The following is a 72089-nucleotide window of genomic DNA, read 5'->3' on the forward strand; positions in this document are numbered from 1 at the left end:
CCGACAGCGGCAATGTCCGCCTCTTCGTTTTATAATCACTTACGCCAGGTGGGAAGAGTCAAATCCGCCAACATGCAGAGGAGTGGCCCTTGGATGAGACCGTGTGCTTCTGTGGGTAAAAAAAAAAATCAAAACCTGGTTGATAGGATGTGTAAAAGTGTTGCTTTTACGCAGGGCTTAATTTCACCCGGAGTTGCCCCGGGGCTGATTCCCCCCCCCCCCCCCCCCCGGGAAAATGTCCCATGAGAAATTAACCCCTCGCCTTTACCGATATTCCAAGCGTTGCACCCAGCCATAATGGAGGTGTGTTTATCGTCTATTAGTATCATATCCTTTTCTTTAGTTTTGTTTATGGTGAAAATAATGTTTGTGAATTGTATTGAGGGTTGCGGGAAGTGAGTCAAGACCGACACGCACACCACGTGTGCCACCATGACTAATACTGTACACGCTTCTAGCCTGCCGCGTGACAAGCGCGCATGTACGCACATCCACACGCAGCACACGCGCACAGCCCTGCGTAAATCATCCACTGCTGGATGAGTATGCCTGCCCCACTCCCTCGGGGCACCGTTCGTCACACTTGGCATGAGCCACGCGTTTCGGGGGGGGGGGGGAGTGTGGGATATTTTGTGACCATACTTCACCACGCTAATCAGTGCGGGGGGCAGGTGAAGGTGGTCACACTTGTTAGTGGTCGCTGATCCAATGCGCCGTCCAGGCTCAAGCCTGCGATCGCTGTCGAGATCGATATGAAAATCGTGCGCATTACAAGATTCGTGCTCACACACTCCGCGGTGCTTGGTTGCTTCGCAGTCGTGTAGCTAAATGTGATTTACCTACAGAGAGGTTATCATTGTAGGCTAATCGGCCTACCTGCCTTTGGAAATACTGTATCTCTTTTCAGCGGCATCTATTCAAGCAGACAAAACCAAGACTGGGGTGTGTCCTCCCTGAAGCCCATCGGCAGGGTTGTAGCTGGTAAAACGCAGTTGGTCTAAATTTATCATCAGCTGACAAAACGTCGTTTTTGATCGCGGTTAAACGGGGGCGCTGTTGTTATAGGCCGTGGAGCGGTGGTGCAGTGGTGAGCACGCTGCGCTATGATCCCGGCGATCAGTCTGACAACTCGAACCGCCACGGAACTCGAGGGGGTGGTGTCGTATTGGTCAGGACCACGACCGGCCGCTTTGTCGCTCGTGTTGCGGATGTTTACACACCGCACCAGGTGCTCATTTACGGCTGAGTCGACCTAGGGGAGGGCCCAGGACCAGTTTAGAGATCTGTCACTATTGATGCCAAGCGTGGCCGGGAATCGAACTCGGGGTGTAAGTCCGAGCTGATTTTGTTTAACCAGGCGAGAGACCACGACAGAGAAGTCTCATTTGCAAGCGTGACCCCGAGTCGTAGCAGAGTGCGTAGTGCAGTGCGCCAACGACTGCGCCACCGTTCCCCAGTCACATAGACACGCAGGGTCGCCCATGGGGGGGGGGGGGTTGCGGTGCTTGGGGCAACCCCCTACCCTGTGGCTTCCCCCGACGATTACAAACTAAACCGAAAGTATTACATCTGACACCGTGACGTCAAAGCGCGGGGGCTCCCCCAAAGCGCGGGGCCCGGGGCAGTCGCCCCAGCTTCGCCGTACACCGGTGACGGCTCCTCCGCCCGCACCACACACCGCGTACATACATGCACACTCAGTGCGCCCGCCTGTGCAGGGACACTTTGGCAGCAGCCAGCAGCACACGAGTCCACGGTGGTGCTATTCTATCACACGACACTTTTTTGCAGTAAATGTTGTATGAACCTTCATTTATATTTAAAAAAAAACAGTTTTGGAGAAAATGGTGCTTTCTTACACGGGCACTAAAGAGGCGACTTGAAAAAAAGAATAACTCAATTTAAACACTGTTCCTTAGCAACTACAGTTGTTAACAGGCCGCTATAGGGTGTTGTTGTATTAGGGTTGCCGCGATACGATATGATTGTACGGTACACGATAATCGCACGTGGTTTCGTGAACACATTATTGGTCGTTCCGAAGCCCGCATGAAGCAAAACGCCGACGATTTTGCCACCGCTGCAGCCGCGCTCGCTCGCTCGCTCCATCGTCTCGTTCCGCGTGCGACTTACGTAGCCAGACGCGTCACAGATTGTAGACAATGGAGGGTCTCGGTGATTGGTGGGTGGCGGGGCGAGAGGGGGCGGGGTGAGGGGGTTATGGTGCACGGCGGGGTTGTGTGGCGTGTAGCGGAGCGGCGCTGGAGAACTCTTTGACAGCAGCAATTTCTCTTCCAACTGGAAACCACAACTCGCCAATTCGTCGTCGCGTTCCATGACAACGTAACGAGGAATCGATGCTCGGCGCGTATCGTCTTATCGTGGCAACCCTGGTTATTGGTGGGATCGGGGGAGGGGTTACTGGGTTGGAGTTCTAAAGCTTCGATGTTCTTGCGGTCTGAATTCGTGTGACGGACCCATGCACACATTTAGCTTGCGTCGGAGTTTTCATTTGGTTAAAAACGTACCAAGAATGCCTCTCCCCCCCACTCATCCCCTACCCCCCCCACCACCTCTTCCCCCCCTCCCCCCATCTCGGAACTTGTGTTATTTTCTCTGTACACGTGAGCGTTTGACGATGATGATGATGTGTAAAATCACGACATTTGTTTCTTTTTTGTAGCATTTAATTACAAAACAATCTTTGAGATTTGTTTTTTGTGTACTCCCAATTTGTAGCGTTTTTAGAGCAAAGTCAATAAACGTGAGTGAACCTCTCCCGTCGACTCGAGCTCACTTGCCAGAGCCGTGGGTATTCATCAGCTACAGCAGAAGGTGGTAGTGGTGGTGTTGGTAGTGGTAGTGTTGGTGGGGGTAGTGGTGGTGTTGGTGGTAGTCGTGTTGGTGGTGGTCGTGTTGGTGGTGGTAGTGTTGGTGGTGGTGATGGAGGTAGTGGTGGTGTTGGTGGTGGTAGTGTTGGTGGTCGTGTTGGTGGGGGTAGTGGTGGTGTTGGTGGTGGTCGTGTTGGTAGTGGTGGTGTTGGTGGTAGTGATGGTGGTGGTGTTGGTGGGGGTAGTGGTGGTGTTGGTGGTGGTCGTGTTGGTAGTGTGCGTTCACCGTTTGCAAAGCGCCCGTTAAGAATGTTCGCGTCGTGTGCAGCTGGTGGCGAAGCAGAATACAATACCCGCTATATCCACTGCTGGATGAAGCTCCCACAGCCCCCCTCCCTGCCTCGTCTCGGCACGAGCGGCCGCGTGCGTCACCACCCGGGACTCGGGGAACGAGGTGGAGGAGAGGGGGTGGGGGGGGATGAGGGCAGGGGAGGCGTGGACTCACGGCAAGGCTCTGGGGGGTAAAGAGGACGAGGTGGAGACGGAGGAATGCCGCTGTGGAGAGGCGCTCTGCTGTACTCGTGAGCTGCGTGGGGCCCAAGACGCACCCCCCAGCCACGTGGTGACGTCCATTAGATAACACAGGTAGGAACAAGTTCCACACTGCCCACCAGGGATTATTTGTCTGTCTGTCGTGCATGGCCCCGCCCCACCAGAGCCCTCCCATTGGCTCGGGGGCGCCGACCAATGGGAGCGGTGGGTTGGGATTGGTGGGGGGGGTTAGTGGTGGGGCACCGCCGCCACTCGGGCCAATGAGGAGACGGGCGATGTTTCATTCACAAAAATGGAACTGGGGGAGGGTGGCTCCATTCATAAAATGGAACCCTTGAAAAGAAAAAAGCGGATCTTTTTGCCTCGTGTTTCTTTCAACATTCCCAGCCTTAAGGTGATTCAGTTGGGGGTGGGAGGGGTGGGGCTGGGTGGAGAGGGGAGGGTGGGGCGGGGCTGGGTGGGACGGGTGGGGTGGGGCTGGTCACCCCGTGGTGCCCTTATAAAACTCAACGTTTAACCTACACACGACACGATACACTACACTTATACAGGTAGGAACAGCTTCCACACTGCCCACCAGGGATTATTTGTCTGTCTGTCGTGCACGAATGCGCTGTCCAACCAAGTTCCTACCTGCCCACTCCGAAGGAACGTGTTTTGGAGATCATGGATGGGGGCGATTGGTCGGGACGGCACGTGCGTGGTTGCGCGAGTAACTTTGGTACCGTTCTTGAGACCAGGCCGATGATGGTGCTGATGGGGAATAGAACAGCGCTAGGCATCCCAACATATCCCAGGCCTCGCGACACCCCGACCACGCTCCGTCTTTCCGCGTTCAGCAATCTACTGCCCCTTGCAAATTAGATCGTTGCACGCCGCAAGCGCCCGATGATTGCCACACACTTCCCACGTGACGCGCTGAGCAATTCAATACAAGCCCCGCGTGACCGAGCACTCGTACAGGATGCACGCGACATTCTCAAGTTCATTGGGGTTTTGTTTAATAAAATTACTTTTAAAAGCAGTAGCTATGATCAAAGTTAAAAACCAAACTGAAACGTGCAGATAAAATGGGCCGCATGACAAACCCCACCTGGGTGGCAAAGGGGAAGAATTCATGGGGGGAGGGGGGGTGGAGCAGGCTGCGGCGTGGAGAGCGTGCAGGAGAAATGTTGAATATCCGCAGGGAACAGCAGCGCCAAGATGCAACACGAAACATGATGTGGATGCCGAACGCCGCGTTGACGCGTGATCTGTGCTTTGCGGCATTTGTAGCCGGGACATTCGTAGAATCGAGTTTGAGAACCAGCTCCCACAGAGCGAGGCGGGCCGGCATTTGAACAGAACCATTGCAAACAACTCCCGTTTAATCCACGCGTACATGCACGCCAAAACGTGCTCGCTTCGTTGCGACAATTTCCGAACCCCCTTCAGACAGCAGTTACCATCGCATCTCCGCCACGGGCGCCCACGTGACAAGCTTAATAGCTGTGCGAGTTCATCCACGTGACCCGCCTGCTCTCAGCGAAGGCCTGCTCTCAGCGAAGGCCTTCTCTCAGCGAAGGCCTGCTCCTTTCTCGAAAATGAGACGTCGTGGGTTTTCGAGTCTTTTAAATTGTCCAGGAAACACCCCCCCCTCCCTCCCCGTCATCGTTTGTAGTCTCAGCATCCCTTGTTGGAGAGACACGCGAGGTTCAAAGTGAATCGCTGGCAGAAAGGTACTGACCCCCCCATGTGCGCTACTTTGCGGCCCAACAACAGGAACGGTTCTGATCGCCCACAGAACAGAACGGCCGAGTGGCAGCAGAAGGAAGTCCGGCCCAGGACGTCTCCATGAGCTCCCCCCTGCTCCTCGTTGTAACCACGCCGCTCACGTCCGTCCAATAAATAACAACCGAGTTCGTGCCTCCTACGGAAAAGTTAAAAACGACAAACGTTTCGTGTTGTGTTGCCGCTACCACCACCACCACCACCACCACTACGTGTTGTTGTTGTTGCTGTTCGGCACGGACGTCCGGAACCATGCGCCGGGAGCTTCTTCGGCTCCTGAAGAAGACTCTCGGCACGTGGAGCAAACCGTCGGACAACAACGCGTAGCGATCGGCGCGACCCGAAACCACAGCGAGGAGAGAGGGGCACAGTTCAACAGGGGCTAACACCTCCGCGGCAGTCCTGCACCCGCGAGGTTCCAGCGTACAGCGCCGCCACATCGGCCCGAGCTGGCGTGGCCCATATTGTTGCCCGCCAGGGCAGACGTGCATAGACAAGACTCTTGCAAACATTTATCGCTTCGTCGATACGAAGCTCCGCGTCCTGCTTGCCGACCCACATACCGTGAGCTTTCTCCTACCACTCCTCTGCCGTTCGATTACCCACGGCGCAGACCGTCCGCGCGGAGGACTAATAACCGTGCTCGCAGGGGGAGGGAAAGTCAAACATCTGGCACGCCGCTCACCGGGTGAATTGGTTCGCGAGAGCCACCCCCCCCCGCCACCACCTCCTCCTCCTCGTCGGCGCCGTCGCCGTTGGAAGACGGGAAGTCTTTCCGGAAGCGCTCTGCGCGCGACATGAGCGGCTTGCGCCTCGCAATAGTTTTAAAGGGCACCCCCAGCGGCAGCCGTCGCTGTGCGGCACGAGGAGAATTAAGTCTGTTAAGTCTGCCAGGAGGATGGGGGGGGGGGGGGTGTGGAGCACTTTGTTATACTCGTGAGCCTGCTGCTCCTCACTCGTCGGCAGGTGAAACCACTCACTCTCAGGAACAACGGAGACACGCGGAGCGTTCCACGTCGCCACCCCCGCTCCACGCGGCTGAACGACAGCTGGAGCCGAGGAGGAGCCGAATCCACACGAGCATTTCCGGATTTATCCGGGTTTTTGTTTTAACTTGGGCCCACCGCTGCCTCCCGTTGCCCAGGATAATCGCGAATTGCCTCCGAGTCTCTCCCCGCCTTTCCCGTGGGTGTTTGCGGGTCGTGTCGCTCGCGACGCGTCGTCGTTGTCTTTGCGAGGCGCCGGCGTCCGCCGTTTCGTTCCGTGTGCCCGCCGGGAGCTCTTTCGGCGACCGAATTGAGTTCCCGTTCAGTGCTCGGTTCCTGAAGAAGCTCCCGGCGGCACGGGGAGCGAACCGTCGGACGTCGGCGCCGACCCGCAAGCTCGCGCGGGGAGGCCCACGCAGCGGCGCCGACTCGCAAGCACCTCGGCTGTGGAGCAGTCACCCGTCCCGCTCGCGTCACCCACCGCTCGCCTTTGTGCGTGCCGGGCAGAGCGGTGGACGGAGACCCCGAACGACGATTGGCGACAAGGCCGACGTGGAGAATGTGAAACCGTGCCCCAAATTAAAAAAAGATAAAAAGCGCAGCGCCGCAATTGCAGGTCTCCAGTGAAGGGTGCTGACACCCCCCCCTCCCCTCCACCTCCTAGACGGTATCTCTTGGTCTTCTCTTCCACACTGGACAGACACAAGAGGTGGCAGTACCCACAATTTACCCCACCACGCGTGAACCTGCTCAACGACTTCACCGTGCCGGACCCAATCCCTACCGCCGGGTGGACCGGGGTGGAACCGGACCGTGATGTCGTGGCCATTCCGCCAAGGCAGCATCCCAAACCCACGTTAAAAAAAAAAAAATGCCAAAACAAAACCACCCACGAGTCTCAAGCGTAAACCCTCCACTCCCCACGTGTCACCGAGTGGCCCCGGTCTCGCGTGCGATCAAGTGAACCTTTCCCCGTACAAACATCCGGGCCCCACCGCGTGTTCACCGGGTAACGCGTATATACAGTACAGCGAGCGCGTCTCCGAGAGCAGCGTCACCGTGACGACGCGGGCACCGTGTCACCGTGACGACGCGGGCACCGTGACGACGCGGGCACCGTGACGACGCGGGCACCGTGACGACGCGGGCACCGTGACGACGCGGGCACCGCGTCACCGTGACGACGCGGGCACCGCGTCACCGTGACGATGCGGGCACCGTGTCACGAGCGACGTGCGATCCGGAAACGCGCGTCGACGCTCGCAATCGGTTTGCCACACACGCACACACACACGCACACACACACACACACACGCACACACACACACACACACGCACTGCGGCCACCAGAGGCCGCTACATTCGTCACAAACAAATAAAACCACAGAGACGAGGCATTCGATTTGGGGAAAAAAGTCTAAAATCCAATCCGGGGACAATGGGACCGCACAGTCGCGCGTGGAGGCGCCATCGCCCGCACGCCTGCGGGGGGTTGAGGGCGGAAGTGTCCTTGACGCCCCCCCCCCCCCCCCCCCATGTGCGCTACTTTCCGGCCCAACACGCGGAACAGTTTTGATCGCCCACCAGAAGAGTCCGCAATGCGGCGCGTCCGTTCCGTCGGCGACGGCGCTCTCGCGATGACGCGGTGGTGGCGGCCGTGTGATGTTGGAGCGCCCGCATGGGCGGGGGTCAAGAGTGGACGAACAGAGGTGACCCCAGAGACGAGGATGAGGAGGTGGACGATGAGGAGGAGATGCCTTCGTAGTAGGGGTCGGTCAGGCTCCTGCCCGTCACCCTGAGGAGGTGACGGCCAAACTAACGGGGGAGAGGAGAACGAAACGCAAGTCAGCGTGGAAGCTCTCGACAATAACGTCATCATCATCAGCAGCACCATCGTCATCCTCGTACCAACATTATCAGCGTTATTATGTATGTTTAACTTCTCTCGCATCGTACGTAGCCAACCGTGCTAATCGGAGGTGCGATGGTCATGCCAAGATTATGACGATCATACCAAGATTATCACGATTGCAATAGCAACATCATTGTCGTGATACCATCTTATTCATAACGATCATCATCAGCATCGTCGTCATGACTGTAATGGTATCATCAGAGCAATGGACGATGCATTCACCGCTCGCGAGGTCGGTCTGTACGTGGCGAGCGCGCTGCGTCACCCACGCGAGTCTCCGCTCGTTCACCTCTCGCGACATCGGCGGGCTCTGCTTTCCGCAGTGGAAAAAGCAGTCCCAGCGCTGCAGCCCCCGCATACCTTGGGCACGTCGGGGCTGAACGCGTGTGGCGAGCTGGGGGAGAGGCCGGGTTCGGGGCTGCGCGGCGCGTGGCAGCGAGCGAACTTCCTGCGCAGGGCCTGCGCGATGAGGGCGGCCGGGTCGGACGGCGGGGTGATGCAGGCGCGCAACGGCCAGTGGACGGGACGCCCGCCCGGGGACCTGACCACCACCACCACCACCACAAACAAACAGCAGCAATTACAAGTTATAATCATCGGCAGCAGCGTCGTCAGCAAGAGGTAGAATCAACGTCATCATTGTCATCATCATCACCACCTGACCACGACCACAAGTAAACAGCAGCAATCACAAGTTATAATCATCGGCGGCAGCGTCGTCAGCAAGAGGTAGAATTAACGTCATCATTGTCATCATTATCATCACCTGACCACGACCACAAGTAAACAGCAGCAATCACAAGTTATAATCATCGGCAGCAGCGTTGTCAGCAAGAGGTAGAATCAACGTCATCATTGTCATCATTATCATCATCATCAGCTGTGATAGCAACGGGAGTGTGGCACTGATGTCACAATCATCACCAACATCACCAACATCACCAACATCACCAACAGCAGCGCCAAGCCGGGGCGCTGGTGGCTACGCTGCTGCACGTGGCTGCCTGTAGGAATCCGGCGATGTGCGGAGGCGTCAGCGAGGGTTGGTGCGTCACGGCACAGATGTTGCTGTGAAACTCCCTTCCCATGTAATGGGGGCGTCAAGGAGGCAAGTGTGGACTAATCGCCATCCGTCTCCATCTGTACAGTGTTGCCCCCTCGTGCAAGGCGTGGGTTTTCTATAACGTATTATAATAATAATAAACACAAATCATTAATTGGCTGAAACCATCTTACAGCGGCAGAACGCTCCTGAACAAGAGTCCCACGGACTCAGCGTGGCCGTCCCGGATGAACCGAAACGAAGAAGAAGACGTCTCTCACCTCTCCACCACGCGCAGCTTCACCGCTCCCAGGTTCCTCAGCACGTCCATCATGTCGGGCACGGCCTTCTTGCTCGCCGCGGCTCCTCCCTGGCTCTCGCTGCCGGTGGCGTCGGCCCCTCCCCCTCCCGCTCCGCGCAGACGCTGCTCGCGGCGCCGGCGGATCAGCTGCAGGGCGCCGGCCCCACCCTCGAGGACGGAGCATGCCGACGGGGGTGGGGGCAGAGGCGGGGGTGGAGGAGGAGCGGTGGGGCCCGGTGCAACCTCTGTTGGGGTGGAGGAGCAGGGAGGGGGTGGCGGGGTTGGAGTGCGCACAGATGACATCGTTCATTGTCATCGACGTCGTTGTTGTTATCATCGTCTCAGACGTCATCGTTATTGTCATCATTGTTTTTAGCATCAACATCGGCGTAATCATCCTCATTGTTATCGTCATAACAGCGAGGAGGGTGAGGCGGGCGAGGAGGGTGGGGAGGGCGGGGAGGGTGGGGAGGGTGGGGAGGGCGGGGAGGGTGGGGAGGGTGAGGCGGTGGTTACGTGTGGCATCTGTCCCCCCAGCTCCGGGCTGGGCCGTGACGATGGCGGCGATTTGTGCTCGCAAACGCGCCAACTCGGCTTCCAGCGTCGCGATCTTCACAAGGGCATCTGCTCCTCCTCCTGCTCCTCCTCCTGCTGCTCCTCCATCACCGTCGCCGGTCCCGTCCCTCCGCTCCCGGAGACTCGTGCTTCCCGGCAGCTCCCGCATGCCGCGCGTGTCGGAGCGCGGCGTGGAAGTGCCGGCGTTGAGGCGGAGTTCCGCCCGGCTGACGATGAAACGGGGGCGGTTAGTGGCAGCGGGGGTGGGAGCGACGGAAGCAGCTTGGCGTGTGGGAGCCGGGCGGAGCGTGACATCGCGGGACGGCGAGAGACGGCGACAGATGGACGAGGCCTTCATTGAGCACACGGGCCCAAAGCCTCATTGGGCCAAGCAGCGGGTTAATAAACAGCACTCCTACTGGTGCGATGTACGAGTTCACACGTGTCTTGAGAGTGAGAAAGGTTGTTATATAAGGGGCGTGGGGGGGGGAAAGGACGATGGGAGGGAATTCCAAACTGGAGCGGTGCGAGGGAAGAAGAAAGAAGTGAGGCGACCTGCCGTGTGGCAAATCAGCAGATGGGTGAGCGGCTGAGCGGGGTGGGTGAGTGTCTGAGCGAGTGGCTGAGCGGGGTGGGCGAGTGGTTGAGCGGGGTGGGTGAGCGAGTGGCTGAGTGGGTGGGTGAGAGAGTGGCTGAGCGGGTGGGCGAGTCGCTGAGCGGGTGGGCGAGTGGCTGAGCGGGCTGGTGAGTGAGTGGGTGAGAGAGTGGCTGAGCGGGTGGGCGAGTGGCTGAGTGGGTGGGTGAGTGGTTGAGTGGGTGGGTGAGTGGGTGAGTGGCTGAGCTGAGTGGGTGAGTGGCTAAGCGAGGTGGTGAGTGCGTGCAATGTTGTGACCTGCGGTGCCATGGTTGCACACAAGTGTGGATGAAACTAAACGATCCTCCCAACACAGGTGGAGGAATCAACCGAATGAAGCTCCTGGAAACATTAATCATGGTAGTTGCGCTACAAGAGTGACAAGGAGGCAACCGACTTGTGCGAATCAGCGAGTGCTGGATCATCAATAAATCGGACCTGCCGATGATTGATGACGATGATGAATTAGCTTGGGCAGCGCCTCTTGGCACAGTCTCGCCTTGTGGCTGTGGGCACAGGGGCCTGGCACCCAGAGGCTGGCGCCGACTCGGTTCAAGGTGTAACAGTGTCATAACACGACACTTCCGCTTGCAGCAGCAAGTGCGTTTCCTCCGCCACACAGCGGGGAATCAAGCCACGGCTGACATCAGTGGCGAATAATATACAAACCACAGCTCCACACATAGAGACAAAAAAAACAAAGTGTATCGGGATAACGTGCAGCGTGAGCACCTGCAGCAGCGGTTGGCCACCCCCTCCACGATGGGGAAGTATATCACTTCGGCGAAGCTGGGCACACTCGGGCTGGCTTCACAGGACGGAGCGCCGGGATGTTCTCCTGCCAGCAACTACAGGGCAGACGCAGGGCGGTGCCAGGGTGGGGAGCGGAGGTGCGGTTGTCAACGCACTGCAATACGGAGCTTTGAGTTCTCCCCCCGGGTTCAATTCCCGACCGCGGCTACCATCAGCGGTGATGATCTAAATCGGTCTCGGACCTCCCTTCTCTAGGTTTACTCTGCGAAGTTCCCGCCTCCATAGTTGCTCGCCAACAGCACTTGCCCCAACAGTCTGCGGAGGCTAACTTGGGGGATCTTTGTGGGCGAGCGTGTTGTGTTTAAGAGATTGTGTGTGTGTGTGTGCATATGCGTCTATCCAGCGGTAGTGTAGCGGTTAGCGTGCTGTGCTACAAAAGTGGTGACCCGAGTTCGATTCTCGCTCACAGCCAAACCTGTGATATGACCCGAGACCTCCCCTAAGTCGACTCAGCCTCAAACGAGTACCTGGTGTGGTGTGTGAACATCACCACTGCGGAGACAAAAGTGGCCGGGCGTGGTGTTGACCACCCACCCCCTCGTGGTGCTCGCAAACAGCACTTGCTCCTACCGTCTGTTAAGGCGACATGGGGGATATTTGCCTTTTTTTATCGTTTTGTGTCTATCCAAAATCGCTGTGATCAATGTGGCCGGTTTTCCATGGGGCAGGCTCGTAATGGCCACACGACGTTCGCAACCGTTTTGTTCACACTGCAGTAACTTCACGAGAGGCGGCGTGCCGCTCACCCTCCCGTTACACACGGAATGCAGAAACGCTTTCAACGTCAGTTTGGGGCAGAGGATGTGGACTACCGGAAGCGAGTTCGGCGCTTGTTGCAGAAGTTTAACGGTTCGAATCCAGCGGCCGCCCTGGTTATTACCGCGGTGTGGTATTAACCGAAAAAAATGCCACGTGCAGTCTGATTCGCAGCGGAGCTAAAGATCGCGAGAGTAGGTCATTGTGTAGTGGTCCAAATTGTAATATTACCTGCAATCATAACCCCCCCCCCCCTCCTGTGACAACATGGCAGTACTTCTTCTGACAAAGTCACAACTCTCCTGGGTAAACTAGCAGAATAATTAAATAATACAAACAGCAACAACAAGTTGGAAACTGCTTCAACCCCGCCGGGCAAAAGAACTCGCCTGCAGGTGTGGGGAGAGCCAGCGTGGGATGGGCAAGTGCGATGCGATCCAGCGCACCACGCTCCGTCTCCTCCCATACGGCCTCCCCTGCAAAACGCTGAACACCTGCCACAGTGACGCACACACACACACTTAGACAAAGATCCCCCGTATAGCCTCAACAGACTGTTGGATCAAGTGCTGTTAGTGAGCACCTATGAAGGCCGGGTGGCCAGCAGCATGCCCTGGCCACCTTTGTCTCCCTCGTGGCAATGCTTTCACACGCCGCACCAGGTACTCATTTGAGGCCGAGTCGAGCTAGGGGAGGCCCAGAACCGGTTCAGATAATCATCACCGGTGTTGGCCATGAGCGGACGTTGAACCCGGGTCGTCAGGTTCGTAGCGCAGTATGCTAACTGCCGCACTACCGCTCCCCACACACACACGCGATTAAGTCTTCTGTAGCACCGCAGTTCAAACGTAGACATCTTCCTCCTGTCTGCTGCATTGATTGCCCACGTTTCACGCGCGCTCATCGCAGTCGGGTGCCAAGTAATGTTCTACCGAGCCTGGTTTTTGCGGCTCTACGTGCGCCTCTACATGCAATGTGTCAGGTCTCACAAGCCATGCAGGTTGAGCCTGGAAAGTGTTTGGATGAGTGACTACCAACTACTATGCACAAAAAGGTTGTTCCTGAAATACCAGGTTGATTCAGGGGTGGCATTAACCCCATTATATACACACAGGCATTCCTCGTTTTACGTGATTTTGTGGTATGCCATTTTGTAATAACGCTGCGCCCTTTGTATTTAGGCTTTTTACTGACGTACACGAGACAATTTTTTAAATAACGTCACCCGCAACGCGACATACGCCACCTCCTAGCCTGGCACCGCGACCCAATGGCATTGCCAGCAGCTAGTGTGGTACAGTAACTTAGTGCGCTATACCGTGCAGCGTCTCGCCGCGTGCACTACGGCGCTCTTCCCTTTGTCTCGTGTCTCTCGTTGTGATCGTACGCTGTCAGGTTTTACGCGTCTCCATCCACTGTATTTCTTTATTTGAATTTTATAGGAAGTATATTCGAGTTTATTTTAAAGTATTATATTGTGTGTACATGTATTGTATTGATAGAGGCGAGGATAATATAGGCGATTATGTCTGCGAGTGTTGAGTAAAATCCCCTAACCCCCTCCTTTACCATTATTTCTTGTGCTTGACATCGCGTGCGTCAAGCAGTGCCTGTATATGTTTTAAAACTTGCTATGTGCAAGATGCAGAATATCCACGCCTGTCATTTCGAGAACACCTTCTGGTGTCCGACGCTTGCCGAGTGAGCGACGTGCGTTGTGGCCTTGCTCTGTGCAGTTCTCACAAAGGAAAGGAACGGAGCATCCTGGATCTTGGAGCCGATTCTTCGGATGAGACTCCGCGAGCTTCCCCCGCTGGTGACGACACCCACGCTGCACTGCTGGCAACGAGAGGGGAAGAGTCGCGTTCCCGTAAAAAAATCAGCTTTCGTACCGCCGCTATCGGGAGCGTCGATTCAAGGTATATGCGAAGCACAAGACTTATAAAGCTAGAGGGTGTCCATCCTTTACTCAAACCCAAGCGAGAGCCCATTAATAATAATCATTTACACTTGTAAAGGGGGATTTTATCAGTAGATCCAAATGCATCCCTGTGTATGGAATGCTGGAAACAAACAGAACCTGCAGGGTAGACGGCCACAACTAGGGGGTGAAGGCCAATTTAAAGCGGCGAGTTTTCTGGATGGACTCAAAGAGCTCTCACGACTTTGGGAGCTGCGCTACCAAAAGCACAAAACGCGTTCTTCCACAGTCTGGCAGCTGCGCTGGCACAAGCTCGACCACCACAGGAACAAGGCCCTGACCTTCGGAGTCCTTAGATGAAGGCAATCCGAAGATGTCAGCGACCTCGTATGGAGAGTCACACACGAACCAGTTCCTGCGAACACTGCGGGGCTAACCCACTCGGAGCCTTGCAGGTCAGCAGCAAGCAGCAGCAGGACCTTATAGTGCACTCAATACTTTACTGGTAGCCAGTGAAGAGACTAGCGAGCGAGCGGGTGTGTGATGATGATGTTGTGTGCTCCCAACACGGTGTGTGTGCATGAAGTACACCTCGCTCGGAATCCATTGCCTCAAACGTCGCCTATTAAATATTTCCTTTTAAAGACCCGCGCCTGTGATTAGCGCGGTTGGCTACGTACGGTGCGAAAGAAGTTCAACACGCATACACACAGCGGTGTTACTGTTGATGAACGCGTTTGGTTATTTGACGTAATAAATTATGAAACACTGGACTGATACGTTAGTGATCTTCATCAATGGATCGCAGAACGCTGTACACAATATGCATAAGAAATAAGCACGAAAACCTATCAAGAAAGGGCCTGAAAATAACACTAAGCGCCTTCTCCAGTAGGAATGTTTGAAATCGCAATTGAAGCGGAATCTCTCATAGCTTGTGAGGCAGCGTTCCAAAGTCCGCAGTATGTGGGTTGTAAAGTGTTCTTGTTAGTTTTGATGCCTTGCCAAAGCTTGGAAATTGGTGCACTTATGCAACTTTAACTTGTAAACTTTAAATATTTTCCGGATTTATTGTTGGTGATTTGCTTACCTTTCCAATACTTTGCGCCGTTTGTTGTTGCAACTTTCTCACTCGCCCCTACTGGACCACATCTGTGCAACAAAGCGCTTCACGGTTCATCGGATTATCCCCGGGATACAAACTAAAAGGGTGAAACCGCTCAATCTCGGCGGTGAAGATCGTTCTCACCTCGTCAGCGTCTTCACCGAAGTAGTCGAGCAGAATCTCGATGGCACGCAGCACCATGTCGTCTCATCGCTCTCCGCCTTCTCCTGTCCCCCTCGACAACACCGACTCAAGAGACAAAGATCCCCACCACGTGAAGAAGCCTTCAACCACAGCTGGCTGGGGGGGGGGGGGCAGGTGCCGTGAGCGAGTTAGCACAACATATGGAAGGCCGGAACTGCGCACGAGGGGGTTGGGGGGTTGGCAGCAACCACGCCCGGCCGCCTTTGTCTCCCCAGTGTCGATGCTTTACTACACACAGCACAAGGTACTCATTTGAGGCCGAGTCGACCTAGGGGAGGCCCAGAACCGATTTGAGAATCGCTATCACGGTGGTGTCGTCGGTGGCCGTGAGCGGGAAACCGAGGCCGGGTTCGCAGGGTGAGGGGTGAAGGTGCAGCCCCTGCAACTGCTTTGCTCACTCCACTGCTGGATTCTATATTTTTGGGCCTATTCTCCCACGTTGGGCAGACTTCTCGGAAGAGACGTCTGTGAACATAGGGAGCTTTATAGCTCATCGCATTCCTGCGAGCGTAAATAAACATGAATACTCTGAGATGTAGAGCGAGAGAGAGAGAGAGAGTGAGTGTCACCCCAACCCGCAGTGAACCGGCGTGGTGAAGTATGGTCACACAGCCTCCACGCGTAGGGCCGACCCCGGCCTTCATCGAGCAGTGGATAGAGCTTGGCTCAGGGATGGCATTGACATCATTATGACGCGTGGGTACATTCGAGACTCAACCCCGATGTAAATGTGATGTAAACGCTTACCTGTGATTAATAACGACGATGGTTATTTACAATAATCGATCCCCATCACCTGCCCCTGCACTCGAAGTCAATGGCTTCGAACACCCCGCCACCGCCGTGTAACGCCGCCTGCCATTGGCCAACTGCTCTTTTCAAATCCTCCAATGGGGGCGCGGTGTCAATTGCTGGCGGGGAACCAATCCAAAGCGCTGTTGTAAAATTTATAATAACTTTCAGCGAATTTTTATCAAGAAACTTCAAATGGTTCCCCATTTCAATAAAACCACATAATATTATACTGTGACTTCTAGAACAGTTTAATATTTAGAAAAAAACAATATAGGAGCGCAAGTTAACGGCGGCCATCTTGAGTAAGGGAAGCCGCCGCCTACAACCCGTCACGTGACCGAGCGTGTCGATCCGGTGACGTCACTACAGCCAAACCCCAATTGGTGTATCTCAATAAAATACTCGTTTTCCTTATCAGTGTGGCTTTCTCAGATGAATATTATACCATCAAGAGTCGTAACCGGAACCGTCGCCTATTAAACATTGACGTCGTTGCTAGTTATCCCGTACAAACATGGCCGCCTCAGGGATTCAATCGATTTCGTTGGCGGGCTTCTGCCCCCCCCCCGCCAACTTCACTCTGACCAGCACAGCGATTGGCCCAGCTCGCTGCCACGTGATCGACTCCGCAACCAATCGGCTCGAGCCTGAGCGCGTCCGCCCCGCCCCCTCCGCAGCCCCCTGCCACAGCGGCGCGCGAGGGGAGACGCGGCCATCGGTAAAGTTCCCCGCTCGCCGCGCTCGTGGCTGAGACGGGCGATGGGGAGGAATGGGGGGGCGACAGTCGCGCGCGTGAGGCCGGGGAGGCCGAGGAAGCCGTCGCGTGACACCTCGAGGAAACGGCGGCGGCGGTCTCCCGCCATTCGCCGTTCCTCTGGCCGAGGATTCCGCGGCCTAGCGCCCCGTGTGTGTGTGTGTGGGGTGGGTGGGTGGGGGTCCGTATTGTGCCGCGCCATTGGCTGCGGGGCGCTCACGTGACGGGTCGGCGTTCGCGGCGATTGGTCGGCTCGGTCGGTGTATCCTGCGTTGGCGGGAGATCAGCCAATGGGGATCGCCGTCTCTGCCGATGTTGTTGGCGGGGTTGTGGGGGGGCGTCTCTGGGCCTTCATCCAGCAGTGGATCGACGGCCGAGACCCCGAACAGACGCAGGGGGGCCTCCACTCGAGGAGATGGAGCGATGAATTCGGCTACTGTGCGTGAGCTAGAGGCTGGCGGGCGGGCGGCGTGATCGCATCAGTGAGAGGGCGGCACGCCCGTGTGCGGAGGAGGTGGGAGGCCTTCATCCAGCAGCGGATTGAGCACGGCCGACGGCGTGGAGCGGAGGTCGCTCTGCGATGTCCGCTTCTGTGGGGGGCGGGGGGGCTGTCAAAGTGAGCCGACTGGGGGTGCACCCACCCACTCGCTCGCTCGCTCTGCGATAAGATAACCGTGGCGCCCTTTTTGTAGCTTCATTAAGTAGCGAGGGACAGCCGAGTCAACGGTGTTGGGGTCAACGGTGTTGGGGTCAACGGTGTTGAGGTCAACGTTGGGGTCAACGGTGTTTGGGTCAACGGTGTTGGGGTCAACAGGTGTTGAGGTCAACGTTGGGGTCAAAGGTGTTGGGGTCAACGGTGTTGGGGTCAGCGGTGTTGAGGTCAACGTTGGGTTCAATGTTGTTGAGGCTTTTGCCACCAATGTCCATAACAGAGGTGAAATTTTCCGTGTTCGATCGCGTAACTGAGTCGTTAAACCCGCCACCACCCGACACAGCCAATTCGTTGGGGGTTGTCAGGTGAACGGAACGTGACAATTCGTCACTAGTTCAGTACACACTCGTTTTGTGGATTCGTTAACGAGTGCAGCACACCGGCGTGTTGGAGAGCCAAGTCCACAACACGATTTGCTCCACCATCACACCGGTGTTGCTGTACTTGTAACAAATTTCCATGTTTTGTTTACGTGACGATCCTTACTAATTGGCTGTGTCGGGTGTTGGCGGGTTTAACGACGCATTTACATATTTACGCGATCTAACCCAAAACAAAAAACAACAGCCTGTGCTATGGATTGTTGGGGACGTTCGAGAAATTTTTGAAAAGAGGCTTCGGAAGTAGCTCTGAGGTGTCACCTTCCGGAGTCCGTCAACACGTGGTGGTTGTGTTGCTAGTTGTGGGCGAGTTTCAAGTTGTGAAGTTGCTGTTGACGGCGTTGGTGTCCAGCCACACTTGGCAGAGAAACAAAACAAAACCACATTTGCCGCTGGCTTGCAAACAAACACCAAACACACAACACACACCAGTGTGTTGTGTGTTTGTATGTCCCCCGTCTCGGCTGTCATCTTGACAGTTTGCGCCGAGAAATGTTACCGATGGTGTCTGGATGTCAACTCCAGTCGTTTCCACCATTATTTGTGCTCACCATTATTCCACCACCGTGGCATCGTCCCCAGTTGGTTCTGTAACAACGCGTTTATTTAATTCTCCCAATCGTTACGCCCATGAATGCATCGAACTATGCGTGTGGCAATTCGTGACTTGGGAGATTTTATGCAAACACAACTTTGTGTTATTTGTTTTCAAACGTTCCGTTTCTATTAATAATTACAGCCCATTCTGTGGCCGTCAGGGACGCTCTTCCGATATTAAGAAGCCACTGGAGCTATGCACTTTGAAATCGTCTAGATTGAAAACTAATCCCTTGACCTGCTTTTTGTGTTTAGTTGTCCTTCACCCGCACCTCAGATTAGCACGGTTGGCTCCGTAAGGTGCCAAAGAAGTTCAACAAATGTACACAGCGCTGTGTCAATTCACTGCTGGATGAAAGTCTCCGCACACCGTGTCGGTCAGAGGGGTTGTTTGACCACGCTTCATGGTGTAGTTTGCGTCTTGAGATTTAACCGCAACTTCATGTCTCTCCCCCTCAGGCCCTGCCAAGGACACCTCGAGGAGGAGGCCTTGTTCAACAGAACCTCGCCACGTCCCAGCCACGACCCTCCACCCCAGCACGGCTCCAGAGTGCCTTGTGAGATCAGTGTCATCACCCGGCCCCTCTGTCACCTCCATCCTCGTCTTCTCTTCACCTCCCACCCGCCCAACTTCCTTGGCCAGTCCTTCTCAAGCAGCGCAACTCCCCAGATGTTCAGCTCGTGAAGCACGTGTCCCCCTCACACCTCCCTCATCTTCTCTTCCCCTCTTTCTGCCAGTCCTCCTCTTCCATCTCCTCCACATATTTTCCTCCTCCAGAATCATCACTCCTCCCCTTCCTCTTTAATCTTCTGTAATCATCACTCCCTTCTCCTGCTGCGATTACTGCCTTCCCCATCTTCCTCCATAACCGCCACCACCACCGCCTCCTCCTCCCTCCTCCACATCGCCGCGAGCGATGGCCGAGCAGGAGCGACCACAGGCGCTGTCGGTGGTGACCCAGTTGCGCGACCTCGCGTCGGAGCCGCAGAACCGCGAGGTGATCGTCAGGGACCACGGCTGCCTGCCGGGGCTCGTCCTCTTCCTCGACCACCACGACGCCGACGTTGTGTTTTCGGCGCTGCAGGTGAAACGCCGGCAACCGACGCTGCCTTCGCGCTCCCTTTCCGGTATCTACCGGACGTCTGTGGAAAAGACTCCTGGACGTCTATGACAAAGAGCTTTGTGGCTCATCGGATTCTTCCAGAATAAATAAGGAGTCTGAAATTAGGATGCCACTGGAGCTATGCACTTGTAAATCTAGATTTAATTACTTTAGAACTGCTTGTTGTCTTGTTTGTTGTCCTTGCCCTGCACCTCCAATTAGCACGGTTGGGTACGTGCGGTGCGAAAGAAGTTCAACATACATGCAAAGGGATGAGGATTTGCACGGATAGGGTGTTTAAATTCCTCGCGGATGCTGCCGTGGTTTAATGGTCGCCGGTTCGGTTCGTATTCCGACATAGCACTTGGCAGTTTACATTCCTTTTTTGTTATTGAACCCAAATCAACAGTCATGACCGAGGGCATGTGAATGTACGGGAGTAAGGGTTGTTGCGTGTCTAGAGATTACGCCCTCTGGGTAAGCTTTCCTCCCAAAAAAAAGGGGCTTGTTCAGGTAATTGTCTAACCAAGGCGGAGGGGTGGACAGTGGTGGGGGTTGGGGGTGAAGAGGGGGGGGTATGACAACGATAACGAGCGAAATATCGTCCGACATCCACCCATCTCCTCCTCCTAGGATCGGCCGTCGTTCAGGGTAAGTTTGATGTTTCTTCAATTTCACATTAGCCCCCGCCTCTTGCCATCCAACGGTACGAATGTGGAGTATATACGGGCACGTTGCTTGGCAGGTCGCGTCGAGGAGGGTAAATTGTGAACATCCCATCTCCAGCAAGACACTAGCCCAGTGTTCTTGTTTCTTTCGGTAAAGTCACGTAGAAGGGAAATAATAAAATAATAAAAATAAAACGTAATAAAATACAATTCTCACGACGTTTCGGCCACAACGCAAGCTGCCGTCCTCAGGTGAAGAACAGGTCTGTTGGAAAGACAGCGTCTGAATGAGCACCGCCAAGCTTGGCAGCGTATATTTAAGCTGAAAAAGAAAAACTAGCCCAGTGGTCGACATCCAATGGCTCCGGTGCCGCGTGGCATTGCGTCTCGAGAAACGTGGAGTTTTGTACCGATTTCGACCCGTGCACTCGCCCCTTTTCCTAACCACACGAGATAACCAGACACTGGCTCAAACCCAGTAGTGCCACCACTCGCCAATGTTTGGAAGTTACACCATTAAGACTCTTTTTTGTGCCAAGCTGGGTGCACTTTGAAGTCGCGTGTCGTGGTGAAAGCTAACCGTCAACAACAAAATACATATATATAGCTTTTTGGCAATTAACTTCTGGACAATGGGCTCCCCCTCTACATGTGTGAACATACTTCACCATTCTGGCCAGTGCATATTGGTGAAGGATGCGGCGTAGGACCGGTTCAGAGGTGTCACTTGCTACGGACTTCAAGCTGTGGTCAGAAATAAAACTCTGGTCGCCGTGTTTCGTAGCCCAGTGCGCAAACCGCTGCGCCACTGCGCCACTGCGCCACTGCGCCAGCCCCTCCACAGAACAAACCCCTCTTGTTATTTTAGGCAGCGTGTCGTTTTAAAGTAACGCGTTGTCAACGCTGCTATTTGAGTCCTCGTCTCGAATGACTTTCATTGCCTCGCTGCTAAAGGTCGTTGCTGTTGCGCCACCACTGATGCGTTGTCTGCCTGTGAACCATCGGCATCGTCGGCACCACCATCATCATCGTCATCTTCCGACACATGCGTTACAATACACTTGTACGTTCACGTCTACCAGTACACACATCCTGCAGCCCTATACATGTACGAATCCATCCACTTTATTCACGACTAAAGTACCAAAATACACATTTTTCTACCAAGGGGCTGTCGATGCCCAAAAGTGAAATTGCTTCTGCAGTCCAGCGAGTGGAGCCCTTGCTCTTTCCTGGCGCTTTGCGTTTCTCACTCCCGTCGCGTTCGTGACGATGTTTATTTATTTGACGACGTAAGGCCCACTGAGCTACGTAGCTCGTTTTTAGAAGCAGGCTGGCGATCTCAAATGATAGCTCAACGAAGTGGCTTATCATTACGTGGTAATTTATAGCAGCCAAATACTCTAAACGCACGTTTCTAAATGTAGAGGGAAAAACCGGAGGACCCGGAGAAAAGTACACGCGACCACGGGGAGAGAGACGGGCACAACTCCAAATATACAGCAGCAGGCGTCGGGGTCGGGATCTAACCCACGACCTCCTGTATACTTGGCGAGGGAGTTAACATCTCACCACCGCAGCTCACCTCACGCGATGACTGGCGGCTGCGTCTTTGTAACATTCTTATCCGCCCTTACTGGACACCTGTGAAAAAGAGCTTTATAGCTCATCGGATTCCTCCAGTGTAAATAAACATTCTGATTCTTTGTTCCAGGCGCTGAGGTATTTGGCGGAGAGTGCGGCCAACCGGGAGAGGATGCGCAGTGAGCTGGGCATGCTGCTCAGCCTGCAGAACATCATCGACAAGTGCGTGAGACAGGAACGGATGGATCTCGCTTGCCCTTGCGCTCTTTTCACGTCAAGGGACGTAAACCGTCACGCAGACTCCGGTCATCCTCGCAACAGCGGCGGCTTTTTGGGCCAGCCGCCGAATAAAGACTCACCGCATCGCGCGTCTGGATTGAAATTCCAGTTGTGCTAACCATAAGTTTACCACTGTGACATCATCCTTATTCGGTTCTATAACAACTCGTTAATTAAATTCTCCCAATCGTTATGCTCACGATGAATGCATTAAACTCTGGGTGCGACAATTCATTGCTAGAGATTTTTTGCAAACAAGCTTATGTAATTTGTTTTGAAACGTTCCATTTCTATAAACAATGACGGCACTTCTGCGGCTGTCTGGAGCGCTATTCCGATATTAGGAAGCCACTGGAGCTATGCACTTTTACATCGAGATTGAAAAGTCATTTCTCTAGAACTGCTTTTTTTGTTTAGTTTGTTGTCCTTCCCCCGCACCTCCGATAAACACGGTTGGCTGCGTATGGTGCCAAAGAAGTTCAACACACACACATTTCTATTCCGTCTGTACCCTTCTTTGACCACACGATGTTATCCCGACCATCCCGCTATCGGCGTCGCGACGCGAAGCGTTCATTCGGATCTCTCGCAGCGGAGAAGCGTTGCAGAACGGGCCACAGAAGCAGATGTCCAGGTTATCTGGTCCACACGCAGTAGAGGGCAGCACTTCACCACTAGAGCTGCGTATGGGGGTCGTGTTCGACACGGAGGCTTTAGCGTAAATATATTTACGCGATCTAACCAAAAAAAACCTGCATTATGGAGGGGAGTGTTTGTTGCCTGACAGTCAAACCGAGATAAATTGTAAACCCAATTTAATTTGGTGCCGTATTTTGCACGGTCATTAGTGACCATGCTCAGAACATTAAATCACTTTTATGCTTTTGAAGCCAGTTTAATTACAGGTCTGTCCTGATCTCATGATTTTCGTGAGATAATCTCTCGACGCGGCAGTTACCTGGCATTGTAAATGGGTACGCCTCTGTCGGCCGCGTGTGGTGGGGCAAAGTGTGGGTACGGCCACATTTTCCAATATAATACCACCCTAGAGCTCCGTCTCGTGGAGGTTCTTTTAGCCAGCAGCGGCAGGATGAAGCGAAAGATGCCAGTTTGCACCGAGACGCTCCACGCTCCACAGCGACGCGCTCGTGAACAATGCGCCACCCCCACGCAGGAAGGAGCGCTTGCACGAAGCCGGCTCCCTGGCCGCCGAGATTCACGAGCTGCTCACGCGCCCGGCCAGCGCCACCACGGCGGTGCCGGGGGGCGGAGGCAGCGGCGGGGTGACGACGCGCCCCCGCAAGGGGCAGTTCTTCCTGGGCAACACCAACAAGAAGGCCAAGGTCGTGACGCTGCACATCGACGGCCTAACTGACGGGGTTAGTCGCGCGCCCCCATCGCCATCTCAACGACGGCCCCTTTCCCTGTCTCCCGTAGATTTCTGTGTCGCGTCTCGGAATCGGAATCATCGTGATATTTATGCTGGAGAGGAATCCGATGAGCTGTGAGGCGCTTTTTCACAGATGTCCGGTCGGGGCTTGTCAGAACGTTACAACAACAACAACAAACAGGCGGGAGTGGTTGAAGAGGGGATTGATGAAGCAAATTATTTGGTGGCGCTGCTGCCGCTGCCTTGGCAGTGGTGCACAAGCACAATTAACAACGCAATTAACTCGACACGTTTAGCAATGGCATCGTGGCCTTCAGAAGAAAAATATAATTGGCGACTTGTCGGTCAGTGAGCCCTCTTGCGTGTCAAGAAGGGCCGTGCTCTTAATAAGGACCACTGCCCTGAAACGTCACCTCTCATGTAAGCTCTTCTTTCAGGCCGCAGTGTTAGTGTTCAATGTGGGATTTGTAAGGTGAGCGATTGCAATGGTTTGTGTTTGATAGTGCGGCCTCCGTAAGGGGCGTCTCAGAGTGCTTTACACGCTCCCAACGTTCGAAAGGGCACCCCGAGTGGCAGCTGTCTCTGTGCAGCACGAGGTGACTCAGCACCCGGCTTGCAAGCGGGCATCAGTCTGCCAGTAGGGCAGGCGGTGATTGCCGCTGTGTGTGCGATCCCAATTGAGTGATTTCCAGGAAAAATGTATCAAATTCGGAAAAAATTGGACCGTGACACCGGGTGTTGCTCACTAACGGCACTTGCACCAACAGCCCATGTAGGTTACACGGGGGACCTTTGCCTTGCGTGTGCGTGTTGTGCTGGGATCGCCAGGGCCGGCGCAGCTTGTGCGAGGACGCCCTGCTCAAGGTGAGAGGCGTCATCAGCTTCACGTTCCAGATGGCGAGCCAGCGCTGTGTGGTGCGCATACGCACGGAGCTCAAGGCGGAGGTACGGGCACGCGCGTACAGGCACACACATACACGTACCACACGCGCACCACACACGCACCACACGCGCACACATACACAGGCAAAGGTCCCACGCGTAAGCCTTTAACAGACTGTTGGGATGAGTAACACCAAGAACAACGAGAATCGTAATTTCAACTTGTAACACGCCGCACGGTGTTTGGAGAGAGAGAGAACGACTCGGAGAAGCCGCAGGCGGGCGCGGAATGGCAGCGGTCGTGCAGAGAGCCGGCGCCAAATTCCTCTCCAAGCTCTGCAGTGCTGTGCATGTGAAGGTGTGGCGAATATTTAAACCGGTCCTGGACCTTCCCCGAGTAAATGGTGCGGCGTGTAAGCGTCCGCAATGGGGAAACAGCGGCGGCCGGGTGTGATGCTGGCCCCCCACGCCAGCCTTCATAGGTGCTCGCTAACAGCACTTGCCCCAACAGTCTCTTTAAGGGGATCTTTGTCTTTTGTGATGGAGCCAAACGGATTGTTGCATGGCGCAGGCTTGGGAGTGCTTTCATCTGGCAGTGAATAGATTATGGCCGATTATGATAGACAGATGATGATGGTAAAAGCCAGAGTTGAACCCTGTCCGGGATGCGAACTTGCGGTTTTCTGACCGTGAGCCAAGAGCGCGGTAGACGCGCGTCGCGATTGTGCGACGTCAGGAGGGGGCTGGCTTTGTTGTCCTCTCTCTCCCGTCCGCTGCCGGGCTCATCCGGGATTTAGCCCGGCAAAATCACCGCGGGCCACGTCTAATGAGAAGCTGTGCGCACCCATTACGGCTACAGCCTGGGGCATCACTGGAGGCCAGTGAGTGAGAGAGGGGACGGAGAGCCGAGTGAGGCTGCGAGAGAGAGATATCAATCCAGACGCACCGGGAAGGGATCCACTCATTCACACCCTCGCCACGCTTGTTATGCGACCACCCTCCACCACCTCCATATTTTCTTTTTTTCTTTAACGTTTGTGGGGCTTCCCCCCCCCCCCCCCCCCGCGAAAATGTATTTCCAATTGTGCCGCCATCGGCGTCGCTTGACGGGAACGCTGCTCCGCGCAGTAGGGGCAGCACTTTCCCACACGACCAAACCAGCGAGGGAACGTTCGGTTTTTAACGGTCATCGTTTCATGCATCTTGTAATTTGCGCAGTCAACTCGCTTGCCTTGAGAACGCGATGTCATCAGGTTTAGTCACAGACAACTGATTATTTTTTTCCAATTGGTGTAAAAGGTCTCGGCAGTGGCCAGCTCAGCGCCCCCAGGATCTCTGAGCCGCCCGCCCCACCTCTCTTACCACTTCTATGAAGTGCCACGGTGGCAAAATGTTAACTACCTCGCCTGGTGTGTAGGAGGTCGTGGGTTCGATGCCGACCCTGATGCCTGCTGCTGTATATTTGGAGTTTGCATGTCCTCCCTGTGGTCACGTGGATTTTTATCCGGGTTTCCCCTGCACATTTACACACTAGATGTTTAATGTATTTGGCTGCTATAAATGTCCACGTGACAAGCCACTTCGTTGAGCTGTGTCATTTGTGATAGCCAGCTCAGGTGGGGCCCTTATTTGGTTAAAAAGTAAAATAACAAAAACTTGAAGCTTAAGTGTTGCGTTCAGAACATTTGCGAAGTTGGGTGCATCTCCCCCGTGCGGGAGAACAGCCCCTTGAAGGGAAGGAAAGGTGTTAGATATTCATGGAGTCCTGTCATGTCACCCTTTTCAATTCCGTCAAGTTTATTTATAACTAGGGTGAGAGCCCTCTGAGACGAAACGTCTCTATCGTGGATACATCAAAAGCAATGCGGTGTACGTGTAAAGCTGCCCGAAACAAGCCCACAGAACCAAACAAAATAAAACTAAATGTTCTAACGACTAAAACTAAACTATATTTTTATTTACCAGGTAAGGACCAGCTGAGCTATGTAGCTCTTTTACAGAAGCGACCTGGCCACAAGTGATAGCTCAATGAAGTGGCTTATCACGTGGATAATTTTAGCAACCAAATACTCAATGCGCATGACGTTGATTCTGAATGTGGAGGTAAAAACCAGAGGATCCGGAGAAAAATCCCCGTGACCGCAACCACAAACAAACGCGGTGCAAAGATTTGACCCCGCGGCCGCACATTCGCCGCTTTGTCACAGAAGTTCACGGTAGCCGAATCCAGTGGCCGCCCCGGTCAGTACTGCGGCGTGCGTATCGAACGCGTTGTGAACGTGACCGCGTCACAGTCAACGCCTCAAAACTTCCACCGCCAGTTCTCCAACTGGGATTTGCGCGCGGCGGCGTGGACCACCACCACCCCCGGTGTTGTCAAACTCCCCGCAGGGCGCGTGCGTGCGTGTGTAAAACTTGGCAGCGCCTTCCTCCATGCGCGAATAACCCGAATACCAAATGTACCAAACTCAACGTCATTGTTCATTATCACGAGTCCTCCCTGCGGCGTGCGTGCCCACACAAGCCGGCGAAACCCCCCCTTCCGTCGTTTTCCTTGCAGTGCCTGGCGTCGGCGATTGCTGCCACGAAGGTGATGTCGGCGCAGCAGGTGATCAAGAACGAGAGCGGAGAGGAGGTGAGCGCGTGGACGGTGACGTTCCCCCCACCCCCATGCCACCACCACCCGCCTAGCCCTGCCACCTCGCCCACCCTCTCGCCTACCTTTCCCACCTGTCCACCCGCTCGCCTGTCCACCCTCTCACCCACCGCCCGCCGGCAGGTGCTGCTGTCGCTGGAGCAGTGCTCCGAGGGGCTGGAGGAGAACGAGGAGCTGCCCGACTACCTCCCCGAGGAGGAGAGCCCCGTGCGGCAGAACGGGCGCGCCGTTTCGCGCGTCGGCGCCAAGAAGGACGCCGGCGGCAGCTGGCTCAGCTCGGCCGCCAGCTTCCTCACCAAATCCTTCTACTGGTGACACCGGCAGCAAGACCACGGCGACGGTGACGCCGCGCCGGACGGGAAGCACCGCAAGGCTGAGCCGCACGCACCGCGCCGAAGGAGATGGGCGGCGTGATGGCGGACCAGAGAGAGCCCGGTTGATGTTATTATAATTATTATTGGTGTCAGCTTTTTTTTTGTTATCCCTTGGTTAATCACGACGACCGGGGTTCATTGTACAGCCGGGGGTCCGTTTTAGGTCGATGAACCGGAAAATATTTTTCTCCACCCAGAACACCGCATCCAGTATATCTCTCGCTATGGGCTGTGGCTACTACTACTAACAACTGCTAGTCACGTGCCACACCGCCTGCAGTCTACCCAGCATGGACCCAGCCAATATCTTGGTGGACAAGAATTGCACGCACGCGACCACTCTGCACGTCGAAAACTGAGGATGACGACGACGACGATGACTGCAGCGACAAAAATAATAACTTCACTCCTGCCAAGTCGGCCTTACCCATGCGACGGTGGGAGCTGTTGGCGTGGCACGCCGTCGTGAAGTTTAGGCCGCCGGTAAACTTGAGACGGCGCATTGGCGTGAGAGACCTCTCCTACGCCAAGCGTCGAGCTCACACGGTCGCTAACGGAGCGGCTGGAAAAGCACAACTACGGAGGCCACTGATGTCCACCGCCGCCGCCACCACCAACGCACCCCGATGAGTGAGTGGCAGGATCGGACTCAGGCCGGCCACAGAAAATTTTAAGTAACAATAAGTTCACGGAATGGCCTGAGCCAGTGGTGGAAATTACACTTTCCCGTAACGGGGTCCAGTATATATACACACACACAAACATCAGCTTCCCAAATGGTGCAGTGCTCGTTGAATCACCCACTCTCGGAGAGACGATGTTGACGATGGTGGCGAGTCTGCCCCTGGCCGGGGAGTCGACGCGCACGAGTGTTGGGATCACGGTGACGCGCGGATCTATAGAATAAAACTGCGTTGAGCGATTCGCAAAAGGGTTTTGAGAACAACGCTAATAGTATTGTTATTGTTGCGCCTAAGTATTTTGTTTGGTGGCAGCCTTTTGTTTGTTACATTTAGTTTTATGGTTGGCGTGCCTAACTTCTTAGGAAGAAGAGGTGTGGGCGTCGTTATTGTTGGCAAAAGGTGCGGGGTGGTAAAGTTGGCGAGGGCGCGACGCGGCGGTGTCGAGCCATCCGTGTTCTAAAAATAAAAACGGAAGCTGCTCTGTTGTGAAGATGGGCGCTGCCAAACCACGCCCCACTCTCAGCGGCGAGTAACTTGCCTGCTGACGGGGAAACAAATCCCTCCGTTCCGCCGCTCAACTGAACCAGCCCGGCTTGGGAGGCGCCGGTATTGTCTTTGTTCCACTGCGGGAGTCGAGCCAGGCCACCAGCGTCGGGCGCGGCGAACGAGCGGAGCCTCGCGCGTGTGTGTGGGTAAGCGCCTTGCAATAAGGTGCCGTAGAATGCTGTGTAAGAGAAGGTGACCTGGTGACACCGCACCGGCACGGCGTACCGAATGACGTCGCGTGCGGTGGATGCGGCTTTAACCTCGCCCATTGCCCTGCTCGGCCCCTCGTCAGATTCGGATGTCTTGTCTTGTGAGGCTGGACTATCGCGGTTTGGCTCCGGCTCCGCCGCGCTGGCTCGGCTCGCATGTGCCAGTGGAAAAAGGGAAAGTAACCTGGCCAACGAGCGCCTTGTTGCAGACGGAAGGTCTGCTTCTCAGTGGAGCATGTTGCTTTCGTACCGCGTGCGTCCGTGGGGAGGGGGGGGGGTGTGGATGCGTTCTTGGTGGTGACAGTTTTTGGTAAACGACATTTCATGGGTTTTTTTGGACCCGGAGACTCCAAATGGCGGCCCTAGTGGTGGCCGCTGCCGAACCATCCACTGATCCTCTCCATGTTTTCCGTTACCGAAAGTTGACTCCTCTCTGGGCGTATTTTCCGAGCGGCTGGATTAACGTGCTTGCAAAAATACATCGGATCAAATATCTATTGAGTCGAGCGGCGGCTTCATTGTGAGCCGCTCACTCGTCGAGAGTCGGCGACTCGTTACTCTCCCCCTCCATCCCCCACGTGACCTCAAATACGTCGGCGAGTTAACCCGTCACTTTTTAAGACGCAATATAAACAGACGTAGGTACGTTCCACTCTTCACCCCCATTCTACGCCGATAAACAATAACTTTGTTCAGTGGCCTAATTTACAAATGTGTTGATTTTTCCGTGGTCTTGTTTTATGTTCGTCACCCCTCCAAATGAGCCCAGATAATCAAGGGTCGACTTGAGCTGGCGTCGCACAAACGAAATCAAATTGGTGAACACGTTCGCCGTTGACTCGTGCAGAACATTACTTGGTGGGGCGGTTATCGTCTCGCCAAGCCAGAGTTGGTCACTCAACAATGCCTGACGTGGAAAAAAAATGTTAGCTTGCCCCCAAATCGAATCTTGGGGGCGATGGGGGGGGGTGGAGCAGACCTGGTTCGGATTTCACTCCGTGCCACCGATGCCGGGACTCGGAGCTTGGCTCGGTATCGCGGTTGGGTGAACCACCAACGGCACCGCCGCTCCACCCATCGTGGCTGTTGGGGAGATGACAAAGCGGCAGACTTCTCGCCCGGTTACTTCATATGGACATTTGTTGATGATAATTAATCGCCAAAAAAATATGCAGAGCTTTACCAACATAAGATTTTTGTGGTTTATTTGCAATGATCTGACACTTGTGTAGCTAGCGTTTTTGTGAATTCACCGTGTGCTATGCATATGCAAGCTTTACGCTGTATACTTGATGATGATATCTATGCTTGACCCCATGGTTATTATCAAAAAACATAATCTATTTAAGAGCCTAATGACTTTGGTATGCGCCTTGTGTACGACCGGTTAAGTGCCCTCTTACCTCTGACTAAGTCTTGGAGCCAGGTGAGTCGCGTTGTGTGGTGGTGGTGGTGGCAAATGGTTCCTTTCCGTCCCGAGTTTTGGCGAAATGTTTTGTGACATTTCCATGTACGTCGCTGTTGGCTCTCCAGACGGCGTACGTCGCCAGAGCTCCCTCTCGGGACAAGCTCTTACCCTACCACCACCATGTCCGTCTTTGTCTTCCTCTCGCCTTTACCCCCCCCTCTCCAAGGATGATGAGGTGTGGCTGTAGGGCCCCCTGTGAGCTTTCTACTCCTTGTAGATGTCACCTTCCTCGAACTAATTCCAGCATTGACGTTTTGCAATATTCACAATGTCCCCTAATTCATAACAACTTGCCATCCTTGGTCCTGCCCATCCTATTCTCTCAACATCCGAAGAGAGCGACGCTTAACCACGATGGAGAAGTTATGATCGTGTCGGCCTGTGGTTCCCAACACTTCCTGGACCGGCGTACCGCCGTCGGCTCTTCAACAATTTTCGCAGACCACCATGCACCAGCCACGTGCATTTTTCGAAAATCAAACCCGCGCCCGCACGTTGTACGTCGCGTGAACAACCAATGGCAGCAGTTGGCGGATATTTAGGTCGTGGAAACAACCTCGACAGTTGTGCAATGCGCGGCAAGCATCCGGTGTTTTGTTAAACTGACCTTCGTGCCTGCAACCAGCTTCTGGGGACCACCTCGCGTGGCTTTGCGGACCTCGTGTCCGGCACCACCGATCTAGAGACGATGAGATGCAGTGTTTATCTGTATTTCTAAATCGGCTCAAGCCTCCCGTATATCACGTGACTTACGTGCCCCCCCCGCCACCACCACTCTGGGTCCCTCTCCCCGCCCCCTGGGGAAACAGACGCCGCTTGTCCGTGCAGCTCACCACTGCTCGCTCCTTTTCTCTCTCTCGTCTCCCTCTCGTTTCTCCTCTTCGCCACCATCACCCTCTCATCTGCCCCTCCTCCTCTTCCGGCCTGGCGCTGCCCCTCCTCTCCCTGCCGCTCATCTGATGCAGTGACTTCCGTCCCGACCTTCCTCCTTCCCCTCTCGCGTTCCATTCATGTTCTCTGTTCATTGCGTCCGCGACTCTTACTCCCCCTGGCCATCGTGGTGGAGCCACGGGGTTAAACCCCTTGAGTTGAAATCAAAATGCGAATCTGGCTCCAGAAGTAGCTTCCCTGTTCAAACGAGCGATGGAGTTGAGCCGATGGATCTTCTGTGCGAGCCAGCGGTCTTAGCCTTGCCAGAAAGGGTAAAACCTATTCTTATTTTTCATACTTTGATACTGGCAAAAAGGCCCCATTATACAGCGATGGGATGTTCCACATTGACATGCCGGAGCCCAGTCCATCCACAGGCTGCGGGAGGGGAACGGGTGGTGGAGGGAGGGGGGGGGGTGAACACCCCCAACCGAGCTCTGAGACTCGTGCGACGTGACCCGCCCCTCGACTGTGAATGACCTGAGTTAAATTTGCGGTTGCGTTGTGACATCGTTAAGTCTCCCTCTAGCCCGTCGGTCGCAGCGCGCGACAACCCAAGCATGGAACTCATCGCTTCTGCGATGTCTGCGATGTCTGCACGCCTTCGCTGTCGCGAGTATCCCACAGACGGGAGAGTGCCTGTTTTAAATCGCACACAAAAACCGCTCGGTTTTTTTCCTTCCCAAATAAACTTTAAGCAATAATCAGCTCAGCTACTATCTTCCCCCCCCCCCCCCCCCCGATGTGTTTTCGCCGTCGTGCCGCCTGCGCACCAAACGTGTTGTTTGGCACGACCTCCGACGTGTCGCTCCCACGGTGCCGGCAGCTTCACTGGAAAGCTCAACGCTGATGTTCGTGGTGCTGATAGGAAGGGGGGGGGGGGTAGCGTAATGCTACGAACCCGGCGACCCGAGTTCGATTCCCGCTCACGGCCGACACCAGTGACGATAATTATCTGAACTGGTACATGGGCCTCCCCCTATGGTCGACTCAGCTTCAAATGAGTACATGCTGTGGTGTGTAAACATCGCCGCTGGGGAGACAGGCGGCATCAGGTTAGTTAGACTGCACCATGGTGCTGGCCACCCCCGCTGCGTGCACCGTGCCGGCCTACAGAGGTGCTCGCTCACAGCACTTGCCCCAAAGCGTTGCGCAGGCTACACGGGGGTTCTTTGTTGTGTGGTACAAACATGAAATGCCTTGGCAAGCGTAACCGACACATTTGTACTTTTGAGTTATAATGAGGCAAGGTGATAACAAAATATAGAACCAAGACATTTTTAATTCAACATCTCTAAATGTTGTTGGCAACGGAGGGAAGCTGTCTATGAATATAATCAATACCCCAACCAAAATATATATACACATATATATGCACACACGTGTTAGAGAATACGGCTCTCTGTGAGTCTGAGTTTCTCTGCGTCTATGGGTCTCGATGATAGGTATGCGTCTCGAGTCTAGGGGTCTCGAGGTCTATGTGAGTCCATGGGTCTCTGTGTCTGGGTCTATTTGTACCACTCTCTATGTGAGTCCGTGGGTCTCTGTGTCTATGGATCTATTTGTATCAGTCTATATATGTGAGTCCGTGTGTCTATGGATCTATTTGTATCAGTCTTTATATGTGAGTCCGTGTCTCTGTGTCTATCGGTGTATACTCGAGTCTCTGTGTGCGTCTCTGGGTGTCTGTACCCGATCCAAGCCACGCGTGTGACTGGAGGGCGAGCCCCCCCCCCCCCGCTCTCGAGCCGCGCGTCTCTCCCCGCGGCTCCCGTGAGATGCGGAGCGGCGACTCTGAGAGGCGCTGTGGCTCTGCGGCTCCAGCGGGGACGCAGAAGAGTGGCAGCAGCAACAGCAGCAACAGCATCCCAATGCGCAATACAACACAACAGCCATGCCGCGTCTCGCTCAGCGCGACCACCGCAGCGGATTCACACACAGACACAGAGACACACACATACACAGAGACTCACGCAGAGACCCATAGACTCACACAGAGAACCACATAGACTCACACAGAGAACCACATAGACTCAAACAGAGACCCATAGACTCACACAGACACAGAGACACACACAGACCCATATACTTACACAGAGACCCATAGACTCACACAGACACAGAGACACACACAGACCCATAGACTTACACAGAGACCCATAGACTCACAGAGACACACACAGACCCATATACTTACACAGAGACCCATAGACTCACACAGACACAGAGACACACACAGACCCATAGACTTACACAGAGACCCATAGATTCACACAGAGACACACACAGACCCATAGACTTACACAGAGACCCATAGACTCACACAGACACAGAGACACACACAGACCCATAGACTTACACAGAGACCCATAGACTCACACAAACAGAGACCCATATACTCACACAAACAGAGACACACACAGACACAGAGACACACACAGACCCATAGACTTACACAGAGACCCATAGACACACACAGACCCATAGACTTACACAGAGACCCATAGACTCACATAGAGAACCACATAGACTCACACAGAGACCCACAGGTGGTTGTGGGAGACGAGAGGTCGTGAGGCAGTCGCAGTCGTCGAGTCCACGCCTGAGCGCATCTGCAACGGTCCGTGGCTAACGCCGCCCCCCCTGCCACCCCAACCGCCCCCCCCTACCGCCCCCCCTGCCACCCCAACCGCCCCCCCCCTGCCGCCCCCCCCCCCCCGCCACGTCCCCCTTCACACAAAGAGACGGCAATCATTACGGGCAATTACTACGGCGCGTTAAATTGCTGAGAGACTGTCTAGAATTATCACCCGCTCTCCCTCCACCCCTCACCCCCCGTGCCCCCCCCCCCACACACATCACTGAGCCCACCCCCCCTCGCACCACAGCCCCCCCCCCCCCGCTATCATCTCCCCCAAACGACTTTAGCGCCAATGTGGAAATGAAAGCACCATGATGAAGGTGGTGGTGGTGTTTGTTTATTTACCGAGGATAGCATCACCGAGGCCCAAGACCCGTCTTGGTGAGGGTACTGCTCCGTTGGCGCCACGGTGGGTAGGAAATGTTAACTACCTCGCCTGGTATACAGGAGGTCGTGGGCCAATCCCGACCCTGACGCCTACTGTATATTTGGAGTTTGTGTGTCTCTTTCTCCTCGTGGTGAGATGTTAACTACCTCGCCTGGTATACAGGAGGTCGTGGGTCAATCCCGACCTTGACGCCTGCTGTATATTTGGAGTTTGCGTGTCTCTCCCCGTTGTGAGATGTTAACTACCTCTCCTGGTATACAGGAGGTCGTGGATTCAATCCCGACTCTGACGCCTGCTGTACATTTGGAGTTTGCATGTCTCTCTCTCCCCGTTGTGAGATGTTAACTACCTCGCCTGGTATACAGGAGGTCGTGGATTCAATCCCGACTCTGACGCCTGCTGTACATGTGGAGTTTGCGTGTCTCTCTCTCCCCGTTGTGAGATGTTAACTACCTCTCCTGGTATACAGGAGGTCGTGGATTCAATCCCGACTCTGGCGCCTGCTGTATATTTGGAGTTTGCATGTCTCTCTCTCCCCGTTGTGAGATGTTAACTACCTCTCCTGGTATACAAGAGGTCGTGGGTCAATCCCGACTCTGACGCCTGCTGCTGTACATTTGGAGTTTGCATGTCTCTCTCTCCCCGTTGTGAGATGTTAACTACCTCTCCTGGTATACAGGAGGTCGTGGGTCAATCCCGACTCTGACGCCTTCTGTACATTTGGAGTTTGCGTGTCTCTCTCTCCCCGTGGTCGCGTGGATTTATCTCCAGGTGTTTCCCTCCACATTCATAAACTCGCGCTTAGAGTTTTGGGCTGCTGCTATCAATGTCCAGGTGACGATGAGCCACTTCGTTGAGCAATTACTTGTGGCCAGGTCGCTTCTCAAGAAGAGCTGCGTAGCTCAGTAGACACTTACCTGGTAAAATAAAACAGTTTCGTAATTTAGCTTAATGTTTGACCAATTCCATTCGGGAGAAATCAATGGCCGCACAGATGGGAACAAGAAACGATTTCTCTGCCGCCATCTCCTGTTCACCAGGCAGCCCAAGCTGCGAGCCACTGCTGCTTCTGCTGCTGATGGTGGTGATGGTGATCAGAATCAGAATATTCATCTATACCGGAGGAATCCGATGTGCTCTTAAGCTCTTTTCACAGATGTTCAATAGTTTCACAGATGTCCAGTAGATGATGATGATTGCGATGCTCGTGGTATATGGAAGATAGGTGATGGGAGAGAATTAGTGATGGTGATAGAATATGGTGATGGGGATGTTGATGGTGATGGGGAGGGTGATGGGGGTGGTGATGGTGAATGGTGATGGCGGTGGTGATGGAGGCGGGTGATGGGGTTGGTGATGGGTGATCGTGGAGGGTTATGGGGATGATGATGGGGAGGGTGATAGGGTGGTGAATGGTGATGGGGGTGGTGATGGTGAATTGTGATGGGGAGGGTGATGGGGGTGGTGAATGGTGATGCGGGTGGTGATGGGGAGGGTTATGAGGATGATGATGGGGAGGGTGATGGGGTGGTGAATGGTGATGGGGGTGATGGGGGTGTTGAATGGTGATGGGGGTGGTGATGGGGAGGGTTATGGGGATGATGATGGGGAGGGTGATGGGGTGGTGAATGGGTGATCGTGGAGGGTTATGGGGATGATGATGGGGAGGGTGATGGGGTGGAGAATGGTGATGGGGAAGGTTATGGGGATGATGATGGGGAGGGTGATGGGGTGGTGAATGGTGATGGGGGTGGTGATGGAGGCGGGTGGCCATTATGCGCTCACACTGCAGGTGTTCCGAGACAGCGCGGTCATTTTCCGCGTGCAGCGACTCAGAAGGAAAGAGAATAATTACAGCCCCATCACCTCCCTCTCCTCCTCCCTCTCCTCCTCCCTCTCCTCCTCCTCGTGACGGCGCGAGACAGCGCGAGGGAGGGGGGCGGGGGGATTAAATTGTGTGTGCGTGAGAGGTTGTGTGTGTGTATCAGTGTATGTGTGTGTCAGTGTGTGTCAGTGTGTGTGTCAGTGTGTGTGTCAGTGTGTGCGTGTCAGTGTGTGTGCGTGAGAGGTTTTGTGTGTGTATCAGTGTGTGTGTGTCAGTATGTGTCAGTGTGTGTGTGTCAGTGTGTGTGTCAGTGTGTGCGTGTCAGTGTGTGTGTGTGTCAGTGTGTGTGTCAGTGTGTGCGTGTCAGTGTGTGTGTCAGTGTGTGTGTGTGTGTGTATGTCAGTGTGTGTGTCAGTGTGTGTGTCAGTGTGCGTGTCAGTGTGTGTGTGTGTGTCAGTGTGTGTCAGTGTGTGTGTGAGTGTGCGTGTCAGTGTGTGGTAGTGTAGAGGTTAGTGCGCTGCGCTACGACCCTGGCGATCCAGGTTCGATTCCCGCTCACGGGCCAACACCAGTGACGATTATCTTAACCGGTTCTGGGCCTCCCCTCGGTCGACTCAGCCTCAAATGAGTACCTGGTGCGGTGCGTAAACATCGCCACGAGGGAGACAAAGGCGGCCGGGCGAGGTGCTGGCCACCACCCCCTCGTATGCCGTGCCGGCCTTCATAGGTGCTCGCTAACAATGCTTGTCCCAACAGTCCGTTAAGGCTATACGGGGGATCTTTGTTTTTGTCTTTGTGTGCCATTGTCGTTTGGAGGAAGTGGGTTCGACTGCACCACGCCCGGCCGCCTTTGTCTCCCTAATGGCGATGTTTACACACTGCACCAGGTACTCATTTGAGGCTGAGTCGACCGAGGGGAGGCGCAGGACCGGTTAAGATAATCGTCACTGGTGTTGGTGGCCGTGAGCGAGAATGTGACTCGGTTCTCTGTCGGGTTTCAAGGCGCAGCGCGCTAACCACTGCGCCACCGCTCTCACGCGCGCACACGCGCGCACACGCACACGTACACGCACACATGTACACGCACACATGTACACGCGCACACACACGTACACACACGCGCACACACACGCACACACACACGCACACGCGCACACACACACACGTACACACACGCACGCACACACACGCACACACACACGCACACACACGTACACACGCACACGTACACGCGCGCACACACACGTACACACACGTACACACACGCACGCACACACGCACACACGCGTACACGCACGCACACGTACACACACGCACGCACACACGCACACACGCATGCACACGTCCACACACGCGCACAGCCTTTGTTCAATTCTCATTACACGCGTGGTGAGGAACGCTGCGCGTGCGTCGGAATTAATAACGGATCGATCTTCCCTCCCCGACACCGAGAGAAAACATCAGCACCCCCCCACTCCACCACAACCCCTCCCCTCAACCCCCCCCCCCCTCCACCACAACCCCTCCCCTCAACCCCCCCCTCCACTACAACCCCTCCCCTCAACCCCCCCCCCTCCACCACAACCCCTCCCCTCAACCCCCCCCCTCCACCACAACCCCTCCCCTCAACCCCCCCCCTCCACCACAACCCCTCCCCTCAACACCCCCACCCTACTCCACCACAACCCCTCCCCTCAACCCCCCCCCCCTCCACCACAACCCCTCCCCTCAACACCCCCACCCTACTCCACCACAACCCCTCCCCTCAACCCCCCCCCCCTCCACCACAACCCCTCCCCTCAACCCCCCCCCCCCTCCACCACAACCCCTCCCCTCAACCCCCCACCCCCCCCCTCCACCACAACCCCTCCCCTCAACACCCCCCCTCCACCACAACCCCCTCCAACAGCCCCCCCCCCTCTTCTCTTACCCCCAACAGCGAAGAACACGGCCCAAGCAGGAATCATCAATCTCCTCCCGCGGCGAACATCGAACTCCCTGCGACATCAGCGGAGAGCATCCACTCCACTCCTCTCCCTCTCACGTCCACCTCCTCGTCACCCCACAATGTCGTCCCCCCTCCTCCCCCCTCCTCCTCTCTCCTCCTCCACCCTCATCATCTTCCATCGCACCGCCCCCCCCCCCCCCCTTATAACATCCTCCAGAACCAGAATCTTTATTTATTCTGGAGGAATCCGATGAACTATAAAGCTCTTTTTCACAGATGTCCATGATCCAGATCTCCTCCTCCTCCTGTCGCCCTGCTTCTTATTTCACCTCCCCCCATCATCTTTTACATGTTCCGCTCATATCCTCCTCTTGCTCTCCCACCACAATTCCTCCTCGAATGCTGCGGCGGGCGATGACAATCATGACGTTTATTCTGCAGCTGATGATGATTATTATTCTGCAGGTGCAGCTGATGATGATTATTCTGCAGCTGATGATGATGATTATTATTCTGCAGGTGCAGCTGATGATGATTATTCTGCAGGTGCAGCTGATGATGATTATTCTGCAGCTGATGAGGATGATTATTCTGCAGCTGATGATGATTATTCTGCAGCTGATGATGATGATGATTATTCTGCAGCTGATGATGATGATGATTATTCTGCAGCTGATGATGATGATGATTATTCTGCAGCTGATGATGATGATTATTCTGCAGCTGCAACTCATGATGATGATTATTCTGCAGCTGCATCTGATGATGATGAGTATTATTCTGCGGCTGCAGCTAATGGTGATGATAACAATGAAGTTTATTCTGCTGCTGCTGCTGACGATGATGAAGAATGCACACGAACACTCGCACGCGATGCGGATTGCGACGGCGAGAAGCCGATCCATAAACCAAGTAACACGGACACAAGTTACATAAACAAATCGATAAAGGCTCGCGGCGATAAATAAATATATAATCGCGAGCCCTCGTCGGCTGATTCCCATGACCGTCTTTATATCCCTGGGCCTGAGCTGCTGATCACCGGTCATTACCAGCACCCCGTGCGTGAATGAGAATATGATGTGATGTGTGTGGTGAGTGTGTGGTGAGTGTGTGGTGTGTGTGTGGCGAGTGAGTGTGTGATGTGTGTGTGATGTGGTGAGAGTGATGAACATGTCATGTGTGTGATGAGTGTGATGTGATGTGTGTGGTGAGTGTGGTGAGTGTGTGATGTGTGTGTGGTGAGTGTGTGATGTGTGTGATGAGTGTGTGGTGAGTGTGTGTTGAGTGGTGTGGTGAGAGTGTGATGAGTGTGATGAACATGTCATGTGTGTGATGAGTGTGCGTGTGATGTGTGTGTGGAGTGAGCGTGTGATGTGTGAGTATGTGGTGAGCGTGTGATGTGTGTGGGGTGAGCGTGTGTCATGTGTGTGGTGAGCGTGTGCTGTTAGCGAGCACCTATGAAGGCCGGCACGACACACGAGGAGATAGGTGGGTCAGCGCCACGCCCGGGCCGTCTTTGTCTCCCGAGTGACGATGTTTACACACCGCACTCGGTACTTATTTGAGGCCGAGTCGACCTAGGCGAGGCCCAGGACCGGTTCAGCTAATAGTCACAGGTAAAAGGCCGTGAGCGGGAATCGAACTCGGGCCACCGGGCTCGCAGCACAGCGCGCTAACCACTACACTACCGCTCCCCACACACACACACACCCACACACACAAATCTCGTATAATCTCGACTGGAGTTCAATCGCTGCATAAATGTTGTTGGACTAATGAAGGGAAAGACCGCCACGCGCATTCCCTTCCTGCCTCCCTCCCACCTCCGGCATAATCCCGGCTCCGAGTCGCGTGATTGTCCTTTAATACCGAACCTAGCGGCTTGATAACTTACACACGCAAATAACACGAATCAGATTCAAACTAAATTAATCTCAACAATCGCCCTAAATCTCCCACAAAGCAACAACCAAAAATATTCAACCCCAAAGGGATTTCAGCTAAACGGGATCGGTTCATCCCCGCCGCGATTCGTATGTTTGTTGAACTTCTTTCACACCGTACGAAGCCAACCGTGCTAATCGGAGGTCCGGTGGAAGGACAACAAACTAAACACAAAAAAACTGTTCATATTCTTAGGTTTTTTCAGTAAAGTCACGTAGGTAAAAAATAAAATTAATAAAAGTAATAATGCAAATACAATAATAAATCATTATTTGATACAGTAAATTTAGCTGTGACGGTCCCACCTGATGACGGAGACTTGTGTTGCCTCCGAAACGTCGTGATTTATTATTTTACTTTATTTCTATTATTACTTTCATTAATTTTAATGTTACTTTTTTACCGACGTGACTTTACCGAAAATAACCTAAGAGTATGAATCCTTGCAGTCACGAAAGCTTCAAATCTAGAACAAAAAACAGTTCTATAGAAATGATTTTGTCCATCTCGAGGATGACTTCGTGACGGCTGGCACCCAGTGGTTTCATGATATCGTAAGGAAGGCGACCACCGCGGTGAAGATGAAGGAGCCGTTCCAATCGGCTCATCCAGCAGTGGATTGGACACGGCTGATGATGACGATGTTGAGTAAATTTGTTGGTGGGAATTGCATTAATGTTTCGATTATTAGATTCTCCTGCTCGCATCATTACTTATAAATGTAGTTTGAAATAGGGTCGCCTAAACGTAATTATTTGAGCGCAGCAAGACCATTAAAATATGTTCACTAAACCCTTAAATCAGCGCAGTTCATTAATTGCCAAGTTTGCTCGGAAATTCCGACACGAACTGTAACGATTCAGACATCCACACATCCATCACAGCCGTATCAGTAAAGTCTGGTCATCACTTCCATTCGTTTATCTGTGTGAGTTTTTGGTTCTCTGTGTGAGTGAGTTTATGAGTCTCTGTGTGAGCCTATAGGTATCCGTGTGAGTTTATGGGTCTTTGTGTGAGCCTATAGGTATCCGTGTGAGTTTATCGGTCTCTGAGCGAGTCTATGGGTCTCTGTGTGAGTCTATGGGTTTCTGTGTGAGTCTATGGGTCTCTGTGTGAGTCTATTAGTCTCTGTGTGAGTCTATTATTCTCTGTGTGAGTCTATGGGTCTCTGTGTGAGTCTATGGGTTTCTGTGTGAGTCTATGGGTCTCTGTGTGAGTTTATCGGTCTCTGAGCGAGTCTATGGGTCTCTGTGTGAGTCTATTAGTCTCTGTGTGAGTCTATTATTCTCTGTGTGAGTCTATGGGTCTCTGTGTGAGTCTATGGGTTTCTGTGTGAGTCTATGGGTCTCTGTGTGAGTCTATTAGTCTCTGTGTGAGTCTATTAGTCTCTGTGTGAGTCTATGGGTCTCTGTTTGAGTCTATGGGTCTCTGTGTGAGTCTATGGGCCTATGTTCGTGCCCCCCATATCCACAAAGACAAAGATGCCCGTATAGCTTTAATCGGACTATCGGGGCAAGTGCTCTTAGTGAGTACCCATGAAGCCACTGCACAGCGGACGAAATGGTAGTGTGGCCAAAACTACGCCCGGCCGCTTTTGTCTTCCTAGTTTCGTTATTCGTGGGTGCTCACGAACAGCTCTTGCCCCAAACAATCGATATGGCTATGCGGGGGATATTTACTTTTGCAAGTCTGTCTGAATGGGAGCGGTGGCGCAGTGGTTGGCGCAGTGCGCTACGAACCTCCCCTAAGTTGACTCAGCGTTAAACGAGTACCTGGTGCGGTGTGTAAACATCACCACTCGGGAGACAAAGACGTCCAGGCGTGGACACTCATCCCGTCGTGTGCCGGGCCGGCCTTCATAGGTGTTCGCGAACAGCACTTGCCTGAAACGTGTGTTCAAGCTACACGGGGGATCTTTGTCTTTGTGCTCTGTATGTAAATTGTTTGTCTGGCTGTGCGCGATAGAGACATCAGCTGTGCGGTGACCGCTGCTCGGATTAGCGAAGGAGATGATTCCAGGATCAGCGATAATCCCCGAGCCTCGCATGATGCTACGTGTCCACCTGTCCTCCTGTCACCCCGTCCTCCTGTCTCCCTGTCTCCCTGTCTCCCTGTCACCATGTCTCCCTGTCACCCCGTCCTCCTGTCTCCCTGTCTCCCTGTCTCCCTATCTCCGTGTCTCCGTGTCTCCCTGTCACCCCGTCCTCCTGTCTCCCTGTCTCCCTGTCTCCCTATCTCCGTGTCTCCGTGTCTCGCTGTCCTCACGTCTCCATCCCTCCATGTCCACGTGTCGCCCTCGATCTCTCCCTGTCCCACAGCCAAACATCTCCCTGCCACTCAGGTTCTCCACTCACGTCTCTCCGTCTCCCCCCGTCTGTCTCCATCTCCCTCCACCGTCTCCGCTCCGTCTCTCTGTCTCTCCCCCGCGTTTCTCCCCCGTGTCTCCGTCTCTCTCACTGTCGCTGTCTCTTCCCCGTGTCCCCATCTCTCTGTCTCTGCCCCGTGTCTCCATCTCTCTCCCTGTCTCTGTCTCTCTCCCGTGTCTGCGTCTCTCTCTCTCTCCCGTGTCTCCATCTCTCGCCCTGTCTCTGTCTCCCCCGTGTCCCCATCTCTCTTGCTGTCTCTGTCTCTCCCCCGTGTCTCCATCTCTCGCCCTGTCTCTGTCTCTCCCACGTGTCTCCATCTCTCTCCCTGTCTCTGTCTCTCCCACGTGTCTCCATCTCTCGCCCTGTCTCTGTCTCTCCCCCGTGTCTCCATCTCTCTCCCTGTCTCTGTCTCTCCCACGTGTCTCCATCTCTCTCACTATCTCTGTCTCTCCCCCGTGTCTCCATCTCTCACTGTCTCTGTCTCTCCCCCGTGTCTCCATCTCTCTCACTATCTCTGTCTCTCCCCCGTGTCTCCGACTCCCCACCGTCGCCCCTAATACCAATCCCATAAAACCGAGACGCGAGGCTTAAGCGCGGATTTAGCAGAACCGTGCGTAAATAAATAATTAAACCCCTCCCCCTTAAATCCATTCCGCGTTCTCATTCTCTCCGCACGCAGAGCTGCTAACGCGTACGCAGAAGCAGAATCACCCACCACTAAAAATACACACACACTCCAACTTCACCTAACGCACAGACACACGCGCACAGAGAACCCCAATGATTTCTGAAACAAATCGCGACCCAAATACACTCAACATTGGCGACGTTTCGCCCTATGGCCCATTGCAGAGAGATTTGAAGTAAAAACCGCAATGAAACCAGATCTTCTTCGCTAGCTCCCTGCACCCCAGGCGACACGCTGGGCATGGTATCCGAACAAGATGCGTCAGAGATAGAGAGAGAGACATCGTGAGTTGGTTTATTTATCCGGGAGTCCCGTGACTCTTGCTCAGGAGGGTGCTGCTGCTGCTGCCACATTTCGTGAGATGTTTCCAGGCAATGAGTTGTGTTTATTATCGTCATTATTGTACACGTAGATACATTTGGACTATTTAGACTCTTTGTTAGTTCATCAGGTAAGGCCCTACTGAGCTACGCAGCTCTGTTTCAGGCCACAAATGACAGCTCAACGAAGTGGCTTATCATCACGTGGACTTTTAGAGCAGCAGCCCAACACCCTAAACAACACACACACACGCACGTGGGAGGCAACCGGAGCACGCGGAGAAAACCGACGCCTCGCGCGAGGGGGCAACGTTCTATCCCCGTACAGACGGCGCGATTAGTCCACGCTTTGCTGTACCGCCTTCTGCTGGCGAGCCGCGGGGTACGGCACCTCCTCGACACCCGCACGGGGAGGGTGTTCCACAGCAGCGTCTCGTGCCGTGATCCACCAACCCCAGCAGACAAAGATGCCCCGTGTAGCCTTAACAGAATGTTGGGGCAAGTGCCGTTCGCGAGTGGCACCAAGGAAAGGCCGGCAACACCGCCACCGCAACCACCGCCACCACCACCGCCACCACCACCACCATCACCTCCACCACCTCCACCACCTCCACCACCTCCACCACCACCACCTCCACCACCACCACCATCACCACCTCCACCACCTCCACCACCACCACCTCCATCACCACCACGGCCAGGACACAGCGACACGACCTCCAAAATCGACACCAGGTTTAAAAGCGATTTGTCATTAACTCTGTCCATCTGGAACGGGGGGGCGGGGGGGGGTTAGTGGGGGGGGGGGGGGTGGATTACGGGGGGAGGGGTGGGGGCTCCACGCATTGATGCGCGCGAACGTTCCACACGGGGAGAGGCCGAGCAGCGCACAGCTACAGCAGAGGCCTCTCCACGGGGACTCGGTTCTATTCCTCGGTGGGAGTTCTGCAGTGTCCACTTCCACGGGCCGTTCTCTGGCACGACCGGCAGCGCTGCTCGCTCCGCTCGAGCTCCCCTCGGAGTTGTTTTTGTCAAATCGCGCTGATGGCGGTGGGGGGGGGGGGCACTGTGTAGGGAGCGGTGGCGCAGCGGTTAGCGCGTCCTGGCCTCGGCTCCTGGCCACGGCCAACGCACCTGGCGGGTGATGTCTGAACCGGTTCGGGGCCTTTTCTCCGCCCCGGCTCCCTGCACCAAACCAGCACTGCCCAACGTGGTGAAGTATGGCCGAATGACCACCATGACAGCCACAACGTGACGAGGTCTGCATCAGCAGTGGATCGACACAAGGCTGTAAACGCACCCTCCGTACTCTTATTATTATTAAATGTTTCAGTGATTAAATAACAATGCACGATTATTTTTTTTATATTTACATCCCGCGCCAGGTACTCATTTTGAGGCTGAGTCGACTTAGGGGAAGTCTAAAATATTCGCTGTCGTTGGTTGTGATCGGCCATCGACACCCATCACACGCTCACTATCACACTAATCACACTCTTACCACCACACCAATCACACTAATCACACTCTTATCGTCACACTAATCACACTCACCATCACACTTTCACCACCCCACTAACCACACTCACCATCACAATCTCACCATCACACTAATCACACTCACCATCACACTCCTATCGTCACACTAATCACACTCACCATCACACTCTCACCACCACACCAATCACACTCTTGCCGTCACACTCTCACCATCACACTCTTACCACCACGTGTGTGGGAGTCTCGAGTGGAGACGCGGAAATGTAGCCCGAGGTGGGATCCGCCATTTGGTGAAGAGAAGAGACACGCGGAGACGCGGGGACACGGGGCCGTGGAGACGGCGTGGGGACACGGGGACGTGGGGACACGGGGCCGTGGAGACGGCGTGGGGACACGGGGACGTGGGGACACGGGGACACGGGGACAGGGGCTGTGGCATCACAGACACAATCACAGCTCAAGGGTCAGATCTACCCCAATAATCATCTTAATAATTATAACAATTATACAGTAATACACATAATAACAGGAATCATCACAATACCATTTATAATTATAGCAGCAATAATAAAGAGAATAACAACATGAATCCATAAGCGCGATCATTTCAGGAATAACAATGGAACAGCGTCTCTGCAGCAATGCTGTATTCACAACTATTATTTCAGCTAGAGTTAAAACAATGGCGATAGTTAAAAACCTAGAATAATAATGATAATGAAAATATCAATATATATCTACGGTAATTACTGAACTCCGGTTTACGCAACGAGTTTTCGCTATAACGCGGTTCTGCCATTAGGGGAAGACTCTTTGCACACCGCGTAACGCGCTCCCCGTTATAACGCGGGTTGTGAGCAGTCAACAATGAACTACTTTCTTGAGCTGCGCGGCTGAGCGGTGCAGTGATTCGCCTACGCGGAGTGATACGGTAAGGCGGCGGTGTACACTGATCTCGGATCTATGTCCCGCCATGGGAAGAGTGCATCCTGAGATTACGCCGCAGTGGACATGAGATTCTACAGATCAGCAATTGCTCGCTTAACGCGACACTTTTCAGGAACGCATCTACTACCGCGTTAAGCGAGGGATTACTGAGAAGGTGGTGCATCCTCCTCTGGTCTGACACCGTTTGAGACGAGGCTCAAAAGAATGCTGTCTCTGGTGTGGACCAATCAGTTTCAAGGACAATGCATATATCTTCTTGGTTCTTTCGGTAAAGTCATGTAGAAGGGAAGTAATAAAATAATAAAAATAAAACATAATAAAATAATATTATGTTATTATATTATTTTAATATATTATTTTATTATATTATATTATTTTATTATGTATAATTTTTATTATTTTATTACTTCCCTTCTACGTGACTTTACCGAAAAAACCAAGAAGATGAATCCCTGCAGTCACGACAGCTTTAAATCGAAATGCATATATCATCAGCGTATAATCTTCATTTGAGTATGTTGTTTGTTTGCATTCTGACCACAAGTATTGTGGTTAATGCAGACATGACTCCTTGTAAAAGGTTTCAGTTTGGTGTTTTAACATCTCAACACCTGTTTTGTTGCCATAAAAAAGGGGAAAAGCCTATCATCATATTTTGGTACTGGCAAAGGAGATGCCGTGATGAAGCATAAATTAGACTTACCTTTCGTCTCAAGTGCTGAATAAATAAATAAAGACACCAGATGCACTTTGTTGCTGCGTAGAATTATTTATTAGATTCACTTTCAATAAAGAAACGTCAAACTTACAGCGAATTTGCGATTTAAAAAAATGTCTTTCCGCTCGACCTTCTTCTGCGTGAGTGTAAAAATCCACCCGCTTATGAATATTAATGACGGGGGGGGGGGGGTGCGGCATGTGGAGTGACGTCACGCACGTTACACACAAACAGACATTAATTAGTATTATTACAGTATTATTACAGTATTATTATTTCAGTATTATTATGATGTCTTCTTTCACCGTTTTAACTCAAACTCAATTTGTATTTGCTACACGGAAAATCTCGTGTAGCCAGCTACCCAGCTAGCTTCGTTGGCAACGGCCCCGCAATCGCCACTACCAACAGAGTTGTTGTTGTTTGGTTGGACAGGAGCTCAGCCAGCAGCCAGACAGCAAGCAAACTCGAGTTATAGATTATTTTTACAGGAGTATAACTTTGGTTCCATACTTTTAAAGACGAACAAAAGGGTGTCAATATTATATGAGATCTCTTTCTCGCGCGCTCTCGAGCGGAGCGAGTGGGAGAGTCAACACGTGTGGATTTGTGGTGCCACGGCCGCGGAGAAACACTGCAAGCGCCGCGACTCCCCCCTGGTTGCCACCCTGAGCACCCACACGCAGCGCACACACGGAGCGTACACTGAGCACACACACGCAGCGCGCACACGCAGCGCGCACACACGGAGTGTCCTGGCGGGGGATCGCCTGGCACTACGGGTTTTCATCCGAAGGGTCCCTAGGCTAGGCTCCACTCGCGGAATATTCCCTCGGGGCAGTGCGGGGTTTACGCCGTGAATAAAAGTTAGCACAGAGCATCGGTGTGGTGGCTGTGACTTACGTGCGGAGCGGCTGCGTGGGCGGACGCGCGGCGCGAGCGAGGGCCCAGCCTCAGCACGAGCACACGTTAAGGTAGTCGCTCGCAGGTGTGGCCGCTAGCGTTAGCTGCGGACTGCGCTAGCGCTAGCTGCGGACTGCGCTAGCGCTAGCTGCGGACTGCGCTAGCGCTAGCTGCGGACTGCGCTAGCGGTAGCTGCGGGCTGCGCTAGCGGTAGCTGCGGACTGCGCTAGCGCTAGCTGCGGGCTGCGCTAGCGGTAGCTGCGGACTGCGCTAGCGCTAGCTGCGGACTGCGCTAGCGTTAGTTGCGGGCTGCGCTAGCGCTAGCTGCGGACTGCGCTAACGCGGACTGCGCTAGCGGTAGCTGCGGTGTGTGCGCGTGTTAGGGTGTAACCGCCCGCAAGTGCGAGCGCGTCCGAGCCCCTGCGTGAGCTGTGGTGTACGCGGGCGTGTGTGGGTTACTCTCGCTAATAACGCGGCCGATGTATTCTATCTCCCTCTGTCTCTCTCTCTCTCTCTGTTTCAAACAACAAATTCAGTATGGTAAACAATGTGCTTCCGTCCATGGTCAATTATAGAGTTTAAGAGGATACACGCGCGCCTTATTTATCTACAATCATCCTTGTCACGTGGGATATCACACGCGTCAATTCGGTACACGTGGGTTGTAACTGGCCTCATTTTAAAGATCTATGTTTGCGATTTTAATTTCCACAAATAAATGACTGCTATACCTTTAGTCGTTTAAAAACAAAGATATAAATCGTGATATTGCTTGAGAAAGACTGATGCTATTTAATTATTGCTGGTTCTGTTGGGAGGTAGGATGATAATGATTGGTATCTTTGGTACACGTAGATATGGATACACATACAGACAATAATATTGTAAATATATACACGTACAGATATGCATACTGTGTCTATATATATACAGACATACACACACGCACATATACATATATAGACACATTTACACATATACACAAATATATACACGCTGAAAAACATAGATATTAGCAAATATAAACACACACAACGCAATACCCACAAAGACAAAGATAGTCCTATAGCCTTAATAGACTTGGGGCAAATGCGAGCACCTATGAAGGCCGGAACGGGCGGGTGGCCAACACCACGCCCGGCCGCCTTTGTCTCCCTAGTGGCGATGTTTACACATCGCACCAGGTACTCATTTGAGGCTAGGAGAGGTCCAGGACCGGTTCAGGTTAATAGCCACCGGTGGTGGCCGTGAGCGGGAATCGAACTCGGGTCGTCGGGTTCGTTGCGCAGCGCGCTAACCGCTACACTACCGCTCCCCCCCACACACGTATACACACGTATACACACACACGTACATACACACGTATACACACACACGTATACACACACACGTATACACACACACACGTACATACACACGTATACACACACACGTATACACACACACACGTACATACACACGTATACACACACACGTATACACACACGTACACACACACGTATACACACACACGTACACACACACACGTACACACACACGTACACACACATGTATACACACACGTATACACACACACGTATACACACACGTACACACACATACGTACACACACACACGTGCACGCACACACGTATACACACACGTACACGTATCTCTCGCCAGATCTCTCATCTTACTCCGCATCTCGTCCCTAACATGGCGATAGACGCAACGAGGAACATGAACCACGCCGTGTCGCTCATCGGGGTTGGTTTATTTAAACCATACTTCACCAGGCTGGTCAAGCGCTTTGGTGAGGTTCGAGTTTGGGCGACTCGGAGGAGCTCGTTACTGATGGAAGCCGTCGCCGGGAGTCGAACTCGGGTGACGGAGATTCACGGCTGCTTAGCCACACACGGGACGATAACTCTGCCGGGCGAGGCGGGTACAGGCGGTGCTGCTGTGATAGTGGACACCATCACCACCATCAACAACCACCGCCATCGTCACCATCACCACCATCACCACTGTCAACACCATTAACAAACACCACCACCATCGTCACCATCACCACCATCACCACTGTCAACACCATCAACAAACACCACCACCACCATCGTCACCATCAACAACCACCATCATCGTCACCATCAACAACCACCACCATCGTTACCATCACCACCATCAACAAACACCACCACCACCATCGTCACCATCACCACCATCACCACCATCAACAACCACCGCCATCGTCACCATCACCACTGTCAACACCATCAACAAACACCACCACCATCGTCACCATCACCACTGTAAACACCATCAACAAACACCACCATCGTCACCTCACCACCTTCATTCAAACACCACCACCACCATCGTCACCATCACCACCATCAAGAAACACCAGCACCACCACCATCGTCACCACCACCATCGTCACCATCACCACCATCACCACCATCACCACCATCAACAAACACCACCACCACCATCGTCACCATCACCACCATCAACTAACACCACCACCATCGTCACCACCACCACCACCACTACGACAGCCGTCGCTTTAACCGAGAGCAAGGAGTCAGAATCCTGGGGACGAGGCGACATGCACCAAACAAAAGACGAAGATCCCCCGAATAGCTTTCACTGATTGTTGGGGCAAGTGCTGTTAGCGAGTGGCACCCACGAAGGTCGGCACGGCACACGAGGGGGTGGTGGGTGGTCAACACCACGCCCGGCCGCCTTTGTCTCCGTCGTGACGACGTTTACATGCACATACACACTGCACACCACACGAGTGGGGGGGGCACTGGGGGTGGTGGGGGGTACTGGGTGGTGGGGGTGCTTTCTGCCGAGTGAATTCACCGGGGCGCGTTGGGCACGCGTCAGCAGGGAACAGGAGCAGGGTCCCGCTGGGCTCGCGCGCAGCGGGACACGGGGGGCGAGGGGCACGTGACGGGGGGGGGGCGCACGTGACGGGGGGCGAGGGGCACGTGACGGGGGGGGGGGCACGTGACGGGGGGGGGGGCTGCCTAGAGACCCCGCGCTCGGGACGACTCGCGCTCACGCAAAGACAAAGATCCCCCCGATAGCCTTCAACAGACTGTTGGGGCAAGTGTTGCTAGCGAGCGCCTATGGAACCAGGCACGGCACACACGCGGTGATGGGTGGCCAGCACCACGCCAGGCCGCGTTTTATCTCCCCAGGGCGGACGTTTACACACGTCGCCCCGTACCAAATTCTGGCTGAGTCGACCTAGAGGGACACCGGGACCGGTTCGAATATTCGCCGCCACTGTGATTGGTCGTAAAGAAAAATCGAACTCGGCTCGCCCGGTTCGTTGCACTGTGCGCGAACCGCTACACTGCTGCTCCGCACACAAAAGAACACACAACACACGTTTAAAGCCACACGTGTTAACACACACAGGCACAAAGACAAAACACCCCCCTATAGCCTCAACATTTTTTGGGGCAAGTGCTGTTAGTGAGTACCTATGAAGGTGAACGCGCCACACGAGGGGGTGGGTGGCCAGCACCACGCCCGGCCGCTTTTGTCTCCCCAGAGGGTATATTTACGCCCGACACCAGCTACTCATTTGAGGCTGAGTCGAGGCCCAAAACCGGTTCGGATAGTTACCGTCACTGATGTTGGTCGTGAGCGGGAATCGAACTCGAGTCGTCAACTTCGCAGCGCAGCGCGCTCACCACCACACGACCGCTCCCCACTAAAACACACGCGCACAGGCATGCATGCGTGTGCGCACAGGCAGAGAAGCGCCCTCATTCCGCTCAGCTCACGCTCCCCGTCCCTCTGCCTCCATCCCCTGGCTCCCTCGCTTCACGTCTCCTCCTCATGGTCCATACCCCTACACCGCATCCAACTGCACAGACCAAAGCAGCAGTCGCTGATACCTGACGATGCACAAATGTGGTCATCCAGAACAGACCGCGGTACGACGTGTTACGACGCAATGCCGCGATCCGCACATACGAAGCGGGAGACATCATCATAACGACACCACTCCGCTTGCTCCTGACGCGGTCATCTGTCGCTTGGCCACTTTCAATGTGAAATTGTAGTCGTGGCTCTGACATCCACATCAGCAGCCGCCGTACGAAAGAAGAAGCAGCAGAAGATGACGACGATGAAGACGGCGAATCGTCGTCTCCCGTCTCCATCTCCAGGCGACGCCATCGCCGTGCCCTGCTGGGAGCGGCGAGCTCGCCACGAGCCTCCGGGCAGACAAAGCCGAGCCGGGAGCCTCCTTCGGGTGCTGGGGGGGAGCAGGCGCCGACCCGCACGGCCACACGCTGACACAGACACACGCGGACGGGCACACGGGCACACAGACACACGCGGACGGGCACACGGGCACACAGACACACGGACACACAGACACACGGACACACGGACACACAGACACACGGACACACAGACACACGGACACACGGACAAAGACACACGCGGACAAAGACACAGACACACAGACACAGAGACACACGGACACACAGACACACAGACACACGGACACACGGACACACAGACACACGGACACACGGACACACAGACACACGGACACACGGACACACAGACACACGGACACACAGACACACAGACACACGGACACACGGACACACGGACACACAGACACACAGACACACGGACACACAGACACACAGACACACGGACACACGGACACACAGACACACGGACACACGGACAGAATCAGAATATGTATTTATACTTGGAGGAATGCGATGAGCTATCAAAGCTATTTTTCACAAATGTCCAGTAGACATACCGGACGGACACACATACACACGGACACACACAGACACACGGACACACATACACACGGACACACACAGACACACGGACATACGGACACACATACACACGGACACACATACACACGGACACACATACACACGGACACACACAGACACACGGACATACGGATACACATACACACGGACACACATACACACGGACAGAAACACCGCAGACACACGAACACGCAAATAATACACGGACGGACACACACACGGACACACTGATCGATAAACCGGACGCGCAGACAACCACAAAGACATACACACATACAGACACAAGGGCGGACGGGGACACATACGAACAGACGGACAAACAGATGGACACACGGACAGACACACGGACGTACACTCACTCACACACAGACAGACACACAGATGGACACACACAGACAGACACACGGACGCACACACTCACACACAGACAGACACACAGACGGACACACACACACAGACAGACACACGGACGTACACGCACACTCACAGACAGACAAATGGGCGGGGACACAGACAGAAACACAGACAGACACACATACAGACAGACACACGGACACACACACTCACAGACAGACAAATGGGCGGGGACATAGCAGATACACAGACAGACACACACACAGACGGACACACATACGGACAGACACACGGACGCACACACTCACACACAGACAGACACACAGACGGACACACACACAGACAAACACACGGACACACACACTCACAGACAGACAAATGGGCGGTGACATTTCAGATACACAGACAGACACACACACAGACGGACACACACACAGACAGACACACGGACACACATACTCACACACAGACAGACACGCAGAAATACATACCATTTCCCGGGCACAGCAATAAGTATCCGAGCGGATCCATTAAAAATACAATTAAGATTTCCCCGCAAATAAATTGTGTAAAATTAATCATGGTCCCTGAGCGCCATGAGCGTCTCAGAGGTCCGCCTTGTAAACGAGATAATGGATCTCGACGGGTTCCCGCGTGGTTAAATAAAGGACGCCGGTTTGAATGAGAAGCGGTCGTACCGTCATGTGCAAAGGGTAGTCCCGACAGCGCGTCGGTTGTCCGGGAACAGAACGCGATCCGCTTGGCGCGTTGTTCTTTGTTCTGCTCGTAAATCTGTTCCGTGCCACCGCGGTTCCTGTTCCCGTGAACTTAACCCGTTGATTCCTAGCCCCCGCGTTGCGGAACTCTACCGGACTGGTTCGCTCCATCTCATCTGCCACGCAATGTTCAACCTCCACCGCCGCCGCTGCCACCATGACAGGTCGCAACGAGACGCGTGCTCACCTCTTCACCAATACGCCGCCATTCGCCATCACTAAGCGGTAGTGGCGTCACCACCGCGCCGGTGCCAGACCAGGTGCACTTTGAGGCCACGTGAAGTGTCCAAGGCTCGCTGACAGGAGGTCTCGGGACAGGCCCAGGTGCCATGGGTTGGCTGACTCAGATGACTGGTAAATGCACCAGCTGTACCCCGTACTGTGCCACCTTGCTGCATTTTAGATGCCAGGCGTTGTTTTGAGCGTCGCTGCTCTACCCTCAGTTGTTGTTGGAGGGCGACTGCATCCAACTGCCCAGTGTATATATATATACTCACCCACTCACTCACTCACCCACTCACTCACCCACCCACCCACCCACTCCCCCACTCACTCCCGTCACAGTCCCTCTGTGTCCCGAACTTCTCATAACATGGTATCTACAACAACCAGCGATAGTGCTGTTGGTTGCTGGTCTCTTGGTGTTTTGGGGACTTTTGGCCAGCGCTCATCAATCGTGACAAATGTAGTGGCTGAGGCTGTGTTCCACCTTTGACGTGGTTCTCTGCGTTCATCATTGCAGCATTGCTTACCCTCAACTAGCTTCAATTGAGCACCCGGTTTAATCACAGAGGTGACTCTTCAACCCGGATTCAGCCCCCCCCCCCCTTCCCCCACTGTACCTCCCCCCCGTGCCCAGAGCTACCACGCGGCCAACTCACTCCTTCCCCCCCACCCACCCCGGCGTCCCCTCCATTCAATCAGTGGCAGAAGCGATTTCCTGTGACTGAACTCGCCAGCTCTTAACAAGCGCCGCTCCACAATCGCCTCAATGATGGGCGATTCCCGTGGCTATTTCGCGCCCCCCCCCCCTCCACCCCACACATTGTCCCGGTCCGGCAATCAGGCGGTAATCGCGTTATCGTGCTGCGCTTAACAGGGCACGAAGACTCGGCTCCAAATAAACACGCGGCGGCTAAAGCGGCCGACGGTCAACATCAACAAACGTGGTGGTCTACTTCTCGGCGCTGATAATCTCGAATATCTGCATGGCGCTGGCTACGGGCCCAGAGTATGGATTTTCCCATGGTACAGCAGGACTGGCTATGGCCCAGTCTATGGAGATGTTCATAGGATTGGCGATGGGCCCAGTGTATGGAGCTGTCCAGGGTACTGACCATGGCCCAGTATTGGCTATGGGCCCAGTGTATGGAGCTGTCCAGGGTACTGACTGTGGCCCAGTATTGGCTATGGGCCCAGTGTATGGAGCTGTCCAGGGTACTGACTGTGGCCCAGTATTGGCTATGGGCCCAGTGTATGGAGCTGTCCAGGGTACTGACCATGGCCCAGTATTGGCTATGGGCCCAGTGTATGGAGCTGTCCAGGGTACTGACCATGGCCCAGTATTGGCGATGGGCCCAGTGTATGGAGCTGTCCAGGGTACTGACCATGGCCCAGTATTGGCGATGGGCCCAGTGTATGGAGCTGTCCAGGGTACTGACTGTGGCCCAGTATTGGCTATGGGCCCAGTGTATGGAGCTGTCCAGGGTACTGACCATGGCCCAGTATTGGCTATGGGCCCAGTGTATGGAGCTGTCCAGGGTACTGACCATGGCCCAGTATTGGCGATGGGCCCAGTGTATGGAGCTGTCCAGGGTACTGACCATGGCCCAGTATTGGCTATGGGCCCAGTGTATGGAGCTGTCCAGGGTACTGACCATGGCCCAGTATTGGCTATGGGCCCAGTGTATGGAGCTGTCCAGGGTACTGACTGTGGCCCAGTCTGTGGAGACGTCCATGGAACAGGCTATATGGCCCATTGTATGGAGATATCCATGGTGTCGGCTATAACCGTGTGTTCTTGCATTGTTTGTTGTGGTCACGTTCTGACCTACCCCGACTGGCCATCTGTGAAAAAAGAGCATTCTAGCTCATCGGATTCTATGAATAAATATTCTGTTTCTGATTCGGCGTCTGTGTCCCGTTCACGTGGCTCTTTGTGTGCTTGCCTCATATTGCGCCGTGAATCCGAATCTGGCCTGGCAGGGTTTGGGGGAGGGGAGCGCGTGAGACATCCCCCGCGGGGTTGGGGGTTGGAGGATGATGAGGAGGAGGAGGAGAGATGGGAGGGGGCAGCAGTGGGGGATGGGGGAAGGAGTTGACAGGGAAGGAAAGGAGGCGTCTTTTGTACCCGCTGATTGAGGGGCGAATTTAATTTTTGCAAACGAGCGCGGAGGAGGACAGAGTCGGTGGTCTTCGAGTCGCTGTCATTCCATTACGAGTGCACGCACGCGCTCGCGCTCAGACAGGCGAGCGCGCGCGCGCACACACCCACTCTTTCAAACAAAGACAAAGACCCCCCGTACAGCCTCTTCACAGATTGCGGGGGCAAGTGCTGTAAGCGAGTGATCAGACGCGCATACACACGCGCGTATACACACACACACACACATGCACGTGTACACACACGCATGCGTAGTGCGAACGCTGCGCAAGCAATGCTCGGATACGTCACCCTCTTTCTCACCAGACAAAGATCCCCCGTATAGCCTCAACGTACTTTTGTGGCAAGTGCTGTTAGCGAGCACCCATGAAGGCCAGAACGGCACACGAGGGGGTGGGTGGCCAGCAGAATGCCCGACCGCCTTTGTCTCCCCAGTGGCGATGTTTACACACCAGGTGGTTATTTGAGGCTGAGTCGACCTAGTGGAGGCCCAGGACCGGTTCAGATAATCGTCACTGGTGTTGGCCGTGAGCGGGAATCGAACTCGGGTTGCCGGGTTCATAGCACAGCGTGCTAACTTCTACACTACCGCTCCCCACTTACATACACACACACTCTCGCACGCACACACTCTCACACGTACACACTCGTACACACACTCTCTCTCTCACACACACACATTCTCACACACACACACACGCACACACACTCTCACACACTCACACTATCACACGCACGAACCCGCGCCGCAGAACAAAGCATCGTGAACGAACGCCCGCTCGCTCAGCTCAGCCACTTTGTGGAGGCTGCAGAGATTACATACACACACACACAATCAGACAAGGCACACACACAGACACACACATACAAGACAAAGGCACACAGAGACACACACACAAACAGACAAGGCACACACACAGACACACACATACAAGACAAAGACACACAGAGACACACACAAACAGACAAGGCACACACACAGAGACACACACACAAACACACACAGACAGGGCACAAAAAAACACACGTACATACAGACACACACAGACAAATACACACAGACAAAATACAAAACACACACATGCAGACAAGACAAAGACACACACACATAAGCCCAGAACGGTACACAAGGTGTGTGATGTGGCCAGCACCACCCTCGGCCGCCTTTGTCTCCACTGTGCTGATGTTTTTTACACCGCACCAGGTACTCATGTGAGGCTGAGTCGACCTAGGGGAGGCACAGGACCGGTTTAGATGTTCGTCACCTGTGTTGGCCGTGAACGGGAAGCGATCTCGGGTCGCTGGGTTCGTAGCGCGGGGCACGAACCGTTAAACCACCGCTACCCGACACGCAGACAAACACACAGGAAAGACAAAGAGAAAAAATACGGGACAAAGATCCCCCGTATAGCCTTAACAGACTGTAGGTGCTGTTAGCGAGCACCTATGAAGGCACAAAAACACACACAGACACCTGCAGACTCACACAAATACACAAAGAGACAAACACACACACAGACACATACAGACTCACACAAATACACAAAGAGACAAATACACACAAATATACACACAGAGACACCGACATACTCACACAGATACACAAAGAGACAAACACACACACACATACAAACTCACACAAATACACAAAGAGACAAAGACACACACAGACACATACAGACTCACACAAATACACAAAGAGACAAAGACACACACAGATACACACAGAGACACAGACACACACAGACACACTCACACAGATACCCACAGAGACAAAGACACACACAGACACCGACAAACTCACACAGAAACACACAGAGACAAAGACACACACATACATAATACACCGACGGAAAAATAATACAATTCACAACAACAACAACAACTCACAAACACGCCCCGACGACGGCATCTGATAGCCATCAAAGGATAAAACAAATCCATGGGAAAATGACACGTGGCGCGTGGCGCGTGTCGCCTCCACCGCCACGCGCCTCTCCGCGTTCGGCGCCGTTCCGCCCTCCGCTGCCTCCCCCCCAGTCGGACGCGATCCTCACATTATTTTTATATTTCCCTTGGGGGTTCTCCCCCACCCCCGCCCCGGCTAACCCTCCGCCCCTCCCCCCGACCTCCCCCACTCGCCTCCACCTCCACCCCCCTCGAATTTAATTCCAGTCTTTTAAAAAGCTTAGCGCCCCTCTTTAGCGGGTGGTGATGGACACACACACACACATACAAAATATCCGTGCCAAGCCACGCGCGCTAATGTCATCAAGACACCTGGGAACGAATCCAATTAATCACGGAAATATATATACTGATTTATATTTATTACATTTTTTCATTTGATAGTCTTATTCTTACAACAGAAAGTCGTCGCGTAATTTATTGTTTATTCCCGATGACTCCCATCCCCTCCCATCCACCCCCACACCGCCGCCCCCCGTATTTAAGTAGTATTTGAATATCCACCGTGTTAGTCAACCGGTCGAGTGTCCAGCATGCGGTAGCCACTGCGAGCGCGGGGGCCAAGGACGCACGGACGGACGGGTGATTGACCGCGGGGACCTCTGTGTCGGCCGCGTTTGGAAAGCGGCGGGGGGGTAGGAGGGAGGGAGGGGAAGAGGGGGGAGAGGGGAATGAGGGAGAGAAAGAGGAGAGGGGGAGGGAGGGGAAGAGGGGGGAGAGGGGGAGGGAGGGGAAGAGGGTGGAGAGGGGGAAGAGAAGGGAAGAGGGGGAGAGAGTCCGAAATTTTGATGACTTTGCAATTCCTTCTGTGAGGAGGGGGGTCCTCGCTGAGTCTTTGTACTTGCATCATTTGTATTTATATACTTTATTTATATACTTTATTTATATGTAGTGACTTGCTTCCCCTTTTTGATCTACTTTGTCGTGTTGTTGCTGTTGTAACTCGCTGACCCGCCCCTTACTGGGCATTGCGAAAACGAGCTTCATAGATCACGGCATTCCTCCTCCTGCAGTCCCAATACAGATTATGATTCTGGATTTCACGGACTTTGAAAATACATTGAAGCGGCGGCCTGCACGGGAATATATATATATTAATTATTTTTCCTCCCGCAACACGGACGCTACACATGGGGATGGATAACAACACGACTAGAGAAGGAATAAGGCGGGAAGACAGCCAGTGACCGATAGAGACAATATCGAGGGAGAGACGCAGATGAGAGTACAGAGACGAAGACAGGGATATCTATGTATGCTGAACTTCTTTCGCACCGTACGGAGCCAGCCGTGCTAATAAACACGGGGAGAGAGACACGAGAGAGTGAGCGAGAGAGTGAGCGAGAGAGTGAGCGAGAGGTGGTGGTTTACATAAAGCAAAGTTATTAAAAAATATTAATTACGAAATGATGAACGAAGCAAAGTGCCGACTACACCGAGCATCTTCTTGTTTCCACTGATCGTAAAAAAAGAGAGAGAGAAGAGAGAGGCAAGAGAGAGAGAGGCGAGACAAGGCACGGAGTCAGGGAGAGATAGAGAGAGAGACAGCGAGGAGACGAGAGACGAGGATTGATAATAGAACTTCCTCAACCGGATTAGAAGCGCCACCCCTGGCGCAGAGACGCTGCAGGATTTAGTCCGATGACGCGAACACCCCCCTCCCCTCCCTCCCTACCTATCACGGTAACACCTCTCACTCCTCTCTCTCTCTGTCATTTATACTCAAACACGAGGTGTGTGCGTTGTAAATATATATTTATTTATGAAATGGTTATTTTTGGTATTTTTGGAAACCGGAGCCTTTCATCTCTGTGGGGCTGTGGAAGTCGTCATCTCGGATTTGTCCTCAGCCCGCTAACTCCCACCACACACACCCCCCACACAACCCACACCCCACCCAACACACCCCCCACCCACACCCCAGCGCACACACCCCCCACCCACCCCACACACCCCCCATCCACACCCCCCCACACCCCCCCACACCCCACCCCACACACCCCCACCCACCCCCCCACACCTCCCTACACCCCCCACTGCACACTCCACCCCACACCCCCCACACCCTCCCCACCCCACATCCCCTTCCCCCTAACGTATCTACCGCTTCACGCGAAGAGGCCGTCGTCATCATCACCATCCCCGTGCTGTTCTATTGTTGGGTAACATTCGTACTCCCCACGAGAACCTCACCGAGTCTCAAGACTCCTTTTCAAGAGGGGCCCGCCACGTGGCGGTGTTTGGCCAACCTTCATTATGATAACTGCGCGTGCAGCAATGCCATTGAAGCGGGTCACTGATGAAAGTGAAGTTGCCCTTCGCTTGCGTGTGTCGCAGTGCTGTACCCTTAATTTGTCCTCCTTGGGCGGATATACTCACCACGCGTAAACACTCATTAATCGGCTGAAAACATCTTGATGTATAGAGGGCCGCAGAGCTTGCAGAAGTTGTTGGTAGTGCCCGCTCCTGCCCTCTACCTAGCTGCTGCTGTTGCTGCATTCCAGCTTTGATTGCGGTTCCTTCTTAGCGGTTCTGAGAGGTGCAATTTGCACAAACGACCATGTTATACAGATATGCTGCATTATGTCGAACGATTATTATTATCATTATCATCCATGATCAATCCACTGCTGGACAAAGTCCTTCCCAAGTCTCTGTCATCGTTTAGAATCACCACATCCATCTCGCCTCGTGATGTCCTCACGATATAATGATCAGAATATATGTTTATATATATATAACGTTATCTAAATCAGCTCGAGTCTCCAGTAAATCACGTGACTTTTGTGTGACCGCCCCACTCTGAGCCCCGCCCCCCGCCCCGCCCACTGCGAAAACAGACGCCACTCCTCTCTGTGCAGCAGCAGCACAAAGGCTCTCTCGTAGCCTCCTCCTTTCCATTCTTTCCCTCTCCCCTCTCCTTCGACTCTGCTCCGCCTTCCCGCGGCGTGGTCACGGGCACAGCAGTTACAAGGACGACACGATGACATAGAACTGCTTAGATAGACGGACCTTGCACTCTAGTGGTAGTGCCTTACGCCGACAATCCCAACTCCGAGTCAAGCCTCGCGTCGAGTGAGAGTTGAAGCCCCTGCACATCGCTGCTCACTTGTTGGCCTGGGTTGACGACGCCCTCAAGCGCTCTGCTCTCACCCCTGTCCGGCAGAGGTGACACCTGGTTATGACAACCAATGTGCCCACATATGTTGGACTTCTTTCGCACCGTACGTAGCCAACCGTGCTGATCGGAGGCGCGAGGGAAGGACGACAACAATACAACCCACCGTAGCCCCCCCACAGCCCCCCCCCCACTCCCCCGCCTCCCACCCCTCCAGCAACGTCACCCCCTTTGTGTGCGAGGCCAAATGCGTGAATCCCGCAATCCCCACGGGACGAGGAGTGGGGGGTGGGAGGGGGAGGACTCAAATTGACGTGGATGGATTCTGCTGGATCGCTCGATTGCTGATCGCCGAGTCAGTTCGCCGCTGTGTTCGTTCATTCGTTCGTTTGGTGATGAACTCGCTTATTCATCACCATGGTACTGGTCCGCAAGGCCCATTCGTTGATTACCTTAAATGTCATTCGACTTTAGCGACGCCTGCCCTGTAGTCACGACCCTCGACTATTCGTTTGCGGGGAAACGCCACTTGAGATTTCACGGTTTCACGACCCCCCCCCCCCTTTCCCAGCCCACCCCCCTTCCAAACCCCATATTTGTCTCCAATATATCGCCCGGATATGTTTGTAGTTTTACTAAACTGCTCCATATTCTCAATATATATAATCAATTAAACAGAGAGCGAGAGAGATAGTTGCGAAATTCCTAAAGCTCCGTATATTATCTTCTTGGTTCTTTCGGTAAAGTAACGTAGAAGGGAAATAAAAAAAATAAAAAAAACCATAATAAAATAAAATCCGCACTTGTGAGAATTTTATTTTTAATCTTTTTTATTACTTTATTATTTCCCTTCCACGTGACTTTACCGAAAGAACCAAAACGATTAATCCCTGCAGTCACGAAAGCTTTAAATCTCCGTATATTAGTTTACGAACATTTGGCGTTGCGAAAGGTTCAGGGTCACGGTGTCCTTGGCCTAGACCAGAGGTCAAAGTTCGCGTGCGTGAGTCACGGTCGATCCCGGCGGTGTCGCCACCGTCTTCGACTCTCGACTCCTGAGGGCCGGGCAACATCACGCCACTCATTGGTCATCCAGCATCAGCCGATGGCCGACCGACTGCGGGATGGAAGCCTGCCCGAAGCCCCAACAACATCTCACGATCCGGCGACGCAGCAATCCACCGATCATCGCTCCATCTCACCCCGGTGGACTGTCCTCTGGGGAGGCGTTTCCATCCCGTGGCTTCTGGTCTCGACCTTCAGGGCCCATCGCTCCATCTCGCTCAAGCAACCGCCCCATTCACTTCTCTCAACAGAATCTGAATATGTATTTGCACTGCATGAGGAATCCGATGAGCTATGAAGCTCTGTTTTTATCACAGTCCCGAACGATGTCGCTCAAACCGCGTGTGGTCTCTCCAATCCGTGTCCTCCTCCTCCTATCAACGTCGCCACCAGAGATGATGCACGGCTCTGTGATTCTTTGCGCACTTTTCAGTTTTCGCTCATGGTCTTTTTCATCATCATAATGTATTATTATCATAATACTCGCTGATATTTATAGTGTATCAGTATTTGTGTTATTTTAGAATGTACGAAACTACGACGCGTGGCGGCAAGACCCCTCCCCTCTCTACTCCCCCTCCCCTCGCCTCCCTCCTCTCGCCTCCCTCCCCTCTCTGCTCTCCCTCCCCTCGCCTCCCTCCCCTCTCTGCTCTCCCTCCCCTCGCCTCCCTCCCCTCTCTGCTCCCCCTCGCCTCCCTCTCCTCCCAGCGCACCCTCCCACCGTCCCCCACCACTCCGTCCCCTACCCACGTCTCGACTCAGCCGGCCATTTCACGAATTCGCGTGACATCATCGCCGAGTGAGGAGGACCCCGCGCTGATTGGACGGCGCCTCCCAGAGACCCCTCTCGCACGAGAGGTCACGGACACCGCAAACCCCGTCAGCAGTGGCTGTCAGTGACACCTGGTGACGTCGTGACACTTGTGACGTCAGTGACACCTGGGGATGGCAGTTACACCTGGTGACGTCAGTGACACCTTGGTGAGGTCAGTGACACCTGGTGACGTCAGTGACACCTGGTGACGTCAGTGACATCTGGGGATGGCAGTGACACCTTGGTGACGTCAGTGACACCTTGGGGATGACAGTGGCACCTGGCAGCCACACTGCTGACGCACCTCCGATTAGCACGGCTGGCCACGTACGGTGCGAAAGAAGTCCAGCAAGCATTCACCTGTTCCAGTCCAGGGCCCGAGCCCCCCACACTCGCTTCGCCAGTCCCGCGGTGGCCGGCGTGGTGAGGTACAGAGCCGGCAGCTGCAGTGGCAACACGACGTCGTGGTGAGGTACAGAGCCGGCAGCCGCAGTGCGCACACGACGGCGCGGGGAGACGCCTTCATCTAGCAGTGGACGAATGCCCCAAATGGTTGCACGCAGACTTCCAAAGACAAAGATCCCCCTCCCCCCGTTTAGCCTCAGCAGACTGTAGGGGCAAGTGCTGTTAGCGAGCACCTATGAAGGCCGGCACGGCACACGAGGGGGGTGGGTGGCCAACACCACGCCCGTCCTGGTTACGCACCGCAACAGGCGCTCACTCATTCGAGGCTCAGATAATCGCCAAAGGTGTTGACCGTGAGCGGAAATCGAGCTCGGGTCGCCTTAGTCGCCGGGTTTGTAGCGCAGCGCGCTAACCGCTGCGCCACCGCTCCCCGCACATACTGCACACGTGCATGCACACACACACATGTTACGATACGGCGTGTGTACACTCGTACTGTTTATTTAATTTCCGACGTTGGAAACATGCGATTGCGAGTCTCATTAAACAATCGCCATCCTTCTGTCCATTCGAGAAGGGGAGAGAGATCAGCAGAGACGGGGAGAGAGAGACGGGGAGAGAGAGACGGGGCGGGCGATAGAGGAAAGATGAGGCGTGGAGAGAGAGATTGAGAGATGGAGCGAGATATACAAATACGGGCGAGATATACAAACATAGCGATAGAGAGAGGCGACGCTAAAGAGAGATTGGTGGTGGCAGAGTTGGACAGAGGGAGAGATGGCGGGGAGAGCTGTAAGAGAGAGAGGGGAGAGAGGGGACGCGAATATTAGCGGAACGGATGACGAATTATGGAGATTGTGACTACATGTAGAGGAGGCGGAGAGATGGGGGCAACGTGAGGAGATGAAGGAGAGAGAGCTAGGAGATGGTAGAGAGAGGGGGGAGAGTGCGGTGGGAGAGAGATGGGAGAGAGATGGGAGATGGTAGAGAGAGGGGGGAGAGCGCGGAGGGAGGGAGAGAGATGGGAGATGGAGAGAGAGCGGATCAGGGGAGGATGAGAGGGAGGAGAGACGGGAGAGCAACGGGGAAGAGGGGAGAGGGAGAGCGAGGAGAGAGAGCGAAGAGAGAGCGGGGAGAGGGAGAGCGGGGAGGGGTCGTGGGGGAACGAGCAATGCCGCAATGCGGTTCTCGTCCGCACTGTATCCATCATCACCACCGCGCACTGTAAGTGGATAAATCTCGAATCTGCGAACCAGGGATTCTATCCAGGGCCACGGCACAAATCCCACGCGCCTCCTGGTACCGCTTTGCTCCATACAATGTGCTGCATTTACATATCAATGTGTACACATATATATACACATATATACACCCACGTACACAAAGACTAGGGTCCCTCCTATAGCCTTTACCGGCTGTTGGGGCAAGGGGCTGTTAGCGAGCCCCTATGAAGATCGGAACGTCACACGAGGGAGTGGGTGGCTAGAACCACGCCCGGCCGCCTTTGTCTCCCCAGTGGTGACGTTTACACACTGCACCAGGTACTCATTTGAAGCTGAGTCGACCTAGGGGAGGCCCAGGACCGGTTCAGATATTCGTCACCGATGTTGGCTGTGAACGGGAGTCGAACTCGGATCGGAGGGTTCGTGGCGCAGTGCGCTAACCACTGCGCCACCGCTCTCCATGTGCACACAGACACAGACCGGCAAACTCGCCTCGCTCCAAATATCTCGCAGTGACTCCATCCCCCGGCTCGAGTTCTCTATTAAAACCTCGTGGAAACACGACAATATACATAACTCGATATTTATGCACAATTATTTTTTAGCTTACTCTTAACATTGCTGCGAATTGGGTTGTCTTGAGGTGTATGTTTGCCTATATACATGTAAAGTAGTGTGTGTCTGTATGGGGGGTGGGGGGGTGTTTGTTGTGATTAGCGGGTTCGATTCCCGCTCACGGCCAACATCAGTGACGATTATCTAAACCGGGCCTGGGCCTCCCCTCGATCCTCATGTGAGTACATGGTGCGGTGTGCAAACATCGCCACGAGGGAGACAAAGGCGGTCGGGCGTGGTGCTGGCCACCCACCCCGTCGTGTGCCATACCGGCCTTAATAGGTGCTCGCGAACAGCACTTGCCCCGACAGCCTGCTGAGGCTATACGGGGGGGGGGGGGTATCTTAGTGTTTGGGAGCGGTGGCAACTCGTGTTTGGGCACTGCGCTATAATTAGGGCGAGCTGAATCCCGTTACAATATGGGACCTTGATTTGCCAGGTACAAAACATAAGAAGAGGGGTTATCCTCTCTGGCATTGCATGCGGTTAACGCGGGCACAATTCCTTGCAAAGGGTTTCTGTGTTGGTATTTTAACATAATAACACCTCCTGTTTTAGTGCCCAAAGAAATGTAGAATTTGTTATTCTACTGAATTCGCTTGTCGGCCACGGATGGCATCAGAACCGGTACCGCGCCTCCTCGAGATCGTCAGCACTGGGGAGACAAAGGCGGCCGGGCGCGGTGCTGATCGAACCGCGCGTCCCCTCTCGTGCCAACCTTAATAGGTGCTCGCGAACATCACTTACCCCTACAGTCCATATAATGTGCTATGATTAAATATTACACAATGTACATCCACAACATACGTGACAAATCGACCATACTTCACCACGCTGGTCAGTCCGGGCTGATAAAAGCGCTTCAGATATCAAATAGTAGCGTGGCCTGGATCACAGCGCAGTGCGCTAACCACTGCTCCATCTCGCACACTCTGTGAATGTATCCCGTGTGTGTACGTGTGTGTGTGTACGTGTGTACATGTGTGTGTGTGCATACTCACGTGTGTGTTTATATGCTGGTCTGTGTCTCTTTATACGTGTGTGTATATGCCTACTCACGTGTGTGTGTATATATATGTGCTGGTCTGTCTCTATGTGTGTGTGTGTGTGCATACAAAGGCGGTCGGGCGTGGTGCTGGCCACCCACCCCCTCGTGTGCCGTGCCGACCTTCATAGGTGCTCGCTAACAGCACTTGCCCCAAAAGGCTGTTAAGGCTACACGGGGGATCTTTGCCTTTGTGTTGTACACGTGCACGTATACGAGTGTGTACACGTGCACGTATGCGTCCGTGTGTGCGGGGAGCGGTGGCGCATTGGCTGGCTCATTGCGCCACGGTATCCGGCGATTCCAATGACAGCCAATACATCCGAATCGATGTACCCAGGGCGACCCACTCCCTCGTGTGCCTTCATAGGTGCTCGCGAGCAGCACTTGCCCCAACAGGCTGTTGAGACTATACGGGGGATCTTTGTCTGTGTACGTGTTCCGGCCGTACATTAAAATGCATCTCTCACAAACACTTGTATCCCCTCTTTGCTGCTGGGCACACCTCCACAGCGGTGCGGTTATCAGGATTGAATAATCGAAAATATAGCTGTTATATATACACACCTGGAATATCTGTCATATACTAGATATACTCTATAATATATATGTGCACACACACACACACACCAGTAGTATATAAATATATAAGTGTGCATACATTTATAATGAACAAAATAAAGACGTGATGCGGGTACCCCCAGGGGAGAGCGAGAGAGAGAGGCAAGAGAGAGAGAGAGAGAGGAGAAGAGAGGAGAGAGATGAAACAATGAGAGAGAGAGAGGGGGGAGGGAGAAGGGAGAGCGAGATAGGAGAGAGAGGTGAGGCAATGAGTGACAGCAAGGAGAGAGAAGGGTGGACATTTAGAAGAGAGAGAGGCGACAGAGAGATGAAGAGGAGAGAAAAGAGGAGAGTTAAAAGAGAGAGGCAAGAGAGAGAGAAGCGGCTCTGATTCCCGCTCTGTGACTCCACCACTGACAAAGTGCAACCCGTTGCGTTGGTAATTCGTGGACGAGAAAAAATTTAACCCAGAACTCCGCGTCCTCACCCATAACAGGGCCATTGCCCGAAACGTCGCCTGTGATTTCTGCACTGTATTCCTCTCGTAGTGCTGGTGAGTGTTGTTCGCAAGGAAATTCAACGATGGAATGCAAACCGGGGAGGTTTATTGTTTAAAATTTGGCAGGAATTAGTATACTTTTGCAATTTGTACTCATATACTCAATTTATTTAAATGTTTTCATAACATTTGTGTTACTTGCTTGCCATCGCGCTACTTTGCACTCTCATCGGATACCTCCCGCAGTCGAAATAAAGATTGTGAGTCGGATGCTGAGCTATGTGCCCGGCAGCAGTGGGAAGTTACAGGCGGACAGCACCAAATAAACATGAGTCTGTGGGTCTCTATGCCAGTATGTGGGTCTCTGTGTCAGTCTGTAGGTCTCTGTGTCAGTATGTGGGTCTCTGTGCCAGCCTGTGGGTCTCTGTGTCATGCAGTCTGTGGGTCTCTGTGTCGGTCTGTGGGTCTCTGTGTCAGTATGTGGGTCTCTGTGTCAGTATGTGGGTCTCTGTGTCAGTCTGTAGGTCTCTGTGTCAGTATGTGGGTCTCTGTGCCAGCCTGTGGGTCTCTATGCCAGTCTGTGGGTCTCTGTGTCATGCAGTCTGTGGGTCTCTGTGTCGGTCTGTGGGTCTCTATGTCAGTATGTGGGTCTCTGTGCCAGCCTGTGGGTCTCTATGCCAGTCTGTGGGTCTCTGTGTCATGCAGTCTGTGGGTCTCTGTGTCGGTCTGTGGGTCTCTGTGTCAGTATGTGGGTCTCTGTGCCAGCCTGTGGGTCTCTATGCCAGTCTGTGGGTCTCTGTGTCATGCAGTCTGTGGGTCTCTGTGTCAGTCTGTAGGTCTCTGTGTCAGTATGTGGGTCTCTGTGCCAGCCTGTGGGTCTCTGTGTCATGCAGTCTGTGGGTCTCTGTGTCGGTCTGTGGGTCTCTGTGTCAGTATGTGGGTCTCTGTGTCAGTATGTGGGTCTCTGTGTCAGTCTGTAGGTCTCTGTGTCAGTATGTGGGTCTCTGTGCCAGCCTGTGGGTCTCTATGCCAGTCTGTGGGTCTCTGTGTCATGCAGTCTGTGGGTCTCTGTGTCGGTCTGTGGGTCTCTATGTCAGTATGTGGGTCTCTGTGTAACTCTATGGGTCTCAATGTCAGTCTGTAGGTGTCTGTGTCAGTCTGTGGGTCTCAATGTCAGTCTGTAGGTGTCTGTGTCAGTCTGTGGGTCTCTGTGTCAGTCTGTGGGTCTCAATGTCAGTCTGTGGGTGTCTGTGTCAGTCTATGGGTCTCTCTGTGAGTCTATGGGTCTCTGTGTCAGTCTGTGGGTCTCAATGTCAGTATATGGGTCTCAATGTCAGTCTGTGGGTCTCTGTATCAGTCTGTGAGTCTCAATGTCAGTCTGAAGGTCTCTGTGTCAGTCTGTAGGTCTGGATGTGTATCATCATCGTCAGCCGTGATCTAGCCACTGCTGGATGAAAGCCTCCGCGAGTCATCAGCACAACAATGATGATTATGACGATGACAAGTTAATTATTCGAAAACTGCAAACAATATTTCGCATTTGAACCACAGCATCTTGACCGCGGAGGTTGCTGTGCCTCCACTCAGAGGGCCGCCTCAGTCAGAAGATCCCCATCGCTGCTTCTACTGCTACTGCTGCTTCTATTGCTACTGCTTCTACTGCTTCTACTACTACTGCTGCTGCTTCTACTACTACTGCTGCTTCTACTGCTGCTGCTATTACTACTGCTTCTACTGCTACTCCTGCTTACACTACTACTGCTGCTTCTACGTCGACTGCTTCTACTACTACTGCTGCTGCTTCTACTGCTACTGCTGCTTCTACTACTACTGCTGCTGCTTCTACTAATGTTACTGCTACTGCTGCTTCTACTGCTACTGCTGCTTCTACGTCGACTGCTTCTACTACTACTGCTGCTGCTTCTACTGCTACTGCTGCTTCTACTGCTACTGCTGCTTCTACGTCGACTGCTTCTACTACTACTGCTGCTGCTTCTACTACTACTGCTGCTGCTTCTACTGCTACTGCTGCTTCTACTGCTGCTTCTATTACTACTGCTTCTACTGCTGCTGCTTCTACAAATGTTACTGCTACTACTGCTCCTACTTCTACTACTGCTTCTACTGCTACTGCTGCTTCTACTGCTACTGCTGCTTCTACTTCGACTGCTTCTACTGCTGCTGCTTCTACTGCTACTGCTGCTTCTACTGCTACTGCTGCTCCTACTGCTGCTTCTACTGCTACTGCTGCTGCTTCTACTGCTACTGCTGCTTATACTTAGACTGCTTCTACTACTACGACTGCTGCTACTTCTGCTAATGTTACTGCTACTGTTGCTGCTTCTACTGCTACTGTTGCTTCTACTACTGCTATTGCTTCTACTACTGCTGCTGCTGCTTCTACTACTGCTGCTGCTTCTACTACTGCTGCGGCTGCACAGTCTCCCGCAAGCATCAGTGAACCGAGTAAGTCGCCATCCCGGTGGAGTGTGACGTTAACGCCCATAAGCAGCAGACACAGACCGCAGCGGGTTACAAGGCGTTCGTAATAATACTACTACGTTTAATGGTTTTATTTAAAACGTAATATCACCCACACACTCAAGGTTGGGGGTATTAACATTTTGTTCCAATACAAAAATAAAATCAGGTCAAAATACGGAACGATACGATGCACTTAAGGGAAATAAAGTACATTCACGAAGGGGCAACTCTGAACGAAGGTTATCACGAGCGCGCAATGTCCCCACATTGTCGGCTCCACGGCACAGCGCGCTCTGCCTCGCGTGTTCTACTCAGCTCGGGAAGCGTCTGCGTAGAGGCTCCAACATCGCGCAGCGCGGCAGTGAGTCGTCTCACGCCGCGCACTGAACACGCGGGAGGGGGGGGGCATTCAGAGCGAAGCGGACTGTAAAGCACCATCATCACCATCATCATCACCACCATCACCACCATCATCATCATCATCACCATCATCATCACCACCATCATCACCACTATCATCACCATCACCACCACCATCATCACCACCATCATCACCACCATCATCACCACCATCATCACCACCACCATCACCACCACCATCATCATGATCATCACCACCACCATCACCACCATCACCATCATCATCACCATCACCATCATCACCACCATCATCACCATCACCATCATCACCACCATCACCACCATCATCATCACCATCATCACCATCACCACCATCATCACCGCCACCATCACCACCATTATCATCACCATCACCACCATCATCATCATCACCACCATCACCACCATCATCATCACCACCACCATCATCACCACCACCATCATCATCATCACCACCACCATCACCACCACCACCACCATCATCACCACCACCACCATCATCATCACCACCACCATCACCACCACCACCATCACCACCACCACCATCATCATCACCACCATCATCACCACCATCATCACCATCACCACCACCACCACCACCATCATCATCACCACCACCATCACCACCATCACCACCACCACCATCATCATCACAACCATCACCACCACCATCATCACCACCATCATCACCACCATCATCACCACCATCATCACCACCACCACCACCATCATCACCACCACCACCACCACCATCATCACCACCACCATCACGCGAGCTGCGGTGGTCATCCTCACAGCAGCGGCAGCAGCGGCGGCTTCTGGCTGCTCGACATCGAACAAAGGCGGCGGTCACCGCATCGCGCGGCGCTTTCAGATGCGCTCCTGCGGCCGTCTGGAACGCTCTTCCCACCGCTATTCGGAAGCCACTGGGAGCTATTTCACTTGAACATCATCATCTAGATTGACAAACTGATTTCTTCAGAAATGTTTGCTTGTGTTTAGTTTGCTGTCTTTACCCCGCACCTCCGAAAAGCGCGGTTGGTTACGTACGGTACGAAAGAAGATCAACACACATACGCACGACCGTAGTAGTGCTGGTGGCAGTGACGACGACAACGATGGTGCTTATAGAAACTACAACGATGCTGATGATGGCGGTGACGCTGAAGACGATGGCATCATCAAGGTCCCATGGAATTGGGTTGCGTTGTCGAGGGGAGGGGATTGTCTGCGGAGCTGCAGAGGCCGATCGCGTTCCGATACAGCCCCCCCCCTACCGCCCCTCTCCCCGCACAGCCCCCCCCCCCTCCTCCCCGCCCCCCACCTCGCCCCGGGGCTGGCATGAGAACACGGACACGCGACACGAAGCCCCGCGGGAGGTGCGAGTTGGCAGAGCGCGCTCGGGCACACGGGCACTCTGCCCACCCCCCTCTCTACCCCCCCTTCTCCCCCCCCCCCTCTCTCTCTCACCCCTCTCTCCCCCTCTCTCTCCCCCCTCTCCCCACTTCTCTACCCCCCTCTCCCCCCCCCTCTCTCTCTCCCCCCTCTCTCTCCCCCCTCTCTCCCACCTCTCCCCCTTCTCTCCCCACGACTCTCCGGCTCTCACGTCCTCCTCACTCACTCTACGGCCCGTCCACTCACAGCTCCCGTGCGCGTGCACGCCGCCAATCTCGCGGCTACTACTCTCACACTCTCACTCCCTCTCACTCTCACACACTCACACTCTCACACTCTCTCTCACACTCTCTCTCACACTCTCTCTCACACGCTCTCTCACACACTCACACTCTCACTCACACACTCACACTCTCACACTCTCTCTCACACTCCCTCTCACACTCTCTCTCACACTCTCACACTCTCACCCACACCCTCACACTCCCTCTCACACCCTCACACTCCCTCTCACACCCTCACACTCCCTCTCACACTCTCATACTCCCTCTCACACCCTCACACTCCCACTCACACCACTCACA

The 72089-nt window shown here is 53.9% G+C and overlaps 2 protein-coding genes across 10 annotated transcripts; one reads left to right on the top strand and one right to left on the bottom strand.

The window, feature by feature from the left end:
- Positions 1-4386: 4386 nt before the first annotated feature.
- On the bottom strand, positions 4387-16697 carry LOC133349134 (mitochondrial fission regulator 1-like). 4 transcript variants are annotated; one of them, XM_061562355.1, is made up of 9 exons: positions 16133-16697; positions 15326-15430; positions 13899-13991; positions 12545-12649; positions 11319-11434; positions 9914-10179; positions 9378-9642; positions 8415-8595; positions 4387-7954 (listed from the first exon to the last, which is right to left on the bottom strand). In XM_061562355.1, exons 2-9 carry the CDS (start codon positions 15380-15382, stop codon positions 7829-7831), a joined length of 1209 nt encoding a protein of 402 aa, XP_061418339.1. In that variant the 5' UTR covers positions 15383-15430; positions 16133-16697; the 3' UTR covers positions 4387-7828. The 4 variants fall into 4 exon arrangements, with proteins under 4 accessions (XP_061418339.1, XP_061418337.1, XP_061418338.1 ...); XM_061562353.1 differs by having other exon boundaries at positions 13899-13994; XM_061562354.1 differs by having other exon boundaries at positions 15326-15481.
- A 154-nt stretch (positions 16698-16851) lies between these two features.
- ARMC1 (armadillo repeat containing 1) lies at positions 16852-28752 on the top strand. 6 transcript variants are annotated; one of them, XM_061562364.1, is made up of 7 exons: positions 16852-16898; positions 19083-19708; positions 22109-22200; positions 23432-23636; positions 24476-24592; positions 27090-27164; positions 27309-28752. In XM_061562364.1, the coding sequence occupies exons 2-7, from the start codon at positions 19541-19543 to the stop codon at positions 27498-27500; spliced, it is 849 nt and encodes a 282-aa protein (XP_061418348.1). In that variant the 5' UTR covers positions 16852-16898; positions 19083-19540; the 3' UTR covers positions 27501-28752. The 6 variants fall into 6 exon arrangements, with proteins under 6 accessions (XP_061418348.1, XP_061418352.1, XP_061418347.1 ...); XM_061562368.1 differs by lacking the exon at positions 16852-16898 and adding an exon at positions 17063-17086; XM_061562363.1 differs by lacking the exon at positions 16852-16898 and adding an exon at positions 17196-17448.
- The last annotated feature ends 43337 nt before the right edge of the window (positions 28753-72089 follow it).

Source organism: Lethenteron reissneri, chromosome 29, assembly GCF_015708825.2.
Source record: "Lethenteron reissneri isolate LAM-NWPU_2019-01 chromosome 29, ASM1570882v1, whole genome shotgun sequence".
NCBI lineage: Eukaryota > Metazoa > Chordata > Hyperoartia > Petromyzontiformes > Petromyzontidae > Lethenteron > Lethenteron reissneri.

Excerpts from the sequence above, each read along its gene's own strand:
- ARMC1 (XM_061562364.1), top strand. The coding sequence starts at position 19,541 with ATGGCCGAGCAGGAGCGACCACAGGCGCTGTCGGTGGTGACCCAGTTG. Across the intron at positions 19,709-22,108 it reads TTGTGTTTTCGGCGCTGCAG|GCGCTGAGGTATTTGGCGGA; the intron begins GTGAAACGCCGG and ends TCTTTGTTCCAG. Across the intron at positions 24,593-27,089 it reads GCACGGAGCTCAAGGCGGAG|TGCCTGGCGTCGGCGATTGC; the intron begins GTACGGGCACGC and ends TTTTCCTTGCAG.
- LOC133349134 (XM_061562353.1), bottom strand. The coding sequence starts at position 15,382 with ATGGTGCTGCGTGCCATCGAGATTCTGCTCGACTACTTCGGTGAAGAC. Across the intron at positions 9,643-9,913 it reads TGGGGGGACAGATGCCACAC|AGGTTGCACCGGGCCCCACC; the intron begins GTAACCACCGCC and ends CCACCCCAACAG. Across the intron at positions 8,596-9,377 it reads AAGCTGCGCGTGGTGGAGAG|GTCCCCGGGCGGGCGTCCCG; the intron begins GTGAGAGACGTC and ends GGTGGTGGTCAG.